Here is a 72089-nt window from a genome sequence, read left to right as displayed (position 1 = left end):
AAGACCGAAGGAGGCAATCCCCGCGGCCAACCCGCGAACTGATCGTGTGTGGCCCGACGGCCTCATGGACGGCGCCGTCTGGACCGCATCGGTCGGACAGTCGATGCGATCGGAATAATCTGACTGATCGATCGTGAAGCCGATGCATGTGCGCCGATCCTGAGCCAGCCCATCTACGGCTGACGCTCAGTCTTCTTGGCAGGTATAAGGGAAAGTGAGTCTCTCACGACGACTTTCTTCTTCTTCTTCTTGTTGCAGGCTATTGTGCTGCTTGTTGAGCTCCGAAGTCACAGGCCTGAGCCTTTGAGCCGCTTCGATCCACGATCGCCATGTGTCTGCCGTCAGTTGTTCGCATCTCCGTCCATCTGCTATGCTAGGTGAAGTTGCTACCCATCAAGGACCCCGAGAACAGAGCTACCGGTGTTTACATTCTGCTGTTGTATTGTTTGCTATATTCTTGTCAGCTTGCCGTTCTGATTCGGGCGATCGCGGGCGGTTTCTCCACCACAAGGAGTTTGATTTAAGCTGCGGGGACCTCATCCACCGAGCGGATGATAGCTTAGCTTATCGCCCACCACTTACATGACATGAGTAGAGCCATCCCTCCTCGAACCTCGCTGGGGTTTGATTTCTTCTTCCATTTTCGTTTCTCTCGATTCTATCACCGCTAACCCTAGTAGTGTAGGAAAGCAGCTGCAAGCGCGGTAAGGATCAATTAAACTCACTACTTCCCACCTCTCTAGCATAAAGGATCCTAACGAGTGTTCTCTTCATCTGACACACCCGGGGCACGAGCTGAGGATGGATCTACCTTAGGAGAAGATGTCATTCCACCTTTACACGAATGCGGCGACCGCGTATTGGACAAGGTAAGGATGAAGTACTTTCTTATTATAACTAACATAATGAATTGGTTTGTGTAAAGCAATAACTTCCGGTGGATAAGGAAGGAAATCCTCTTGAGAAGAAGGAGTGGACCAAAGAACAAATTCACAAATCCGAAATCAACGAAGAGGTAACGAGAATAATTGAATTTTCATTGCCTACTAACATCTGTGTAAGATAGGTTACAACAATGTCAAGGAATTATGGATAACTTGGCCAAGTACTGAGGCTCCACCTCAAATCAAGAAGGGAGACAAGTGAGTCATCATCAGTAGCTCACATCATGGAGAGAACTAAAGAAGTGAGGGTTACTCAAGCATCAGAGGATCGAAGGAGAGAGTTCTCTGAGTTCGGCAAGAGCAAGAACTTACTCTCTCCGAAAGGGATGAAGAAGAGAGATCACATCCCACCTCAACCCTAGGTAACTCAAGCAATTAAGTTCAATTCAAATTACACTATGTTATGTGGGGAACTTGAAAGGGAACATGGATTACAAGAGTAAGTGTCCAGAGGGGAAAGACTCCACCCGCGGTGCCAAAGGTGCAAGGAGCCGAGTCCAAGGAGCCGAGCGGGTCAGATGAGGAGTCCCAACGCACATCACATGTGGCTTCCAGTGCAAGAAGGGACACTATAGGAGCCATTGTCCCAGGGGGAGGCAACCTCACACGGACAAGAGACCGCACACGATAGAGGGAGCTAAGGCAAACCCTAAGGTAACTTTTAAGGCACTTTTTGCAATTCTAATAAAATGCATGCTAGGAATTTTATTGCACTTGTCGATAATAACAAGCATGATAATCTTAGGAATCGATATATGTGCTTAGGTGCCAAGCATGTTAGCCTAGATAAGAACAATACTAGGAAGGCCAACCTTAGGATTAACTCATCTAAGGCTAAGGAGAACCTAGGTAGAAACCCCAAGACAACTAAACATATGCCTAGGAACACCTCAAGAAAGAATGATAAATTAAAACTTGAGGTATTAGAGAAAAAAATCAAGTCTGAAATTCAGACTGACTTCTAGAGAAAAGGCTCTTAAGGTTTGACCTCTAGGGTCTAGGTTCAAAACCAATGTCCAGACAAGAAGGTCCAGACCTAAGTCCCAAGTGGTCAAGCCCACTTATCATAATGTTTCATCGATTATGGAACAAAATCTGCTAGGAAGACCACCACCAAGGCCGTCATGAGAAGTCTCTCAGAGTTGATTCGATGAGTCCCAATGAAGGGCACAAGGCTTTAGGCTTTGCCCTAGAGGGTCGTAGAGAGGGCTTAGGGAAGTTATCCTAGTAATATTTAGTGACACCCAATGAGCTCTAATAGGTATTGTTCAGGAGCATCTCTACCCCATAATAATGGGTTAGAGGTCAACTCCGATGATGGGTAGTTAGCAACTTTGAAATGACATAATGAGCATTTCAAGTTTTGAGAACTTGAAATGATCGAATGTGGATCTCATTAGAGAATCGAGGAAAAATTGCCAGGCCAATGTGAAATTTCAGTTAATTTGATGGTTCACATTTGAAATCTTATTGAGGATAAATTTGGATTAATCTAGCAGTTCAAGAGAGTGTCAAAATTAGGTCAATTTTGGCATTTCTGGAGCATTTTGGCATCAAGCAGTAAGGATACTTAGATGGGTAATCTAGGTATATTTATTTTAAATCTTGCCATGATTGCTTATCGCATGTCATGACATCATGTTTAGTTTTATTATCATTTGAAATGTCATGATAATGCTTGGGCTAGTTTTTATGTCATGTTTATTTAAGTTTCAAACTTTTCATTTATGATACCATTTTATGCCATGTCATCATCTCTTGCATTAATAATCAATTGAATTAATTTAAGGATGAAAAACATATTTTGATACTGAGATCAAATTTGTGTTTAGAAAATGCATGAGACCTTAGTCTAAGATACCTAAACCCATATCTAACATCAAAATTGCCATGGATGTGTTTGATAGATGTATGTGAGATATTAGGATCATGAATTAGAATCAAGGTAGTTCGTGTACCTAGATGAGCCTAATTCAAGAAAGGAGGATCATAGGGAAACTTGTGTACAAGTCATACACATTTAGCCCCCAAAGATTATGGTCCTAAATTAAAAGGTTTAAAATCATTTTAAAAATTGATTTGAAAAACCTTGATGTAGCTTTTGATATCATTCATCATTGAACATTGTGATACAAAGTTGACTTAACTTTGAAAAGTTTTTGAACTTTGTATCAAAATTGAAAAATGATTTCTATTTTATAACTATTTTGTTTAGAGAATAAGAGATAAATCAAACTTTAAAGCTAGATCCAATTTTTGAAATTTTTGAATTTTCTAGGAGTTTTTCTCGGGGAAAATCCAAATCTCGATTAGAGGCGGATCGGCCGAGTTTGACCGATCGCCACCGAAAACCAGTGAATCGATCATCGGTCGACTCTGAATCGGTCCCATCCAGGGTCGGAGTTGCGGAATTTGACCAAAGGCTCAAAGGATCATCGTCGATGGTGGTGGTCCGAATTTGCGCTGTTTCTAAAGCGATCCTAACTTGCTCAGGCAAGACAAGACATTGTTGCATTCGGGTTTACAAGCCGACAGACATGACCTGACCTAAAGGTTTAGTCTTAACATTGGTGCAATGGTCAACCTCTAATTGTCATGGTTTTACTCCTTAACTTTTGGATATAGGATATATGGATTCACTAAGTTGAGTGTTCGAGGTTAGTATCAGAAAATTATGTTGAAAGGAATGGGTCAAGAGGGTAGGAAGAAACTCGATCTCGATGTCCCTTGACCATCCCCTTCACGGGGATGTCCCAGAATTTTGTCCCAGAGTAGTTTGGTCAAACATCAAAGTAGAGGAAAACCTGTTACAGAAGACATTGGAAAACTAGCAAGGTCGAAAACCTAAGATAAGTTTTGATTTATTTTGTCGACTTCAAAGGTCAAACATAAAAGGGAGTTTTCACCAGGTCTTAGGTGAGAGCAATGAGTTGACAAGGTCGAGACCCGAGCCGAGTTGTGTGACTGTCAGTTGTTGTGTCACGAGACCAGAATACAGAAGAGAACCTTCGAGTGGCAACCTGAATATGTAGGTCAGAGGGCTGACTTGATGGGAGGAGGATCCGTTGATCTGACGAGTATGGATCTGGTTGATACGGATTAGGTTAGATTACTTGGACTTACTTGTACGAAGTCAAGGCGGTGTTTATATACAGATGCATGGGAGTGTAACAGAAAATAGTACGCTGCACTGGGGGACAGAGCGAGGATGCACGGAAAGTCCTTCACGGTGAGTGCCGTCGTGAACTGTGAATGGGCTGTGAAGCCAGCCGTGCAGTGTGGAGAGTGAAGCTAGGCAAGTTGAGTGGACAATATGAGGTCTAGGTCCGAGAAATGTTAATGCCAAAGTGGATCCTAATAAGCGTAAGGATAGTTAGTGACGGTGTAGAGGAGGTAGTATGCAGATGTGTGAGGTAAATGAAAGCTTGAAGTCCTAACGAAGCCAGATGTCGTTAGGGATAAGATAAAGGAAATAGGAAAATCTATTGGGAAAGGCGGGTTTGGAAGTTAGGCGGAAAATCCCGTGAGCAAGGGTAGAGCGAGAGTGGAAAGTCCGGGTGTCATTCTGAGGGGATGTTAGGTGGAGTCCTAACACGATGTTCCAGAGGCGGGCGTACAAGGTATCGGACATACGCGAGAAGATGCGGGCGAAGATTGACCGGGTCAATTAGGATTGACCGGCGCAGCGCTAGCTAGCGAGTCAGGGTGGACGGGATGAGGACGTACCTGCCAAGCAAGGTCATGTTGTGTGTTGCGAGAAGCCTATGTTGGTGTTTTGTGTGTGAGCGTTTGTACCTGATATGCTGGCCAGTCCGATGCGGCCCAGTTTGCAGTCGCGAGAATTTGCCTGATCTGGATCGATTAGATTAGTGACAATTGATGCTGGGAATCGGAGCTCGGGGTTGCGTGGAGCGTGCGGAGACGAACCACCCAGCGCAACCGATTCGGCCGCGCACCCTGTCGCGAGGCCATAGGCGACCGAACGCTTGACTCGATCAAGCGGATCGCAGCTGCGGATCACGACAAATCAGTTTCAAGGTTGATGTGTTTCACTGATTGTTTAGCTTCCGTCTTAAGGAGTTCTCCAGACCACCTATTTTGCTAGCGTCAGTTGGCGACGCTCTAACCTGCCGCTTAGCTTCTAGCTATGTCGGAGGCTCGAGGTGCGACTTCACGTAAACACCTACTATTCTTCCCTTGCTGTTCCCGTAGCGCGCGTCAATGATGCTCAGCCTTCGTTGCCTCCTTTCGAAGCTTTGTCACTCCCATGTCGAACTCGTCCTTCTTCTCTGCATGCACTGATGCTCCTCGGTGAGTTGCTACTTGACCCCGGACAAATGTAGAAGCAGGAAGGCAACATACTTCGTTGATGTTTTATGCTATTCTCTTGTACTCTTATGCTGTTGCATGCGAGTCACATCACAAGTGCAAGTATGGATTTTTTCCACACAAGGAGCAAGGAGTCTTAGCCGATTTTAGGACCGGACCATCCGTGTTTTACTTACGACATCTTGGCAGAGTCAACCTCAAGCAATCTTTAACAGGGTTTGATTTTTCCGCTGCTTCTTTTCAAGATTTAGTTCTCCATCGCGCCTAACCCTAGCTAGTTGTAGAGTTTGTAGCGAGGCCAATTATAAAAATTGGTGCACTATTCACACCCCCAGCCGTCTGAAGGATCCTCAACAATATATTTGTCTTATGGTTTCCTACGCTGTGGAGGAAGGTAAAAATGATTTTGCAAAATCACGAGTCGCCCTCCAACCCGTCGAAATGTGATGTTAAACTCTGGGGCGTCGACTCCAATCCTCCCTTTGAAGGCCGGAAAGACGGCGTGGTGGACGTTAAACCTCAAAAATCTGCGATCGGGAATCCTGAGGACGAAGAAGCACGGCGAACGTTAACGCTCTAGGTTCAAACAACTCGGTATCCCTCACTCGAGTCGACAAAACCTAGGTCAATATGCAATATCCTACGCCCTAAGAAGAGAAGGAGGAGAAGATAGATTCGAGGGTTCGGAAGCTACCGCCATCCCAATCTGAAGAGAGAAGGAACTAAGGAAGAGGCCGTGGAATGCCTAGTGTAGTTCATGACATCTTCGGTGGTCAGCATACGCGCCGCCGTTGCGAGATCTCGTAGAGCATGAGTCGTCACGCCAATTTGCGGCGGCGTCATCCCTGGCTGCGAAAGGCGGACGCCAGCGTCATCACACTGGTGGATCGTGAGCTCTCGAGGGCCCACATCGTGAGTAAAGTTTCCGTCGTTAGTCGTCGTTACGTGATTGCTGTGTGTCGATACAACAATGTGCGGCGGCACATCGATTTCCAGATCTAAACAAGGCGTGTCTAAGGACTTCTCCGCTCTGCTGCTCAATGACCGACGGTGGATCTTACGATCTTGAAATGCAAACGATGCATGCCTGAACTTATCGGTTACCACCAGCTCGCCGCTCCGGCTCGGGAGGAAGAAAGTGAGTTTCATTATGGCGGCGCACACTTATCACAATGTAATGTCGCTTGACTAAACAGAACGAGGACTATGTGTACAGCCCGCCGAACAAAGGTGTCGGGGCCGTCCAAAAACCTTGGAGGTATATGTTGATATACTATTAAATCCACCCTGCCGATGCGACCTTGTGCACAGAAGAAACCTTCCATCATCGACTGAACGGTCAGTTGACCCGTGTCCGTCTCATTGAAATGTTACATTGGGAGTGGTCGGTTTCTCGTTACCGAAGCATTGATTCAAGTCAACCTAACAAGGTCAAGCACTCGACAGATATGCCGCCGTCACTTTCGCACTTTAACTTTCTGGAAGTCTAGCGCCACGGTGATAACATAATATGACACTATCGATTCATCTCTGACTCGACGGGGAGCATGCCTTCTTCTTTCTTGAGGATACCGAGCAGCAACCAACCAATTTGGGATGAGGATTGTGATTGAGGAAGAATTGAAGGTCTACCTAAACTCATTACATAGCGTCGTAAAATTCGTCTCGATGACGATTTGTCTCTCAACCGAGTCAAACCAGCACGCTCGTATCACCGGGCCCAACCATGGCTAAAATGGTACGAAATAAATGTATGACATGTGTTTCTTAGCCATATTCTAAAGGATGCCAGTTTTGTTGCATCGGTCTGAAGGAAGTTTGCCTTGCCGCACTGTCCGGCCGCTCGGACCGGAGGAGCTTCGCCCTTTTTGGGATCGATACATCAGAATAATCCCCTAAGGTAAGTCCTCCTCTCAATCCAGCGCTGTCAGACCGGTGATCAAATGGATTACAGCCTCGCGTGAGTTCGATATATACTCTACACATTTCCGACGGGATCAAACAATCGAAACGATCGTTGGCGATCGGGTGGTCAGTACAATATCACCAAGCCACGGAAGGTGTACGGACGGATCATCCACTTGGCGGAAGTGGGTTGGGTCATGTGGTCGGTTTCCCCACGACCGGATGCACTATCCCGGCGGGGACTATCGGCAACCAACAATGGAAGCATACGTAGGCGCAATATGGTGGGACTCTGACTCGACACGTGAGCCGAAGAATGTCTTGATCCATTGTCTGACACTATTACCAAGAACTTCTCGAGAGCATTTGAGATAAACAACGCGTTAGACTCAAGCTTATGTGGAAGCCTTGCCTTGGTCAGCTTTTTGAGAGGTGTTGATATCTGTAAGATCCCCACAGCCTAAGAATCGTCGCTTGCTATATGAGATGGCCAAGCTAGCTAGTTCGATATCTGATCGTCGTCCGAGAGTCATGAGCACTGACCGATAACCGACGAGCAAGTGTCCTACGGTCGCCATGTCGATGGATAGAGGGCTCACATTTCAAATGGACCAAGCAACTGGACGCTAACAACAAGTTCCTAAAGATAGGGAAAGTCCGGTCGGGGCGGTCGCTTAGGAGAGAGCGGGTGTTCGCCCTCAAGGCGATCCTCACAAAAAGCATTTTCGGCCTTTGCTCAAAATCGTCGATCGGGATGGCGTAGACTATATCCTGAGGGCCATCGGTGGTTAAGCTGGTTGTATTGCTAGCAAGGAAGATTGGCGGCTATTTCTCACCAACTCTACAGACGACGCCGCGACTGACTGACGCGCCTATCTTGCCAGAAATACCATAACTTCTCACATCGCCCTGCGGAGTAACTAAAGACGTCCACAGTATCTTGTCCGTTCGGCCAATGGAGCCTGAACATTGTGGGGCCATTTCCAATGGCGACCGGACAGCGGAAGTTCTTGCTAGTAGCAGTTGACTATTTCTCCAAATGGATCGAAGCAGAGCCGCTGGCTAAAATAACAGAGGAGATAGTCAAAAAATTTATATGGAAGCATATCATCTGTCAGTTCGGCATTCCACGGCGGCTCATCTCCGACAATGGGAGGCAGTTCTCAGGACATCAACTCAGGGAATGATGCGAGGGGTACGTCATCCAGCAAGCCTTCACCTCAGTAGTGTATCCCCAGAGTAACGGGCAAGCTGAAGTCACCAATCGGGAGATCCTATGAGTTCTTCGGACTTGGCTCAACCATGAAGGTGGGAGTGGGAGTTGGGTAGACAGCCGGTATATGGGCCACCTCGAACCGGTGCCCAAGGAAGAGGAACGGGGACCCCTTCCACCAGTGTATGGGGGAGGCCATCGATCAGAAGTAAGCGAACTGATCCGGATCCAGTCGACAAGAACAATGTTGAGCGAAGGCATTTGAGGGACTGTGGGCTAGAGGCCTAAGCCAAAGTCAAAATGTCCTCCACTGGCGTGCTCTGCAGCAGGATGAAGCAAAACTACAGCAGACGGTGAATCCTAGATCTTTTCAAGTGGCGATTGCTTGAAGAAGTCAAGCCGGTCGTCGGTCTCGATGTGTGCCAGAGGCTCTCTTCCTTGGTTGGAATTTGGAGTTCAGATTGTAGAAAGCTCAGCTCCGCTCCGCTCGAACCTATTCAACGCCCCACCACCTCGGGATGAAGGCATCTGCCATCAAGCTAGAGTGACAAGCCACCTCCTCTCTGTCGCTGATCATAGATAAAGGTGCATGCGCCAATGTAATACCACGACATATTTGTCACCCTTGGTTTCCTTCAATACATGCGGAAGTAAAAAGTAAGGGTGTTTGAAAATCATGGTCGCTAGTCTCCCCAAACAAACGCACGAGTGAGCGAGAAAGAAATGGTAAACTCTAGGTCGGCGATCATAAATATCCTCGCTAAGACCACAAGGCGACGTTAAACTCTAGGGTCAAGCGGTGACCGTAAATATCCCTGGCTCGCCGGCGGACGAACTCGGCAACCCATGATTCTGCAGACGATCGCTGCTGATACGTTAAACTCTAGAGGGCACAACATATAAACCCTCCAAGATACAAGAGCGACGTTGAAGACCTAGAGTTGAACTAGCGAAGTTATAATCACCGGTCTCAAGGCCGCTCGGCGACAACGCGTTAAACTCTAGGGTCGGGTGATCATAACATATCTCTCGAGGCCTGTAAGAAGACGGTGCCGGTTAAACCTAGAGCTGTGGCTACTATAAATACCTCTCATTGAAGGACCCGAGCCGGAAGCGCTTAAACCTCAGAGTCAAACCCAACCCATATTATAAACCCTATAAAACGGCACTGTCGAAGCTGCACGACACTAAAGTCGAACGGCTATAAAACCAATCGTCAGTTGGGCCTGATGCCTGTCGGCCTCGGCATCACGTAATCCTAAGGAAACTTATGGAAGAGTGATGGTCCTGTACTCGACTGCCGAGCGGTAACTCGCAAATTGAGAGGCAAAGACTCACATGAGTCAGACAGCTCGACTACACACGACGGTTAGACATGCAACCAAGGAAGGGCCACAGAAGGTTCATTGATTAAAATTAGCCGAGCGACAAGTACAAAAAGTGAAATAGGCCGAACGGCCAATATACGTCCACGACTTCACTCTAAGTAATTAAAAATCTCATCCGGAATCGTGGTTAGAAGGTCAGCATGATCGGGAACGAGAATAGTAAATTCTTCAGGCTGCCGGCCCTTGGTCTTCAGGTAGTCGGTCGTGGCAGTAATGGCTAACTCAAATTTGTGGACAAGCCGAGCGCATGTTTTCTCCACGAATTTCTCCGAGCGGATGTAGTTCTGCTGCATGACAGCAACCCGGCTTGGCTCGGCATCCTGATATTCTTTGAAGGCAACTCGGGGGGCCTCCAGTGTGTCTTGAAAGGTCTTCAGATCACTCTGAAGAGTGGCCACCTCTGCCGAACGTCCGTTCTTCTCAGCGGTAAGCAGGTTGGTCAACTCGTTGACTTTCACCTCAAGCGCCCGGGCCTCAGCATTCTTCGCCTCCAGGTCGGTGATTGCCTGATTCTTCCTGTTGGTGGCCAAAGTGATCTTCTTGTCGTATGTTTTGACCTGGGTCTCGAGCCGGTCCACCATGGTCTGCAAGCCCGAAGATTTGAGCCGCTCGACCTCAAGAAAAACAGTTAATACTAAACGGGGGAGAAGAAATAAAGGCTTGTCAGAGTTACCCCGGTGGTTTGTTGCAGCTAGCTGTTGCCGAGCAGCCCAGGGGGCATCACGCCAACGCGCGCTCGGGCGTCCTCCCAGACTTTTACGAGGGGTCCTCGAATAGTTATTAAGTGTTCCGGGCTCGACGGCTATTCGGCCTTCTGCAAATATTCCTCTGTCGGTAGGTGGAGCAAAGCCTTGATAGTCTTGTGCCGGCCCGGAGTAGACTGAGCTGACGCAGATAGGGCAGAAGATTGTCCCCGACTGGCTCAGAGCGAATGAGAGATCGCTTGATTACCCTGGGGGAGAGAGGAGCGGAGAGTGCACGGGGAAAAGGCTGGGTCAAGGCGGTCGGCCTTGAGAGAGGAGATCGTCTGGTATCGGATCTATGCTTCCGGGCATGTAGATTAGAGGAGGATCACCCATCCGCTCTGTTCGACACGTGAGAGGTGGCAGGCGGGAAGTGGCTCACAAGCAAGCTCATCATCGAGACTCTGGCATTCTCGTGCCGAGCCGTGTGGATTCGTGGCACTCAATGGGCTTATCCCCCACAGGTGCATCGTAACCTTCCCGAGCGAGCGAAAATGTCTCACTGCAGCTATGCCTTTGCGCCATGTGAGTCGATCAGAGGCCAGGTTCTCTCTACCTGCAGCTGCGACCTATCGGCCGTTGATGTCTTTGAACACCGATTCCATCATGGTCATTGTAGGCAAGGAAAGAGAAAGAGAGAAATCGGTTAGATTCAAATTAAAGGTTAGACCTTATTTCTTACCAGGGCCGTTCGGAAGCCGCGTTTGGATCGGGCTTAAACCGAATAGGTACGTTCCCGTCCTTCCGACTTGTAGCAAATTATGGATGTCCACCAGCCCGCCAGCTTAGCCCGCGTAAGTTTACCTTGGTCGTTCGAGGTCGACAAAGTTTGCCATTTGGTTTCAAGGGTGGTGGCTCTCTCGAAAACCTCGAAAGAAGAAATGATCCTTCGATGCTTGTTGGTAGGCATTTATCAAAACTAGGCCGATCGAGTTTGAAACACAGGCCCCCAGCGAATGCTTGGGTACAAAAAAATAAATAATAAAAATTTGAGATATTAGAGGAAATTTATTAAGACAACTACGCCGCACAGCAACCTAAAGGAATTGGGCACGCATGGCCGCCGGAATAATAGTTGAAAAAGATAGTGGACAGAAACTTCTATAAGCGGCCTAGCGTCACCATAAACGATGAAGAAGATGTACTACCACCTGCGCCCGACGGTCATGAATGACCATCAAGTCAGCCGCCTTGTGGCGTGAGGTAGGGATGTCTATAGGTATTGACGGCATCCCCAAATCGACTTCAGAGATAGAAGCGTGGCCATTCTCAGAGACAAGGAACGATTACTGAGCGACGGGGTTGTGGGGAAGATGGCTGGAGCGGACTGGCGCAAAAGGCGAACAACTGCACAAACGTGAAGAAGAGAACGTACGACGAGAGGCGGTGGGAACGGAAAGGCGGGAAAGTGATCAAAGATAAGCTCAGGAGAGAAGGAGGAGAGTACTGTCAGAGAACGGAGCACCAAACGCGCGGCGCGAGAACACAAAAGCTGATGTAGCGCGGCGGCGAAGTGATAAGAGCAATATAGTTGGGCTCACCAGTCATGTTGGATCAGTCAGGCAGTCATAGGACCGGATCGCAAGTGCATCAAGGCAACGTCACCTCGGCGGTCGACGATGGTGGCGGCGCCGCATCCAGCCATCACCGTGGAGCACATTTAATGGGCTCCATTACTTAGGCATGGCCGCATGCTCGCCCTCAATGGTGAGGATTTACGCGAATCCCGAGGAAATCCTAAAGACGTCAGCATGAACCGTCGTCGGATCAGCGAGGCAGATGGTGTCAAACCAAAACTCTCAATAAGTTCCAGGGAATGTTCTACCGAGCGGCAGGGTTCGCCTCCAGGGTTCCCGAGTGGTTAAGCATTTTCGACAGAGCGGCTGTCAGATCACCAAGCTAATAGTCAAGTCAGTCGGACTTGAGGCCTCCTTCGACTAGACTTGAGGGGGAGGCACGTGATCTGGCGGTAAGCATAGGGGGACACGCAGGGGCAAGGGTCAACGACACATGGAGGTTAAGGTCAGAGGGGTCAACCTACGGGTTTGGATGATCGGAGAGGTCTCATGACCACCCGGCCAGGAGAAGTCTCATGGCCGCTCAAACAGGGTCGCGCCAGAGCTGGTGCAAAGACAGCTCGACCATGGGTTGAGCTTCCGACGCTCATAAGTTGCCCGTACAGAGAAACTGCCAAGCCGAGCGGCCTGTCCGCTCAGCTGAACTGCAGCTCAATCAAGGAAGCATTCTCGTTCGGTCCGGCCTGCCTTCAGGCCCGAGCCCTATGGTGCCGATCGGCTCTCCCGCTCGGCCTAAAATGAACAAGGCGCAAAAGGGGACAAAGGGAGTAGTTGAGGATATCCTTCTCGAGACGTGTGTCACTGACAGACAGCAGGGTTGGCGGCTGGACCGGACAGAGAATCGTATGGTGGAAGTTTCCACTGTCGTATCAGAGATATACCCGGACGATTGTGGCATAGCGCTAGGCGCGATTTTCTGACACGGTCATTCCAGGTATGCTTTGAGGAACGTGCACGCTTTGGGATGCATACACGCATCCTCCCGGGAATCCTATATAAGGACCCCCAGGTTTCGACGGAGGTATGCATGGTACATCACTGTAGCTACAGTTTTCATTCTCGTCATTCTGCTTCGATCTCTTCCCGTCGGAGCTGACTTGAGCGTCGGAGGGTCATCGCCGGGAACCCCTTCCCGGCTCGGTTTTGTGCTTGCAGGTTCTAGCTAGAGGTTCACAGCAGTCGGAGGTCTATACGTCATCAACGGGAGCGTCACGTCCCCAGCGCTCGTCGACTCAGCACACGGACAGGATCACATATAGACAAACAACTCTTATAGTTCATACAATATATATAATGATGGATCCAGGAATTCAAGTATGGAGGGACGATCATGATAAACAAGAGACGGTATCCTCCATCTCCACTGATGAAATCCCATAATACTAAGGGTTCCACCACCGGTAAAGGGGGGGCGACCGCCGATGCCGCCCCTCCAGATCCGCCCCTGAATATATATACCAGATGTTTGTCAGTGAAGTACTCCTTTAAATATTGGTTGGTTGAATGTTGATTGCATTCTCTGTATCAAGTAGAAAGTGTTAGAAACAAACAATCTGTTGCCGGAGATTTTACGGGATATTAGCTGAATTTAAATTGCACTGAATAAATTCAACTTACAGTAGAGATGACATGAGCGGATAATCGAGGCAAGTAGGGTACTCGCCCGGTGAAGAGAGTGCCGCAGCAAGAAGATCGGTTTGAGCCACTAATCATGTGCGAGTGCGGGGAGAAGCGGAGGGTAGATCGGCGGCCGAGATGAGGTGATCAGGAGCCACCTACGGTCGCGGTATTTGCCTGTCGGGGTCACGACCGGATCATTTGGCCGGAGCTCGTCGGTCTGCCTAGCCATTGGCTCAGATCGGTCTGACCTACCGGTTCGTTACGACACGGGCGTGGCCTTGGTACGGCTCGGTCGGCTGTAAGATCTGGCATTGGATCCTACTGGCTACTGTCGCTGGATCGGCCGACAGAGCAGTTCGGTCTCAGAAGAGATCTTCGAGTCCTAGAAGTCAAAAAAACCTGTGATGACCATGAACACCGTCTAAGAAAGAGGCGCGAGACAAAGCAGAGTGCCTGATAAAGTCTTGAGCAGACAAGGTCAAGAAGGCATGAAAATCCCGGTGCAACCGGTGTTTCTGGGAGGCCTCTGAAGTAGTAGTTTCCTTTGAAACAATTCGCGCATACTCTGCCAGTGAGGCTTATTTAGTGGTCTACATTCGAGAGGATACAATGGTTGTATTGTGTGCAAGCACAGGTCGGTGGAGTACCCAACGCTACTATGCGCTACCGGAGTTGCACGCCAGAAGAGAAGCAGATGGAAGGAAAGAGCACTTTGATTCGTAACGTGTTATGTTAACCTCGCATGCGCAGCCTCGCAAATTCTGACCATCTACATAGGTCAGGCGCCAAAACAACATTAATTATTACTCAGCCCGACTTTTCATTTGTCATTGTACATTAATCTTTCTTTAATGCATCCGTTACTGTGACACAAGCGAATGTGTGGCAAATGTTGGTTGTTATTGGCGCTTGGCTGGAACCTAGAGCGTTAGTGTATGTAATGTGGCGACAGTCTACCGAGTCTTAGTCACAGTCTTACCCTCTGTCACTCTGTGATGCGTGAGAGGTCTCTCCCCAGCGTTTGTTCACATCCTCAATGTGCATGGAATCATTCAAAGAGCCAAAATGGATAGAGCATGTCGGTCTCTACACCAATTGCTGTAAACAACTCTCTAGCTTCATCTTCTCCATTTCAACCCCCTTTGTGCAAGGTAGATAGAAGGTTCGGAGGAGTTTTCGCTAGTGGAACTGGTGCAACCTTTGAACCTTCCCTTGTGAAGATCTGGTTGCTTACTGGATGATAGTAGACACGATGTCCTTGAACTATACTGTCGTATGTATAAGAAGTGATAAATCTCACCTAAACTGAAATGAAGAATTCAAAAACAGAACTAGATTGCTAGACTAAGTTAGTATCTGAAGCAAGAATTGAATTGTAAAGGTGCATCTTTCTCACATAGGTGATCCCTCAAGAGTTATCAACTACTCTTTTTGATCATCAAAAAGTCCATCCTTCACTTAGTAATTAATGCCCCTCCACACATGTCTAGTCGGTCGCTTGGCATATTAGTTGTCCTTCGAACCTAGTTCTTCGGGATCCAACACAAAGTTCAGTCCTCTGTGACCGCCGATGACAAGATCAAGCTCGTTCCTCTTGATGGGTTTGCAGCTAACTCTCGATTTAACCTTTTGGTTTAACCCCATGGAATTCCTTTGACCACATAGTCGGTGAGTAACTCGCTGAGCTGAGAAGAGTAGTCAATGAATATGTTGTATGATGTCAGACTTACCATTATTATATGCCTTTGTGATTAAATGGCCAGGGTATCAATACATGACAGTAAGCAATCGCCAAAGCGCTGGTCGCCATCTGGAATATCTTCTAAGAATTCGTCGAACAGCTATTCTAAAGGAGCCATTGTTAGCCGACCTCTTCACACACTTCAAGGCCAAACTACAGACCTCGATCACCGCACGTGTGCTGTACGATTATATTACATTCCAATCGTGAAATAGAATTATTGCGATCTGATGATTTCAAATAATACTTGCTGACTCTGAGACATGAAGCACCTAGTCTTTATAGAGTTAGATATCTTGTTAGATCGATTGGCGGCCAGAGAGAGAGAGGTATAACCGCCCCAGCCCCAAATTTTTCCTACGTAGGGTTCGCGGAGAAAATAACTTAGAAATGCAAAAGGAAAGATCAAACATGAACTAGGTTACAGAGAAAATAATAAATAGAAATGATAGAGATCAAACTATGCGAGACTACTCGACCTGAAAATCGAACGATGTTGGACGATGTAATAGGTTGGTTGGGAGATGAAACCTCACTCCGCGTCGCAGTCTCATAGGTAATCATCCGTTATGTGTGAGAGATCGGCCTTCTTGGAGAAACCTGCCAACTTGACGGCGCACAGAAGGAGTACGTTAGCAGTGCAAAGCAACAATACAGCTGTAAAACCTTTTGCCTTGGTCTAACTTCTTCGGCAATCGGAACTTGCGATGAATCTCATGCCAGTACAACAGGACGCCTACATGACCCAAACTGGAACAAATCGTGAATCAAAGAGCTGCGAAGATACAGAATAGAGAAGCCTCAAATCCAGACGGCGTGTTATGAGCGCGCGCGGTGATAACGTGGTGCTTCTCTGGGCCTCAAATTTTATATTTCACCCGGCGCAGCCTTTAGTATGCTCCAGATACCCGGAGAAGATAGATACACGGGTGACGATACAGGCGGACGATCTGACGGTACGTCTACGAAACAGATCCAAGATCGACGCCTTCATTTTACGGTTATCGCTACTGCGTCTCCAACAGATATCAATTCTTCATGGGCTGTTATCAAGTAAACAGATTGATATATGCGATCCAGAGGCCATCCTTGTGTTTCTAAACCAATAACCTTTGGTGACCCACTCATGCTCAAGGTATTCTTTACCGCTGTCGACTTTGACCCTTTTTGTACCGGTACTTCCAAGTACTCCCTTTCCTCTTGGCACTATCAATCAGTGATAGGCCGGCATTACTGTGCACTTTCTACCATAGCTTCACTCGACAGGGTTTTCACATCGCCTGCGGACTTTCATTACTAGGGTTTCGTAGTAGTTTTCACTGCTTGGCTTCACTCGATCTCGATTGCAGACTTCCTTAACGCGAACCGCTGCCTGGCTCCGCTTCACCTGCTCAGGCATCTGGCTTCCTCCCGACTTCCCCAATATTTCCTTGACTACTTGACCTACTTGACTCTTCTTCATTCAACTTTGCGAGCCTTGATCGGTATCTCCGTATGGACAAGCGCACTGCATTGTCCATGTCTACATCTTCTGTATTGTCAAACATCGAAACCATGACCAAGGTTTACGCTTGGTCAACTAGGTCAACCTTGACCTACTGGAAATTGCACCAACAATCTCCCCCTTTTTGATGTTTGACAATACCTTTAAGTTAGGCTAATCCAATAGCCTCAACTTTCTTCATGCCACTAGGTAATGAAACATAAGTTACAACCTTACATTCTCTTTCTAAAAAGGCAACCTCCTTCTTAGATAATGAAGGCCTAACTTAAACCCTTCATTCTCACCCTATTGGCACACAGCAACAAACTCTCCCCTGAAGAGTAAGTTATCGTTGTTCACAACTTCACCCGTGATCAACAAACTCTCCCACTAACTCCAATGTTCTTCCTTGAACATTCTCTAGACATTCTTCCCTTTTAGACACACATCAAAGAGTGAATCAAGGTCAAGAGTTTCTTCCTAATGAAAGTCCATACCTTTCATTGAAACCCTTAATTTCCCCTTGATACTAAATTCAACAATCAACTTAGTGATAATCCCATATCACTCATCCTCAAAAATTACGAGCAAAACTCCCCCTAAAGTCAACTCCTCCTTGACTAATAGGTAAACTTCCCTAAAGGTCAACTCCCCTTGACCATTGCACCAACAATGTCTTGGAGAGTTTCAAACCTTTAGAACTCTAAACACCACTTCCATAGTCAGCAATGCATTCACAAAAGCCGATAAGATCTGCGATGGGTCACGGTCGATCGACCTTCCCTCCGGATCGGGTCACACGAGACTCTTCCGACCGATCGAAACCTTCTACCCCGACCTAAAGGTCTGATAAGTTCTGATTTCTCCACAAAATTCAGAAACTCTAGAAAATTACAGAAAATTCTAAAAATTATGAAATTTTGAGGATACATTCCTCATAACATATACTATCATGGAAAAATAGTTTTCTATGAAAATAACTTTCATTTTTCAATCTTGATACAAAGTTCAAAAGTCTTTGAAATAGCTCAAAGTTAACTCATCTTTGTATCAACTTGTTCAATGATGAATGCTATCACTAGAAAAGCTTCATCAAGGTTTTTCAAATCAATTTTGAAATGATTTTAAACCCTTTAATTTAGGACCACAATCTTTGGGCTAAATGTACATGACTTGTACATAAGCTTTCCCTATGATCCCCAATTTTGAATTAGGCTCATCTAGGTACAAGAACTATGCACCTTGTTCCTAACTCATCATCCTAATATCTCACACACATCTAAGGTGTATCAAACACATCCAAGTCAATTTTGATGTGAGATATGGGTTTAGGTTATCTTAGGCTAGGTTCTCATGCATTTTCTAAACAACAATTTGATCTCCATATCAAATTATATTTTTGTCCTTAAATCAAATTAATTGATTTTAAATGCAAAAGATGATGACATGACATACAATAGTATCATAAATGAAAACATGTGCCAATGTCATGATGTCATGGCATAAAGTGTGAAACTTAACTAGAGCATGACATATAAATAACCTAAGCATTATCATGACATTTCAAATGATACTAAATTAAGTATGATGTCATGACATGGCATATGGCAAACAATATATGGCAAATAACATGTAAAGGTATAGAAGATACCTAATTCTAGCCTTAATTTCTATTTTTGATAGTTTTGATCATTTTGCCATAAATTCTATATTCCTAAGTGTAATAGACCTAAAATCATATCCTCAAGACTTTTAGATCACTATGTGCCAACTAGATTGACTCTAGAAAAATTCCTCAAATGTGGTTGGCACATCCTAATTATCTTAGGAATAATTTTCACTTTCATTTTCAAGGCTTGATTAGACCTTGAAAATTCCTAAGGTGCCACCTTTTAACTACCTATTCAAGTAAGGTTGACACACCCTAAACCATCTAGTGTGATGGAATCATGCTCCTAGGAACCCAATACCTATTGGAGCTCATTGGGTTCACTAAGTATTCACTAGGGATGACTTCCCTAGCAACCCTTCTAATGACCCTCCTAGGCTTTGAAGCCTTGGTCATTTGGAACTCATCAAGATCAACTCTAGGGGTGACTCCCCTTGTGACCTTGGTGATGGTCTTCCTTGCCCTAGATTTTGTTCCATAATCTAATGGAACATTGTGATAAGTGGGCTTGACCACTTGAGACTTAGGTTTGTGACTCAAACCTCTCATGTCCTTGGGATTTTTCTTTTGACCCTTAGACCCTAGAGTTGACTTCTCCAAATTCTTAAGAGTCTTTTCTAAATTGTCAAGTCTTGACTTCAAGACTTGATTTTCCTTTTCTAATACCTCAAGTTTTAATTTGTCATTTTTCTTTGAGGTATACCTAGGCATATGTCTAGTTGTTTTGGGATTCCTACCTAGGTTTTCCTTAACCTTAGATGAGTCAATTCTAGGGTTGGTTTTTCTAGTATTGTCCTTATCTAGACTCACATGTTTGGCACCTAAGCATGTGTATCGATTTCTAATGTTATCATGCTTACAATTATTAACAATAGCAATAAGGCTACTAGCATGTGTCTTATTATTATTGCAATAATGTGCCTTAGAGATTACCTTAGGGTTTGCCTTAGCTCCCCCTATCGATGTGCTCGGTCTCTTGTCCTTGTGAGATTGCCTCCCCCTCGGACATTGGCTCCGATAATGTCCCCTTCGCTTGCATTGGAAGCACACCACGTGCTCCTTGCTCTTGCGTATCGGGACTCCGACTTCCTTGATCTTTGGCGCCGGTGGAGTCTTCCTAACCCTCTTTGGACACTTACTCTTGTAGTGCCCAAATTCCCTACACTCAAAGCACATTATATGTAATTTGCTAGAAATTAAAATGCTTGAGTTACCTAGGTTTGAGGATGGATGAAAGCTCTCTTCTTCATCCCTTCCGGAGGTAGAAGCTTCTTCTTCTTGCTCTAAACTTGAAGAAGAACTCTCCTCCTCTTCTTCTTTAGATGTTGAGTGGCCCTCAACTTCTAAATCCATTCCTCCATGAAGTGAGCTACTTGGCTCACTTGACTCCTCTTCATGACTTGAAGTGGAGTTCTCCTCATGGAACTTTGCCAAGTTGTTCCACAACTCCTTGGCATCATTATATCCACCTATCCTACACAAAACATCATTAGGTAAAGAAAATTCAAAAATTTTCAATACCTCATCGTTGACTAGGGATTGGTGGACTTGTTCCTTGGTCCACTCCTTCTTCTCTAGGGTTTCTCCTTTCTTGTCCATCGGAGGCTTGAAACCTAATTGAACACAACTCCAATTTTCAAGGTTAGTCATAAGAAAGTACTTCATTCTTACCTTCCAAAACGCGAAGTCATCGCGATCGTAGAAGGGTGGAATCGTGACGTCTTCTCCAAATAGATCCATTCTCTAGCTTGTGCTCCCTTGGGTGTTAATCCGACGAAGAGCAACCTTGCTCTGATACCACTTGTTAGGATCGATGGTCGCGGCTAGAGAGGGGGGGTGTGAATAGCCGCCCCAAATTTTCGCGTTTCTTCCTACGATTAGGGTTAGCGCAGCGGAAATAACTAAATAGAAACGCAAAAAGGAAAGATCAAACCTCAAACTCGAACTCGACGATGAAACGAGGTTCGGAGATGAAACTCTTACTCATCGGCGTGTCCGTAAGGTGGACAAAGCCTATCAATCCGTCGGTGGATGAGTCCTCGGAAAATCGGCTAATAATCACTCCTTCTGGGTGGAGAACCTTTAAACTTACAAGAGCAAGAAAGAAGGCAAGAATGCAATGCAAGCAAAATACAATACAAGCTGTAAACCTTTGCTTACTTGCCTTCTCTTCGAGAGAGCAAGCAAAGAGCGACCAAGCGATGCCTAGAACCACAACATGAAGCTACCTTGCGAGCAAGGCGAGCTCGGCAAAGCTCAAATCACGCGGCGAAGAACGCAGAGAAGAAGAACACGTGATCTTTTAGAAGCCTCCCCCCTTTTATATAGCACTGCATCCACCGCAAGCAGCGCGGTGAAGAGGCGGAGATACCGTTGAATCTCGCGGATATACAGACCGATCGGACATATCGATCGGTCCGAATGTCCCTCATCGGTCGACGGAAGTCTTTCGGTCTCCGGGATCTCCGATGAGACTCGATCGGTCCCGGGACGACCTCAATCTGAATCTTCCTTTTCTCATCTTCCTGCTACGCTCGCGTACGGTCCAGGTGGCACGGGATCAGATAACACAATAGAAGATATTATTGTCACTAGAGCCGACCTGCAGTGTATCCGATCGATCCGATCCGTCGGTCTTAATTTGCCCAAACCAAGTCCCGCCTTCAAACCAATATCCGGTCAACCTTGACCTATTGGTATCTCATGCTTAGCATCCGGTCACCCCTTGACTCGCTAAGACTCCCACCAAGTGTCAGGTCAATCCCTTTGACCCACTTGGACTTTCCTCTTCAAGTAGCCTTCGGTCACTCCCTTGACCTACTTGACATCGCCACTTACGGGATCTTTGCACTGTGCACTTCACTCACGGACTTCACCCACTTTCACTGTGACTTCCTCACTGTCACTGGGTTTTTCACCCTTTCCACTGGGGATTCTTCTCACGAGGACTTTCCCATTGCGCTTCACTCACAGACTTTCCACTGCAGGCCTTGCGGGCTTCACTCACAGACTTCAGCACCCTAACATCCAGTTAGGACTTCCATCAAGTATCCAACCTTGACCTTGACCTACTTGACTCTTCTTCATTCAACCTGATCAGACCTTGATCAGTATCTCTCCGTATGGACAACTGCACCTGCATTGTCCATGTCTACATGTCTTTATGTATTGTCAAACATCGAAACCATGACAAAGGTTTACGCTTGGTCAACTAGGTCAACCTTGACCTACTGGAAATTGCACCAACAATTGGCACGCCTGGTGGACTTACATCGCTGTATCCTTCGATCACAGCAGGATATCTCGTGTAGTGCAGTACATATTCACGAGTATACCTCAAGTACCTCAGTACTCTTGTTATCCCTTTCCAGTGCTCAACACCGAGATTACTCGTGTATCTACTCAGTTTGCTTACTGCGTAGGCCAAGTATGGTCGAGTACAACTCATCAAGTACATCAGACTTCCAATCACTCAAGAGTACTCTATCTATGAGATACTTTCACCTCGATTTTTCGATAGATGTTGACTCATATCTATCTGCGTTCATACCAACGCAATATCGCCCTTGGTGAATTTCTCAAGAATCTTGTCCACGTAATGGGACTGACTAAGGACAAGTCCTTCTGTCATTCTAAGAATTTTGATTCCTAAAATCATATCAGCTAGGCCCATGTCTTTCATGTCAAATCTTGAGTTCAACATATCTTTAGTGGATTTGATTATTTTATCATTGCTCCCAATGATAAGTATGTCATCTACATAGAGGTACAAGATGACATAGTCACTCTCTGTGGCTCTCATGTAGACACATTTATCACATTCATTGATCTTGAATCCATATTCCTTCATGGCATTATCGAATTTCTCATGCCACTGCTTTGGTGCTTGTTTCAAGCCATATAATGACTTCACCAATCTACAGACCTTGTTTTTCTGTCTTGGCACAGAAAACTCCTCAGGTTGGTCCATGTAGATTTCCTCTTCTAAATCTCCGTTTAGAAAAGCTGTCTTTACATCCATTTGATGTACTTCGAGATTCCATAGAGTGGCAATAGCCAACAATACTCTAATGGAAGTTATTCTCAATATCGGAGAGTATGTATCAAAGTAATCAAGACCTTCTCATTGTCGGTATCCTTTAATTACCAATCTGGCCTTGTATTTATCGATTATGCCATCTGATTTCATTTTCTTCTTGAAGATCCAGTTGCAACCTAGTGGTTTACTTCCCGAAGGAAGACCCACAAGTTCCCAAGTGTGATTTTGCAAGATAGATTCTATCTCAGATGCAATTGTCTCTTTCCAGTGAGGTCCATCAAAAGAGCCTATAGCTTTTGAGTAACTTTGGGGCTCACTCTCCAACATGAAAGTGATAAAAATCCGATCTATAGGATTTTTCTACCCGAGCTCTTTTGCTCCGTCTAGGCTCAACCTCCACGGGTTCCTCATCATTATCATCTTCTTCTTTACCTTGTGTTTCGGTTGCCCATTTTGAGGAGCTAGCATCCTCACGGGTCTTATATGGAAACACATGCTCGAAGAAAGAGGCATTTCTCGATTCGATTATCGAGTTCTTGTGTATTTCCGGTATGTGTGACTCATATACACACAAAATCGATAAGCATTGCTGTATGTGCATATCCAATAAATATGCAATCAACAGTTTTTGGTCCTATCTTAATCCTTTTCGGATCAGGTACCAACACTTTGGTAAGACACCCCCACATTCATAAATATTTGTAGGACAGTTGTCTTCCATTCCAAAACTCATAAGAGATCTTATCTATTTTCTTCCGAGGCACCTTATTTAAAAAGTAATCAGCTGTTAACACAGCTTCCGCCTACATGGACTTTGGCAATCCAGAGCTTAATAGAAGAGCATTCATCATCTCCTTAAGAGTTCGATTCTTTCGCTCAACAACTCCGTTTTGCTGAGGAGTATATGGAGCTGTTATTTTGTGTCTGATCCCATGTTCAACACACAACTCAGCGAATGGTGACACATAGGGGTGATCATGGATCGGATTGGTTCGGTTATTGGGGTAAAAAACTATCCGGCCCTACTAGATCAGATAATGTAAAATCGGGACCTACATCCGGCCCAATATGCGGTGGTTCTTATGTTTCAGATATCTAACGAGTTGTCAGTTATTTGGATATCCGACCCTATATCCAATGAAATATAAAATATAAATATAAATATAACAATTTTTTTTTAAAATGATAATAGACATTACTCATTACACGTTATAGCAGCTAATCGGAAATAATTATTACAACGTGTAGCAGCTTATCGGCAGTAGTTGCTATAATGTGTAACAGCTTATCAACATTAGTTGCTACAAGTAGGGGTGATCGGATCGGGTTGGTTTGGTTATTGGGATAAAAAACTATCCAACCCTACTAGATCAGATAATGCAATATTAGGACCCTACATCCGGCCCTATATCCGGCGGATCATTTTTTTTCGGTTCGGTTCGGGTCGGTATAAGCGGGTTGGTCAGTTTGACGGATTGACTGCTCACCCCTAGTGACACATATTCACCGCCTCGATCACTTCGAACCACCTTAATTTTCCTATTAAGTTGGTTTTCAACCTCATTCTTATAGAGAGCAAATTTCTCTATAGCTTCATCCTTACTTTTGAGAAGATACATATAACAATATTTTGTGTTATCATCTACAAAAGTGATGAAGTATTTATTACCACCACGTGTTGGTGTACCTTTTAGGTCGCACACATCAGTGTGTATTAGGTCAAGTGGTTCATTACTTCTTTCAATATGTTGAAATGATGACCTTGTCATTTTTGCTTCAACACAAATCTCACACTTGTGTTTTGGGTCAAGGTGGAATGTAGGTATGCTTTGCATATTAATTAATCTACGCAATACATCATAGTTAACATGTCCTAGTCTATCATGCCACAAACACGAAGACTCAAGCATATAAGTGGAAGAGCTTTCAGTTTTATTTATCTTAGGCCTAATCGCCATTACATTGAGCTTAAACAACCCATCAAATACATAGCCCCTTCCTACAAACACTCTATTCTTGGACAATACAACTCTGTCCGACTAAAAAACAATGCGAAAGTCATGCTTGCTTAACAGATATCTGAACACTAGATTCTTTTGAATCTTCGGAACATATAACACATTGTTCAGAGTGAGATCCTTGCCCGAGGTCATCTTCAGTGCCACTTTACCTTGGCCCACGATGTCTGAGGTTGCTGAGTTCCCCATGAACAGTTTATCTCTAGTGACTTCCTCGAAGTTGTGGAGCAGCTCCTTGTTGCAGCACACATGTCTGGTGGCTCCAGTATCGATCCACCATTGTCGCGGGTTTGAACAGATCAGATTCAGTTCTGAGACCACAGCGCAGAGGTCGTCCATTTCTGGTCCCTCATTCAGGTTGGCCTCTTGCTTCTTTTTCGGCTTTCTGCACTTCGAAGATTTGTGACCCACTTTGTCACAGTTGAAGCACTTCACAGAGAACTTCTTCTTGCTGATGCCTCCTCTGGGTCCCATCTTGGAAGACTTGGGGTTCTTTCGTTTCGAGCTTTGACCGTGTTCGACCACGTTGGCTTTCACAGTAGCCTAGGAGAATAGTTTTCTCTCCAAACTCTTGTTGTCTTCTTCGATGCGAAGTCGAACAATGAGTTCCTCCACATTCATCTCCTTCTGCTTGTGCTTCAGGTAGTTCTTGAAGTCCTTCCAGCCTGGAGGCAGCTTCTCAATGATAGTAGCCACCTGGAAGGTTTTACTCAGAACCATCCCTTCTGAGTGGATCTCGTGCAAGATCACCTGAAGCTCTTGGACTTGGCTGATCACTGTCTTGGAGTCAACCATCTTGTAGTCCAGGAATCGGCCCACGATGAACTTCTTTGCCCCTTCATCCTTCGTTTTGTATTTCTTGTCCAGGGACTCCCACAGCTCCTTGGTCGTTCTCTTCATGCTATACACAGCGTACAGCGAGTCGACAAGGCAGTTGAGGATGTAGTTTCGGCAAGGAACTCAGAATGAGTCCATGCCTCCACTGTACTGATGGTCTGCGCATCAGCATCCTCAGCTCGCTTGGGAGGGTCCTCGGTCAAGAACCGAGCCAGGTTGAGCGTGGTCAGGTAGAAGAGCATCTTCTGCTGCCTCTTGAAGTTCAGCCCGCTGAGCTTCTCTAGCTTTTCCCCATGACTGATTGGCACAGTTCCAATCAGGGCGGAGGGGGCTTGCACGTGTTGAGTCTGTTGCACCTCAATATTTTGTTCCGTGATCATCTCAACAGAAACGGATCTGTTTCAAGATTGTTAGAAACAAACAATCTGTTGCCAGAGATTTTACGGGATATTAGCTGAATTTAAATTGCACTGAATTAAATTCAACTTACAGTAGAGATGACCTGAGCGGATAATCTCAGGCTGCCAGCAGGGGCTGGTTTCTGCTCCGAGCCGAAGAATTGTCGAGCAAGAAGATCGGCTGAGCCACTAGTCTGTGTTGCCGAGCGGGCGGATCGGGCGAGCAGAGGGTAGATCGGCCGAGATGAGGTCGGATCGGCAGGTCGGGTCGGGTCGGTCGGTCGGTCGGGTCGGTGGGTCGGGTCGGGTCTGGTCGGTATCAGTTGGGTTCGGGTCGGTCAGTGGTGATGGTCGGTCGTCAGTCGGGTGTCGGCGGTCTGGTCGGTCGTCGGTCGGTCGATGGCCGGTCGGTATCTGGTCGATCGGCGGCGGTATTGAGGTCGATCGGCGGGTCAGGGGGCGTCGATGGTCGGTCGGTGACTCGAATGATCAGGTCGATCGGTAGTCGGTCGATTTCGGTTGATCGGTCAGGTCGGCCGAGTCGGCAGTCATCGATCGGTCTGGTTGGCCGGTGACCTGACTCGATGTCGGTCGGTCGACGGCTCGCGACCGTTTGTGTCGAGCCGGTCGGTGTCACCAACAAGTCTTGGCGAGCGATGACCAGTGCATTTAGAGGAAAATGACCGTTTGTTTAGAGCGGGAGCGAGTCTCGAAGCAAGAGCGAGTCTTGACGAAGCGGCAAGATTAGGAAAATCTCTCGAACCACCCAAGTGAGTACACATCCTTTTATTCGCAAGACCTCAGGGAACCAGCTTAGTGTGTTTCCCAGGATACAACGGTCTGACCGTGAACTCCACCAAGCTCCGGTGGTCACGGCGAACTGAGTGGTACCCGAATACTACCGCGGGCAATCTGTCGAGCAAGAGTTGCACGACAGAGAAGGGGAATGAGGAGGAGAGCTTTTGCTTGCTTTCGCTGTGTTATCTGCGTAACCTTTTGCCTATGGTCGCAGCCTCCTTATATAGGAGCTCAAGGCCAAAGGACAACATTAATGATCATTACTCAACGCCAGCTTTTCATTTGACCGTTTTGATTATGCATTAATCTTTCTTTAATGCATCCGTTACACAAGTAAAAGATATATATGGCAAAATGTTGGTTGTTCTGTGATCCTGTTCGAACCAAGAGTCAACGAACGCTGGGGATGCGGCGCTCCCTGCTGGATCCTCGAGTGCTCCGGTGAACCTGCAGCAAAACCGAGCCGGGAGGGGTGTCCCGGCGACGGCCCTCCGACGCTCAAGTCAGGTAAGCTACGATGAACAAAGTGGCTTCCAAAATCTCAGAATACGTACCTCCCCGGCGAAACCTAAGGTTCTTTATATAGAGCTATGAAGGGTCTGGGCATGCGTATCTAGGTGCATACGTGTCTTCTGTCCTTTCCTAGGTATGCGGCTGTCAGAAAGCTTACCTGTCCTTTTTGTCAGAAAACTTACGACCCATATCGCTACAGTCAAAGCATGCCCTCGATGGGACAGCAGAATCCCTGTCACAAGATTTGGAGCATGACACACACGTGAAACCTACCGGTTGTCGAGGAGAAATCCTCGGGTCTTTTCCTTGCTCCAAACTTGTCGTCCGGGCGGACAGCTCCCTCAACATCCGGCCGGACATACGCGGTGGTTTACTGTGCTTTGTGGAGACTAATAAGCAGGGGCGCTTTATGATGCGGCGGTCAAAAGGTCAGCTCGTCCGTGACCTTTTAGCCGTCGGAACCCGATTTGACAGTGTCCTCCAACCATAAGTGCGAGCCGGCCAGACCCATCCGGGTATTCGATACCATCGGCAGGGCCGGTCCTGGCCAGTGCGGCGACGGTCATCCGTCCGTCGGACCACACTCTCCTCTCGGATGGGCGCCGGTGACTTTCACTTGGCGTTGACTTTGCAAGAAAGGGGGGGCCCCTTCGGATCACTTGCCTCCCTTCAAGTCTAGTCGAAGGAGGCGAATAGTCCGACTGACTGGATGTGAGTCTAGCCGACGGCTCCTCAATGCTAATACTCTCCGCTCGGTCAGCCGTAGAAATATCCTTGAATGAATCAACGATGGCCTTCACCGGATCTCCTCGCGTTCTGCGCCAATCTTCGCCATCAAGGCCGATCATACCTTCATTAAATGCTCCGAATGATTGACTGCCACGTGGAGCAAGGCCACCAGAGTACGGAGGCGGTTGCATGATATTGTGATGTGATAGAAGCAATTCGAAATAAACAGCTAGATGTGTGCTTTGATTCCTGTGACCTGGATCCGACGGTGGAGGCCGCCCGGCCCTCACCCTATAACTTCACACGCCTCCATTACCTCTACTGCTGCTCTCTGCGCTTTGGAGCTCCGGCGATCTTGTTGCTGCCCTCTGACGCTCTCCGGCGCCTCTCCTCGATCCATCTCCCTTCAATAAGGTTTTAGAGCTTCTCTCCTTCCTTTTCGATATCGAATTCGCCTTTCTTCCCCTAGCTCCAGTCTTTGAAATTCCATTTCTTCGTCTTTGGAACTTCCTTTTGTGATTTCTCCTATCCGGATCATGGCCAGTTCCTCTCATCCCGAAGAACAATCCCTAGGCCCATGGTATACTACCATGCGGTCCCGTTTCGAACAACGGGATTTTGATATTTTGGCTGACAATTTCGAAATACCCGAGGATATCGAAGTTCGTCTAGCTGGTCCCGCCGCTCGGCCACACAGACCGCCGCGCGGTGGTTTCTGTGTCTTCCGCGACCAATTTACCGCCGGTCTGCGGTTTCCCGTGCATCCCTTTATAGCAGACGTCTGTAATTATTTTGGCGTGCCGCTCGGAAGTTTAGTACCAAATACCTTCCGTCTCCTCTGCGGCGTCGTCGTTTTGTTTAAGATTCACAACATTCCCCTCCGCCCGGAGGTCTTTTTTTATTTCTATTATCCTAAACAAGCCGAGCCGGGCACCTTTATGTTCCAAGCTCGGCCCGGTCTGGTCTTCTTCAATAAACTACCCACTTCCAATAAACATTGGAAGGACTATTATTTCTACATCCGCATGCCCAGTCAGCCAAACTTTCCGACCCAGTGGCAGGTCAGTCTACCTCCTCCTCCCGAGTTGAAGAAATTCAAGACCCGACCGGATTATCTCCACGCCGCAAATGTACTAGCCGGTCTGCGGCTTGACATCAACAAACTTCTTCACGAGGGAGTGATGTATAATTTTGGGCTGAGTCCTATACGGATTCGGTAAGAATTTTGCTTGGGCACTTGCTTTAATTGTTAATCGACTCTTCTTTTCATGCAATTAAATCGTCATGGACTCGGTGATGGGCTGTTCTAAAGAAAGCGCAGCGGTGGAAGTCGCGAGGAAATGGGCGCTAGGCATTAGAAGGCGGTTCTCACGAAGGAGAGCGGCAGCCGAATCGCCGCGCCCGACCTCTCTCGCAGCGGCCAGGGCTGCCCTCCAGGAACCAACGGCCACCGAGGAAGAATCCGTTCGAGGAGGAACACACCCGCAAAGAGGCGTGGAATTCCTGCGCTCGGCTACCCTCCTCATGGTCAACCCCGACCGGCCTGCCTACGCTAAAGGCAAGGCGCCATGCGAACCATCTCGTCCGACGGACGCCTACCCTCGGGACGAGCTGCCTACTCCGGTTGAGGCCACTCGATCGACACTCTCCCCTCGCGCGTTGCCGGTCACCAACGCCGACCATCCATTCGCGATTTTATCTCGATTCCCTGGGCGATCCACATGGCGCATCACTCACGAGTTACTCTTCATCTTCCAATGAAGAGTTGCTACCGAAGTACCGCGCCCGAGCACACCATTACTTTGAAAGGGCCCTCGCGAGATGTGGGGGCCCGTAGCAATGATCCTCTCCGAACTTAGCCATGACCTGACCATAGCTCACGCGTAAGTAAGTTGTTGCTTTGAAGTTTTGTCTGAATATTTCCGCCGGCTTTTAACAAATGCATCTTGCTTCAGAGATGGGTGGAAGAGATAGCTCGTCAATGCTATGGCTAGGACGAGGAGATAAAAGCGAGGGCGCGGTCCGGCGGCTCCAAGGCCCTTCCTACTCCAAGCGCTGAAGAAAGCTCAAACTCTGCTAGCGAAGCTGACCATGCCCACGCCCTAGCCGAGTCCGGCGACAAGTCAAGTCGCTTGACACGAAGATAACTCCGCTACCACTCGGAAGAACACGGCCATCTCCGATCTGGAGAAGAAACGTGGAGGCCGGGGCCTGGAGTTGAAGATAAAGGAGCCGGAGACGCGGCCGGGAGAAGGCGGGCCGGCCTGTCGATGAGAAGATTGAAAGTCGAATGAGGCCCTCAAGCTCCGGGCGACCTTCAAAGAATACCGGGATCGAGCCGAGCCGTCAGTCAGCACGACAAAGCCACATCCGATCGCCCAGTTCTGGAGAAAATTTGCGGCGGATGTACTGCTTTGACTTGGCCATTACGGCTACTATGACCTATCCCGAAGTCGAAGGGCTTCCCGAGTCCACCAATATTCCGGGCGATCAAGTGGAGCTCTTGAGCAACATTCAGGGACCTCTACGACTACATCGAGTAATTCTTGTAATTTCGCCACTCGGTGAACATGAATCTTTTTGTACTTAGCCACTCGGCTAAGGTTTTAATTTAATGAAATGCTTTTTCGTGTACTCTATCTTATTGCAGCTCCACTTGCTAACTGTCTTTGTCCGCCGTCTTCGCTATCACCCTTTGGCATTCAAGGTGCATTCTTGCAAGTGTTTTCCCAGCCCTTCCTGCGGCGAATATCATTCCGTGTTGCTAGCAAGACTCGCGCTCGTTATAGGCCGACAACCTTTATACCTCGATCGAGCGGAACTTAGCGTCGTTCTAACATTATCGGTGCGGGTAATTGCCGTGTCGACGATTTTTAGGCGCCGACGCGTCTCTTGATGTTTAACATCTGAGCTCGTCGCGGATATTTATAGCCGGTCGGCGCGGCTCTCGATCTTTAACAGATCGGAGATCTTCGCGGAGGGTTTATAGCCGCCGGCTCGTCTCTTGATCTTTAACGCCGGAGCTCGTCGGTCTTCCTTCGGAGGGTTTATACGCCAGCTCGTCTCTCTTGATCTTTAACGCACCGGAGCTCGTCGCGCGGATATTTATAGCGGGTCGGCGCGGCTCTCGATCTTTACGACAGGAGCTCGTCGATCTTCCGCTCGGAGGGTTTATAGACGCCGGCTCGCCTCTTGATCTTTAACGACGGATCTCGTCGGTCTTCCGCCGAGGGTTTATAGGCGGGCCTCGTCTCTTGATCTTTAACGCGGAGCTTGTCGGCGGATATTTATATCCGATCGGCTCGATCTTTAATGACGGCTGGCCGATCTTCCGCTCGGAGGGTTTATAGACGCCTGGCTCTCTCTTGATCTTTGACGGAGTCCTTCGTCGAAGAAGGGTTTATAGACGCGGCTCGTCTCTTGATCTTTAACGACGGAGCTCGGTGCGCGGATATTTATAGCGTCGGCCGCGGGCCTCGATCTTTAACGCACGGAGCTCGTCGATCTTCCGCTTCGGAGGGTTTATAGGACCGCTCTCTTGATCTTTCGCAGGCACCGATGATAACCTTGGTATGCGTCGAGCATGTAAATCAATTCACAACCAGCCGTAGAGTCCACCAGCTGATCTATCCGGGGCAAGGGATAAAAATCTTTGGGGCATGCTTTGTTCAAATCCCGAAAGTCAATGCAAACTCTCCACTTGCCGCCCCGCTTGGAGACCAATACCACGTTGGCCAGCCAGCTCGGGAACTGCACCTCGCGTATGTGGCCGGCCTCCAGTATTGTCTACTCCGCCGGATGATGGCATTCTGCTCGGCCAAGTCCCTTTTCTTTGCTTCAGCGGCCGAGCGTCCGGTCGGACATGCAACTCATGTTGCGCTAGGCTCGGCGAAATTCCGGGCAACTCATGTGTCGACCAGACGAAAACATCATGATTTCGTTGGAGGCATTGGATCAGCTCCTCCTTCGCTCCTCCTCCGGATCGGAAGCGATAAAAGTCGTGGCCTCCGATCGGGTCGGATGGATCTGAACTTCCTCCTTTTCATCGTAAATTAAAGCAGGAGATTTCTCGGCTATGGCGTGTACCTCAATTCGGGGCGCCTTCCGAACAGATTTACTCACCATCTTCTCTAATAGCCGAGCTGCTAGCTGATCTCCACGTACTTCTCCTACTTTGTCCTCCACGGGAACTTTATCTTCGGGTGGAAGGTTGAGACAACCCCGGAGTGGCCGTAAGTCAGACGTCAGAATGGCGTTGCGAAGGAGAGTGACCACCACGAAGTTTATTGTCCTGTCCTCTGAGCGGCTCCTCTCCAACGAGGTAGCAGTAGGATCTGTCAACCGCTTGAACGTTCGTTGAAACCCGTGAGAGCGGGGTCATGGGTGGGCACTCACACGATCAATTTGAGTGATCGAACGCCTTCTTGAATATGATGTTTACCGAGCTCCTGTGTCAACAAATATGTGAATAGTATAATTTGCTATTACCGCTTTAATGAGCGGAGCGTCGTCGTAGGCACTTCTACTCCTTCCAAGTCTCCGGGACCGAAAGTGATTTCGGTCCACTTGCCGCTCTTGGCCCAATCTGCAATGGATCGGACGACGCCGCCGCGCCTTTTCGCTCGGTTGGAGTCTCCTCGGTCGGTCCTCCGAAATAACGCTTGATCTCGCCCGGAAGTATTGCTCTGTTCTCTCTCCTCTTCCGAGCGGACGGTCGCTGCCGTTCTCTGGGCGCCCGCGATTCTCTGTCTCGGAGATCGGTGCCGATCGGGTGTTGTCTGATGTCGGGCGGGTCCGGTCGGCTTCATGGGTCCTTTATCTCCTGCCGATGGGAGGAGACCGTCGTTCGGCTTTCATGGGAACGGGATTGACCACGAAGGAAGACTTCGACAATCCCTCGTGTTGTGCGTATCCGTCGGGTGGAAGGTGCAGAACATAGGGTCCACCTCTTCTTTGGCTTGAGCTGCAGCCCACTTCTTGTCCGTGCTGCGATGGGGGATCGAATTGCTTCGCTCTCGGTCCTTTTGGTGGTCGCTCGGAGCAGCGTCTTGCGTGCTGCGGCATTGTGCACGCCGGTTGGAGTTTCCATTTTCCGAGCGGCTTGCGCTTCTTCCACGTTTATGTATTCGTTGGCCGATGTAGCATGTGATTATAATCTCGGGCGGCTTTCGGATGAGCGACCGGAAGAAGTCCCCATCTACAAGGCCTTGTGTGAAGGCATTCATCATCGTCTCCGATGTGGCGTTGGGATATCCATCGCCACTTGGTTGAATCGGTGGATGTAAGCGAAGCGATTCTCTTGCCTTGATGGCAAACAAACCGACACTTGTCTTACGATAGGGGCGAAGTGGTGGAGGAAGGCCGTTCGGAAGTGAAGCTAGTGATGGATCCGTCCGACAACCTCCGAAACCACCGTTGAGCCGATCCAGAGAGGGTCGTAAGAAAGACTTGGCACTTTACTCCATCAGTGTATCGATGGAGGCGTTATCGAACTTACCCAGATGATCATCCGGGTCCGTTGTTCCATTGTACTCGCCGATCGTCGGAGCCACGTAGTGCTTGGCAGAGGGTCTTGTAGAATAGCCTCCGAAAATTGGCGATTGATCCGCTCGGGGAGGAGTCCGCTCGGGGAGCTTTCCCTTCCGTCATCCCGCCTTGGCATTTCATCGAAGAAGATCCTCTATCTCTTGGGCTGGTATGGTCGGTGCGAAATAAGGCAGTGGAGCGACGGTGGCAGAGTTGCTCCCGCCACCGACACGCAAGATGTTGCTTGTTGCTCTGGCCGGCTGCTGCTTTATGTTTTGCTCCACAAGTTTGGCGGCCCTCATCTCGACGAGCGTCGAGTTCTTGTTGAAAGCGCCACCGGTGTTGTCGTCCCACCGCCCATTGTTCTTGTTCGAATGCTGAGAGCCTTCCCACGACGCCAAATTGATCCTGCTCGAACCAAGAGTCAACGAACGTGGATGCGCGCTCCCTGCCGGATCCTCGAGTGCTCGGTGAACTGGCAGAAAACCGAGCCGGGAGGGTGTCCCGGCGACCCTCCCACGCTCAAGTTAGGTACGGCGAAGAAAGTGGCAAAATCTCGGTCAACCGGGAGCTAAACCTGAGGTTCTTTATATAGAGCTATGAAGGGTCCGGGCACGCGTATCTAGGTGCATACGTGTCTTCGTCCTTTCCTAGGTATGCGGTGTCGAAAGCTTACTGTCCTTTCCTAGGTATGTGGTGTCAGAAAACTTACCTGACCCATATCGCTACAGTCAAAGCATGCCCTCGATGGGACAGCAGAATCCCCTGTCACAAGATTTGGAGCATGACACACACGTGAAACCTACCGGTTGTCAGAGGAGAAATCCTCGGGTCTTTTTCCTTGCTCCAAACTTGTCGTCCGAGCGGACAACTCCCTCAACATCCGACCGGACATACGCAGTGGTTTACCTGTGCTTTGTGGAGACTAATAAACAGGGGCGCTTTATGACTGTGGCCGGTCAAAAGGTTAGCTCGGTCCGTGACCTTTTTAACTGAGCGTCGGAACCCCGATTTGACAGGGTGTCCTCCAACCATAAGTGCGAGCCGGCCAGACCCATCCGGGTATTCGATACCATCGGCCGACCGGCAGTCCGGTCGGGCCGGCCGTCTATGGTCATCCATCCGGTCGGACCACACTCTCCTCGGATGGGCGGCTGCTCCGGTGACTTTCACTTGGCGTTGACTTTGCAAGAAAAGGGGGGGGGCCGCTCTTACTACCGGATCATTCTGCTTGTGCAAATTTTACCCCGACTGGTCCGGCATTCGTGTGCGCAGGTCGCGCTCGCGCACGAGTTAACTTGGTTCAGTGCAGGGCCCTAGATTTGCACCCCCCCCTTGTGCACTCACACGTGAGAGAGAGCCTCTCCCTATGCATTTGTTTACATCCTCAATGTATGTAAATCAATATAAACCAACAAATTTACCTTGAAACTTTCAATATGAGACTAAAGTCTCATTCACAATGGAACTTCTTCTCTTCCACCTCTTCTTTATTCACACTTATTCAATAAAAAGTTTTCCTGTCCAAGGTCAACACATGATCAGAAGGTACCTATCTACGAGCCCTTTCCTATTCTTAAATGAGAATTTGACCCTGAAAGATCGTAGAAATGAATTATATGAGAGTTAGCATACTACTATGTCTTCTAATATGAGAGTGAACGTACCCCGTCTTCTTATTATCATTATTTTTTATAGCTTTTCCATGTAACAGTATTCTTTATGATATTTAAAATCTTCTATTTGTATTATTGTTTCTTATTATTGTTTGAAATTTTATCAAGTGACTTAAAAATGAATTCAGGTGGGCCGACCCATCTAAACTCGTGACTCATGTGGGTTGGGCCACAAGAGATTTGGGTTAGCCACAGGTTGAGCACAAAAAAATCCTCAAAATATAAAATTAAAATGAAAAATTTAAAAATTTCTCAGACAGGATGTCAAAAAATAAATAAATAAACGTTTTAAAAAATAGACTATTTACAGTTCCACTGAACTTTGGATAAGAAAATATTTAACATCATCACATCTATGTGCTAAATCATAGGTACAATTCATCTAATTCGTAATCAAATTTAAAAATTTTATTTTTTTATATTTATTTTTTTTAATGAGTCCATAAGTTGGCCTATCTAACCCATGATACCTTTTGAGTTGGATTGAATTGGTAATTTTTCAATTCACCGAGATGACAAATTGATCTGTCGTAACTTTGACAGCCTTTGGCCCGCCTGACATATTCCCAAACATTATAAAACTCCAAACCTAATTCCCAAGCACCGTGAGACTCTGAATCTGATTCCAAGCATCGCATGATTTTAAACTCATTTCTTTTATCCGAACCTCGTAAAAAAACACCGAACCCACTTGTTTATAGGCCCTACCCAGACACCCATAACAAATTATTACCGAGTATCAAATACAATGTTCAACCTATTAAATATTCCATAAAGTTTGCTTTAACTTGCCAAAAAGATCTTCAAAACAAACTTGTCAAAAGTAAAAGCCTTCTTTTCTGACCTAACTCAAAGATAGATAGCCCATGAGCTTGACCATACAGCCGTAAATTTGTGAGACACCATATAAAGAAAAAGTCAAACATTTTAAAGCATATGGAAGTCACATACTTCAACGAAGTATAAATATTCTATGAATCATCAAATTGTGTCCATCATTTTGCTAATCAAGTTGCGAGTTTTAGACTCCTTTTCACATAGTTATGTTTTAAGTTGCTTTCAGAATGATGCATTAGAGTTTGTGTTTCTTAAATAATTTGTTAATGTGCAAACAAAGGATTGGGTCCTTCAATTTAGAATGAACTAATTGAGGTTGTTCAATTTTCTAGAAGATACTTTTTTACATTTTCATTTCTATTAAAAAAAATCTTATTGTCTTCTAGTCAATTCATGTTCGATTGATGAATTCAAGTCAATTATGTAATTGTAGTTCGATTGGCAAGTGTCCAAGTTAGGGCAATAGGAGCATTTTTCTTTAAGAAGGCTTTTGTTTGATTGAAACTTATTCGTCAAACAAACAAAGATAAAGTGGAAAATTAATTGAAGGGATTAGTCGACCTGATTAGTTATAACAACAATCATGTATTTGCATGATTAAAATCGGAGTCAAATTTATTTTTCAACCGTTTGACTTTGACTTTGTCTTTTCGAATCGCCAGCTAGGCAGCCACGGCCAAAAGTCCGCAGCTTAACTAGTCAAATGCCTCAGTCCGCCTTTGAACTCGTAGTCGCTTTGCTCCTCCTCCTCCTCCTCCTCCTCCTCCCTCTTCCCTCTTCCCTCTTCCCTCTTCTCCAGTTCTATCCGTCGACGCGGAAAGAGAGAAGTGTGATCGAGGCATGGGGAATTGCTTCGGGTTTTCTGCGAAGACACAAGGCGATACCAGATCGTTGGATCCAGGTACTGCAACATATGATCAATTAAACAAAAAGATGTTTTTTTTTTTTGTGTGCGCGCGTGTGTGTGGAAGATTGATGTTCTAGGGTTCATAGATTTTCAGAACTAACCCTTTTACTAGGTTTTTTTTTTTTTTTTGTAATTGATTTTAAAGCATCAATTACTAGTTTTTTCCCCTTTCTTGGGTTTGCCTCTTACCTTCCCCTATTGTCGATACTGAAGATTTCTTTTGGTTCTGTGGGATCGCAATTCTAATTGATCCTTGCGTGCACGTTAATTAGAATGGGATTTGTATTCCTCAGTCAAAATTCGTATAATTTGACCGGATCTGTGTTTTTCTTCGCCGTCGCTATAGTTTCTAATTTTCGGGATGTAATTATCAAATTCCGACCACCAATTCCTCACTAATTCGGTGATCAGCAGGGCTTTCGACCTCCAAGATCAGCAGCAGCAGCGCCACCACCACCACGACCACCACCGGAAAGCTGTCCAACTTCAGCAACAGCACCTTTGGACAGTCGATCGGCAGCAACGTGAGCGCAGATGAGGTTTTTCCTGAGGGCCGGATCCTGGAGGTCCCCAACCTTCGGATATTTACCTACTCCGAGCTGCGCAGCGCGACGAGGAACTTCAAGCCCGAGAATGTCCTCGGGGAAGGCGGATTTGGGAGGGTCTACAAGGGCTTGGTGGAGGAGAGGACTCTAAATCCTTCCAAGAGTGGAACGGGGATGGTGGTTGCAGTGAAGAAATTGAACCCTGAGAGCATGCAAGGCTTCGACGAATGGCAGGTCACTCAAGTTTTCATCTCTATCTGTGATTTCTTCTGTCCAATTCGATCTCGAAAACATACATTTTTCTATCCTGTCTATCAATCTTCATGAATATAGCTGGATCAGCGTGATCACTAGGATTTAAAGAAGAAGAAGTCTGCAACGTCTTCAATGTTCTTTTTGCCTCCTTAAATGACAAGATAACATAATTTTTACTTGTGATTCAGGCTGAAATAAATTTCCTAGGAAGGCTTTCTCATCCAAACCTCGTCAAGCTCATGGGGTATTGCTTGGAAGACAAGGAGCTCCTAATTGTCTATGAGTACTTGCCTAAGGGCAGTTTGGAAAACCATCTCTTTAGAAGTGAGTTCTACTAATTCTTTAAGCTTATCACATATTTTGCACCACTATGGTTAAATGCACTTTTGAGTTATACTCTTAAAAACATCGATAGCGCACCACTTTGCAAGTTTATATGAAAAGAAAGTAATTTGAACTTTATAAACATAAAGTGCTTAACACTTCATGGTAGTCTTTAATCTCCAGTGCAGCACGAGTCTATTACTATAATAGCAAAGTATTTGATTCTGAGTTTTTCTATATCTGCCATTATATTTAATCTATTTTGGTTGAGAATCTCAGTTGTTGATAAACGCAAATATGAACAAACAGCATGCTAAAAGACTTTCTCCTTTTTTTTCATTTTTTTCTAAACAGACTATCTTTTGATGATCTAATTTGGAGTATCTGGGTTGGCACCACATCATCTAATAAATATTTGAGTTAATCTTCTTTGGAGCAGGAGGAGCAGTTTTTGAACCGTTTTCTTGGGACACTAGGCTAAAGATAGCCATTGGTGCAGCTCGAGGTCTTGCATTCTTACATTCTTCAGAAAGGCAAGTCATCTACAGGGATTTCAAGGCTTCCAACATCCTCCTCGATGTGGTAGGAATAAAGATTAATTTTGACCTACAAATCTATATGGCCATATGCACCTATTCAGAGGCAAATGATCTGAGTGTGAATTCTTATCTGTTGTGCAGAACTACAACGCAAAGCTCTCTGACTTCGGTCTGGCAAAGTATGGGCCAATGGGTGGAGAATCACATGTCACTACCAGAGTCATGGGCACGTATGGCTATGCAGCTCCAGAGTATGTTGCAACAGGTGAGTCATTTTGCATCATTCACAAATTTATACACTCGATGCGTTCCACCAAAAATCAAGTTGTTCTTTCATGTTTCCATTGTGGTTTGTGGGGCTCTCACAGTGTGAAAGACCACAACATGCTTCACCATCAGTTTTGTTCTAGTGGCTTATCACCTATAGTGGCCAGTTAGCATGTGCTCATTAATCCACTAATTACTGTCTCTCACACATTCTGCATAACCTTTTATAGCACTTTGTTTATCTGTATATAAATCTGGTTAAGTTTAAAATACTCTTGATTTCAGTTTCCCTTGTACATCTAAATGCTGTGTTTAAATCGAACATATAAATTGAGCAGAAAGTGATTCAAAACTTTTGGCCCACGAAGCTTTTCAGGATAGTGAAATAAATGCACAAATCTTTCTTGCTGATTTCAGGGCACTTATACGTGAAAAGTGATGTGTATGGATTTGGAGTCGTCTTGCTGGAGATGCTCACTGGCCAGAGGGCACTGGACACCAACCGGCCAAGTGGTCAACACAAATTAGTGGACTGGGCAATGCCGATGCTGGGTGATCGAAGAAAGATAGGACGGCTAATGGATGCTCGGCTAGAGGGGCAATACTCCTCCAAGGGTGCCTATCAGGCAACTCAATTGACACTGCGTTGCCTCGCCGGTGAACCAAAAAGTCGCCCATCCATGAAGCAAGTCGTCGAAACATTGGAGAACATTGAAGCCATAAAGACAAGGTCGAAAAATGCTGCTCCTCGACCCATGGCCCGCAGTCGTGATCACACTCCCACGCATAGTAATTCCCCTCTTCAACCAAGGAAGGAGACTAGTGCCCGCTCCAATATAGAAGTTTCTCACCAAACTCGCCAAGCAGCTACATGATGATGGTTGTATAAAGGTACTACCGTTTTGTCTTTTATTTTGAGACGTGTTTGATTAATTAGTGAGCGAACTACCTAAGATAGGCTGATCAAAGATAACAAGTTCTCTCTCGTGCAATTCATATTCCACCAATGCAATCACATTTGTTAAAGAGTGTAGGAATGGAAAAGCAGAGAATGAAACGCTACCTTTCACATTATCAAATGAGGGTTTGTAAAGTACACATAAATACTAAATGGTCATTTGTTCTGGCATTTTGGATCAAGATTTATAGAATCGGGCTTTGTATTTTTTTCCCCTTCCATTTTTATTTCTCACGTGGACTAATTAATTCAACGATGCTGCTGTGGGTGCATTCTTCTCTGGGTTTTTGAAAGATGAAAATTTTATTTTCAAAGAATATGGACGAAAAAGGAGGGAGCTCCCGCTCCAAACTTCAATCTGTATATTGTATGTAAAGGGAGACATTCATCTTTTCTGCATTTTCTACTCAACTTCATTCTTTTAGGCCCAGTGTTCATCTTCTCAGTTTTAAACTAAACTACAAGAAGGTTTATAATTTATCTTTACAACTCGAAATAGAAATAGTACAAAAAAAAGTCACCAATAATTATATATCAAATAGGTTTAAATATATATAACAAGATTATTAGGAGGCTTCATGCCTTCATGGTTAAGGAGTATCAGAGTGATATCAATGCAAATAATTGTGTGTAATGGAAAAAAAATTAAAATAACAAAAATATTATTATTCTCAACTTGATTCTGAGGTACAAGATTATGATCATTATATTGAAGTTAATTGAAAGACAGAAAACACTAAACACGCCTGAAAATAGCAAGCACACAAAGCCTATAATTGGTATCTAAATTTAAGACATCATGGCACTCACCTTTGTAGCAAAGTCATCATCATCTAGATCATCGTCGGAGCTGAATGCTTTCTCATTCTCATGTGCTCTGTACTCCTCTGAACCATAATCAAAACCGTCGTCTTGCTTGTTGAAATTTTCCAGCCCTTCGTCTTCTGCTTTCTCCAATACTTCCTCCTCTATGCTCCCCAATATCATACCATCTTCAGCTTCCATCTGACCATGATAGGCTAGCTCGTCTTCTTCAGGGATCACCTCCTCTGCTTCACTCTTATTAATTGTGTAATTCGCTTCCTTAGTGGCTTCTAATTGAGGATCTATTTCATTTGGAGAGTCACTACCGCCTTGACTATGTTCTCCTTGACCAATAGAAACTTCACTCTCTGCATTGGCCAACTCCCTCTTCCTCTTCAGGATGGCACTCAGTGGCTTTGGACCCTCAAATGATAGAGCATTTTTTGGTTCATGGGTACCTTTTGCCTCTCCAGAATTAACTTTATTCAGTGTGAGATTAGAGTCAGTAGTTCTGATTTCATGAAATTTCTCATTAGCCTTTGTACCTTTCAGTTCTGCAAGAGACATCGGCCTAGAAAAATCTAGAGAGTTTGTACCATCCCTTGAGGTTGATTTGTTTCTACGAATCCTCTCATCTTTGATGAACTCCTCGCTTGGTTGCTGTCGTAGTCTTTCTGGATGCCTTAATTGGGAGTTCATACGGTTTATTGGTGACAATCTACTTCGAAGTCTCCTTCTCTCCTCCAAGAGAAGGTTACTTGCTGCATCATTTGAAGATCCACCAGGAAATGTAATCCTGCCTCGCAGACGACTGCTGATTGATTTCTTAGGAAAATTTTCATCATCATGGATATGAAGACGGTGATGTCTCCTTGCATATTGTTCCTCTCTTCCATAATGCTCACCACGACCACGACGATTACTGCTAGACTTTAAAGCATCAAACCGTCTTCGTTTAATTAGTTGAAAGCGCAAGTCTGACCCTTCCATTGCATCAGATTTTGTCTCTCTATCAAGTACTTGTCTTTCAAGTGATGGTGGTCTGTCCAAAATCCTAAAAGAATTTGATTCCACACCATACCTGCCATGTGACTGCTTATAGCCATCGTATTCACCAATGCCATTGTGCCTATCCCTTATAATCTTTTTCACAGGTTCATAATCACCGTGGTGATATTCATATTCATCTTCGGGTTCCACATTTTGTCCACTATGAGCAGCCACTATTTCGAAAGCATCTTCACCGTTATAGTAATCAGGTTCTTCAATATCATCTTCTACAAGTACATCAAAACCAGGGGAATGTTCCTGCAATAATTCATCCGCATCCTTGCCATCCTCATTTTCCTCATCTGTAGATTGCTCCTGATGACCCCATCGTTGGCTTTGAAAATACTCACTGTTACTAGGTTTTCCATTTTGAATCAGTGGAGGATGCTCATCACCAAATGATTGAGGCAATTTTATTTTGTTCTTAAATGATTCTTGCTCGGTAGCATTTTCAGCTTGTGTAACAATTTTTGCTGCCGCAGATGATACCCCAACCGGGCTAATGGCTCTTGCCTTCGCTTTTTCAAGATTAAGTTCAGCTACATTCTGTTGTGTAATAATTTTCTTCTGTGCATTTTTCTCATTTATTTGCCGTGGTTCAGCAGATAACGTAGAAACCATTGCAGCACTCTGTAAAACAAAGTCGATGGATGCCTGTGGTCCATGCATGAACGGGCACCTTTCACCCTTCAAACACTGCCCCCACTGAAAATAGTAGCAAGGAGCACTTTGTTTGTTGCCATTACGAGGAGTGGGAACTGCCGGGGTAAACGTTGATGCTGCAGATCGATCTGGTGCTTGAACTGGAGCTGAGTTGGCTCTTGGTGAAATGTAAAGAGAATCAAGTGGCTGTAAAACAAACTACAGCAATAAGCTCTACATATATACTAAAATGATCCTGTGAAATCACTAAAATATACAAGTAACCATTGGATGTGCATTTGTATTCCTAAGACGAAGAAGTATTGAAACATGATCAGGATTAAACTGAGCCAGCAATAAGATATTTTGAACCACCAGACAACTGCATATGGATTTTTGAAGTCCTAATTCATAAAAGCAACAAAACAACAACTACTACAACAACAACCAAGACTTATCCCACTAGATGGAGTCGGCTATATAAATCCTTTTACGCCATTGAGCTTTATCTCCTACTATATCATCATCTACCTAAATAAATTTTATCTTATTTTATTGTTGTTAACTAAATTTTTTAGTCTACCACTTTCTCGCTTGATATGTGTGTTTGTCATAATTTCACATCGTCTAACTAAAATATTTAGTGATCGTCTAAGTATATGTCCGTATCATCTTAAACGTATCTCTCGGAGTTTTCCCTCAATATATGCAATTCGAACTTTCCCTCAATATATGCAACTCGGACTTTCCCTCAATATTTGTTGCTCTCATTTTTTATTCTGTCCATCCTCGTATGTCAACACATCCACCTTAACATCCTTATCTCTATAACTCTCATCTTCTGTTCATGTGCTAGAGTCCCAACATTCAGCTCTATATAACATAGTAGATGTAATTGCAGTTTTGTAGAACTTTCCTTTAAGTTTTAGAGGTACCATACGGTCATATAAAACACTCGATGCTCTCCTCCATTTCAATCATCCTGCTTGTATTCTATATAAGACATTTTTCTCAATCCCTCCATTGTTTTACAAAAATGATCCTAAATATTTAAGCTCTCGATTGCAAATAACTCATCATCTCTTATCTTAACAATTGTCTCATTATGTCTAATATTGCTAAACTTAAATTCCATATATTCTGTCTTTATTTACTAAGCCTAAAATCTTTCCCTTCTAGTGTTTTCCGCCAAGATTCTAGTTTAGCATTTACTCCTTCACGTATTTCATCTACCAAAACAATATCATCTGCAAATAACATGCATCACAGTACTATGTCTTGAATGTGTGTAGTGAATTCGTCCATGATTAGTATAAAAAGATAGAGACTTATAACTGATCTAGATGTAACCCTATATTTATTGAAAATGCTCTAGTTACTCTGCTTAGAGTCTTTACTCTGGTTGTTACATCCTCATACATATCCTTAATTAATTCAATATATGTTATGCTAACACCTTTCTTTTTTAGAATTCTCCATATAATCAGTGTTGCAGATTTCGGCCTAGGCGGCCGCCTAGGCGCTAGGCGGCCCCTAGCCGAACCGAAAACCTCCTATTCGGCCAAATTAGGCGGCACTATTTATGTGCGGTCCTAGGCGCCGAATAGGCGGTCTGTTCGGCCTAGGCGCCGCTTAGACCAAACAGATTTTTTTTTTTGTTTTGGACCAAACCTTTTTTTTTATAATTATTTATGGCCCAAAAGCCCAAAACTACTATGTTTCTTTCCACAGCTCCAACCCTAATCTCGCTGCACATCTCTCTGCCGCCCACTCTAATCTCGCTGTCGCTGCACATCTCTCAGCCGCCCACCCTAATCTCGCTGTCGCTGGACATCTCTCTGCCGCCCACCCTATTCTCGCTGCACATCTCTCTGCCGCCAGCGTCGTTGCGTTCATTCTGGTCCACCCTTCCACCGTTCTCTGCCACGCCTCGCTGGAATCTCTCCTGCGCCCTAATCTCTCTGCATCAAACTCGAAGAAGCAAAAATCTGCACCACTGGTGAGTTCTGATTCTTTATCCTTCCATGCTTTTTGCTTGCCTTCTTGCTTCCTCTTTGATCCTTCTTGGTTCTTCAATGCTTCTGCCTTCTTGCTTCTTAGTTCTTCACTTCTTCTTTGCTGCTTCTTTGATGCTTCTTGGTTCTTCTTGGTGCTTCTGACTTCTTGGTTCTTCGATGTTTCTTGGTTCTTCGATGATTCTTAGTGCCTCTTCCGTCTTGCTTCTTGTTTGATGTTTCTTGGTTCTTCGATGTTTCTTGGTGCTTCTTCCTTCTTGCTTCTTCTTTTATACTTCTTGGTTCTTTGAGTGTACTGTGGCATTTTTTTCCAGCACCAAATGATTTTTTTTTCATGCATCTATTTTCTTGGATTTTGAGACATGATGTCCTTGTTGAGCCCACCATTAAGCATTCTTCTAAACTTGTAGCCACCCAACTCATTCTCTGTGAGTATTAATTGTTAAAGTTATGTTGAACAGAACAAGTGAATATAAACCTCATCAAACCAGCTCTATGAATAATTAGAAGTGGGAAGGGGAAGGAGATGCATTGAGTTGATTATCACATGCAATTTTTTGCTTTATAACTGGTGACTTGAAAAGTGAAGTAAATGAATGTTAATGGAAAGATTGGGATTAAAAATGTAGGAAGGTATTCTGGATGTTACTCTTCTTGTTTGGTAACTTTTCATGGAGAGTAGGTATTCTATTAGTTAATTTAATTGTTTTAGATATTTTGGTTTTGAGGACTTTTGCATGCTTATTATTTGGTCATTTGGTTTCACTTTACACATTTTTTCCTTTCTCATGTGCGCATTTGTGCATTACAACTCCATTGATCCAGACATGTAGACAAATACTCATTTCTCCCCCATTCCATTCCTCCTATTTCATTGGCCTGCTACTATTATGTAGTTATGGCATCTTCAACTGCTCCCGAGGGTTCGGGTTCGGGCTTAGTTAGTGTTTCTCAAGCTTCCCAAGATTGTGAAGTACTAAAACGAAAATCGAATGATGTTGGATGGGTGTATGGGATGTTAATTGATGCAAAGAACTTGGACAAAGTCAAATATATTTTATGTGGGAAAGTTATGTCTGGAGGAGTTTACAGAATAAAAGAACACGTAGCACACATAATGGGAAATGTGTCTGCATGTCCAAAGTCTTCAAAAGATGATCAAGCTAAGTGTAGGAATGCAATTAACGAGGGAAAGATAAAGAAGAGAAACAAGAAAATTGAAGAGGAATCTTTAAGATCAGATGTGAATATTCGAAAAGACATTGATGTGGATGAATTTCAAGAGTCTTTTGGGACCATGAAGCCATCACGTACCCTTGGTCCTATGGATAAGTTTTCAAGTGTCATTAACCCCGAGACTTCTTTGAACTTAGCAAAGAGCAAGCGGGAACAAAACATCAATGATGCTCTTTTCAAAGAAAGAACAAGTTTGGTTAAAGAATATGTCTGTAGATGGGCATATGAAGTTGGTGTTTCTTTTAATGTTGTTGATAGAGATAGCTTTAAGGTGATGATGGAGGCGGTTGGTCAATTTGGGCCAGGATTTAAACCTCCTACTAGATATGAAATGAGCGAGCCGTATTTGAAGAAAGAGGTTGACAGGATCAAAGGCTTACTGAAGATAAATGAAGAAGAATGGAAATTGAATGGGTGCTCAATTATGACAGATGCTTGGAGTGATAGAAAAAGGAGGTCAATTATGAACTTGTGTGTCAATTCTAGATTAGGCACCGTTTTTCTTTCCTCTAAAGAATCTTCAAATGAAACTCATACAAGTCAACTAATTTATGAGTATGTAGAGCAATGCATTCAACAGGTTGGTCCAGAAAATGTTGTTCAAATAGTAACTGATAATGCCTCAAATAACATGGGAGCTGCAAAGTTGTTGAAGGAGAAGAGGCCAACAATCTTTTGGACCTCATGTGCTACTCATTCTATAAATCTTATGCTTGAAAGCATTGCAAGTATACCAAGGTTCAAGAAAGTCATTGATCAAGCCAAGGCATTAACTATATTTATTTATGCTCACCATAAGACCTTGGCATTGATGAGATCATATACAAAGAAGAGAGATATTGTGAGACCAGGGGTGACTAGATTTGCTTCAGCATTTCTAACTTTGCAAAGTTTATCTGAGAAAAAAAGTCAATTAAGGGCAATGTTTACTAGCACTGATTGGGAAGAATGCAAATTTTCCAAGAGTGTTAAAGGGAAAACATCTTACACAACAGTGTTGAGTATTGGATTTTGGACTGGTGTGTCATTGTGCTTGAAGGTTTTTGCACCTTTGGTGAAGGTACTTTGAATTGTTGATGCCGATAAGAAACCAGCTATGGGTTTTGTGTATGGTGAGCTTATGCAAGCTAAGAAAGATATTAAGAATGTTCTAAGTAATGTTCCAAAAAACTATCAGCATATTATTGATATTATTGATGCAAAGATGAAAGATAGGCTAGATAGTCCACTGCATTTGATGGCTTATTTGTTGAATCCTTTTTATCATTATAAGGATCCACTTCTTTATTTGGATCAAACTGTCTTGATTGGGGTCATTGATTGTATGGATGTTATCTTTTTGGGGATATTGATATGCAAAATATCATTTTGAGTGAGGAGTTACCCATGTATAAGAAAAAGGAGTCTATTTTTGGGGAACCCATTGCAGTAAAAGCATGTTCATTGAATGATGACAAGTTTGATCCAGGTAATTAAATAAATATTCATATTATTATTATTATTTGAGGTTATTAATATTATTCATGTTATTGACTTATTTTTTTATAATTATGCAGCAAATTGGTGGTCGACTTTTGGTGCATTAACTCCTAACTTGCAGAAAATTGCTATGAAGATCCTCTCTTTAACTACTAGTTCATCGGGGTGTGAAAGAAATTGGAGTACATTTGAAGGGGTTAGTAGCTTAAAGTCTTAAACTATTTTAATACTAAAAGACTAATAGTTCATTATGTTCTCATAAATATTAATTGTATTTGTAGGTGCATACAAAGAAAAGGAATAGACTAGATACACATCGATTAAATAATCTAGTCTTTGTTCAATTCAATGCAAAACTGATGAACAAGAAAAATAGGGAGAAAAAGAGGAATATTGAGGTTCTTCTAGCAAGTGATGCAAGTTCTGCACAAGATTGGATTGTTGATGGGGCTGATGATGAAGTTGAACACGACACGGGCATGACTTGGAAAGTTGTTAGTGATGCTATGGGAGCAGATGAAGCGCTTAGGCCTAGAAGAAGTAGTAGACTTAGAGAACTTGTGGAGGATGACTTTCAATCCGAGAGTGAGGAGGAAGTGAGTGTGTATGAGTTTGATTTTGAATCAGACGAAGAGCATGTCATAAAAGAATATGGAGAAGGAGAGGAATTTTCCTAAGGATTTGTAGTACAAACTAATGTTATGATTGTTATCTTTGTAGTATATACTTTGTAGTTTGTAGTTTGTACTAGACTACTAGTTTGTTTCCATGTTTTCTTTCCTTTGAAGTTGGAACTTTGAATACTTTGATGTTATTTGCTATTTAGCTTAGGCTACTTGATGTTCATTTTGATATCTCTTGCTAGTTGTTACTTGTTTTGAATTTTGGTATTTCATTGAGATCAATGTGCATTTCACATTTTCACTAAAAGATCATATGGTATCTAGAGCGCCTAGGCACCGCCTAAGCGCCGCCTAGGCGCTCTAGGCGCTAGGCGCCAGTCGAGCGCCCAACTGGCGCCTAGCGAAATTTGCAACACTGCATATAATTTCTCTTGAGACTATTATAAGCTTTTTCATACCATGTGTAGATCTTGTTTTTGCTCCCGATATTTTTCAATTAGTTGTCTAACAAGATGTATAACTTTTATTGTCGACCTTCCAAGCATGAACCCAAATTGATTTTCGATCATTTGGTCTCCTTCCTTAATTTTTTTTCTATTATTTTTTCTTAAAGTTTCATAGTATGACTCATTAGTTTAATACCTCTATAGTTTGCACAATTTTGTACGTCTCCTTTATTCTTATATAAGAGAATTAGAGTACTTACCCTCTATTGATTAGATATTTTTTTGTTTTCAATATTATGTTAAATAATTTTATAAGTCATTCAATACCTTATTTCTCTAGGCACTTTCATACCTTCTAAATATCATCTGGCCCAACGACTTTTCCATTGTGCATCCTATTTAAAGTTTGTTCTACTTTTGAAATTTGAATTCTACAATAAAAATTTAAATTTCTATACTCATTTGACCTATTTAAATTACCTAAGTTAAGTTGGTCACCTAAACCTTTTTTAAAAAGTTGATGAAAATACTTCTTCCACCACTCTTTTATTACTCCATCGTTACTAGTACCCTATTACATTCATTTTTAATACATTTTATTTAGATAAGATCTCTTGTCTTCCTTTCTCTTGTTTTAACTATTTTATAAATGTCTTTTTTCTCTTCTTTTGTATCCAATTTTTGATATAATCGTTTAAAATTTTTATTTTTGTTTCATTCAATACTTTCTTGTATATTTTTTTAAAAAAAATTCTCATTCTTATAAATATATAATTCTTTATAAGTTGTTCGTTTTTCCTTCACTTTCTCTTGTACATTCTCATTCTACCAACAAGATTCCTTATTTAGTGGTGCATGTCCCTTTGCCCACCGAGTGCATTCTTAGTTACTATTTTCAACTTGGATACCATCTTATCCTATGTTGTATTAGAATCACCTAATATTTGTACTGTACCTTCTCGTTAAATATATTTTGTTTCTTATCATTTAGCTTCCACCACTTAGTTCTAGGAGTCGTATATATTTTCTTTCTATTGATATTATACTTGAGGCGTATATCCAACACTACTAATCTATGTTGGATAGTTAAGCTTTCTCCAGAGATGACCTTGAAATCTTTACAAATCTTTTCTATCATTCATCCTAACTATAAGAAAGTCAATTTGCAATTTATTATTCTCACTTATGAACGTGACTACATGTTATTCTCTTTTCTTAAAATATGCATTAGCTAATATAATACCATAAACTATCTCAAAATCTAATATAGTTTGCCTTTATTCATTTCTCGTTCCAAATCCATAACTCTTATGTACCCTCTTATATTCCTCATTTTATACTCGGGCATGTCGACTTAGATCACCTCCTATTAAAATCATTTCATTTGACGGAATATTTTGTAATACTTCATATAAGTCATCCCAAAATCTTGATTTGGTAGCTTCATCTAATCCCAGTTGTGGTGCATATACGCTAATTATGTTCATAGTTTTTTTCGTCACTATTATTTTAAGGACTATAATTCGATCCCCTTTTCTAACAACTACAATTTCATCCTTTAACGAACTATTTACAATAATACCCACTCCATTTCTTGCTTTACTCTTTCCTGTGTACCATAACTTAAAATCTGAATTCTCTATCATCTTTGCCTTCTTGCCTACTCATTTTGTCTCTTGTACACACAAAATACTAATTCTTCTCCTAATCATCGTATCTACTACCTTCATTGATTTACAAGGTTCCTATGTTCCATGTTTTAAATCTTAGACTATTAGTTTTCCTATAATATTTGTTTTTAGCCAACCTATGGTGTGAGAACTCTTACCTATTTAACACTACACCCAAGTTCTCATGGAGATGTAGTGATCCTTACCGATACGTTACAATTAAACTCTGCAACGCCAACTCTTGCATATTTAGCACTACACCCGAGTTCTAGAAATGTAGCGGTCCTTGCCTAGACGTTATAGTCGGACCCTGAAATGCGTTTCTTCTAGGGAACAAGCTAGTATAAACACAATAATTTAATGGATCCATTCATTAAACATTTGTCATAGTTTTAACGCTCACTAACAGCCTAACGCAACCCTCCTTTATCAGGACTTGGGACCAAACATGATTGGTTCATCATGGGCGGAGTTAACATTGCAATATAGAAATAATGCAAAAAAAACGTTTGAGAAAAGAATCATATTAATAAAAAAACTATGCTGATAAAAAATATGAGCAATTAATAGTTTATGCTGATAACTAAGTGCCATTTGAACCATATTTGGTGAAATGATGCATATTTAAAAGGAATGAAAAGATAAAACTGACATACCGGATGTCGGAATGAACATTTTGGATTGAGACAGTTCCTATTTAGCCAATACCAGCAATCCCTAGGGTTAATTCTGGCACCCTCACTGTGGCGATAATCACATTCACTTCCCTGAAAGATGAATTAACTGCATTAATTTTTAATAGAAAATATTATATGAATTTAAAAATTAATGCTTCAAAATGAAATCAAAGAAATTTATGAAGGTGCACATTCATCTGAAGAATTTGAGCTTAGAAGAGGGCTACAGCAAGTTTCAAACAATTAAGCACAACAATTAGCCAGGAGCTCAAAGGGTATATATCTCCAAGCAGCCAAAGTTACAGAATGCATACTTGCTGATTGTACAGATGTAAACATAATTCTTTAGTAAACATGTAGATTGAAATGAATCTCATTTAAGCTTTCAAAACAATAAGGTTTGTTGTCAGGTTTATTATTGTGTTCATAAACAGCAAGTTTGAACAGTAGAAAATAGATTTGTGTGTACCAAAGACCATACTACCACAACTGCTACAATGCTTCCGTAAGCAATGGCATACTGTGGTAAGTAATCAGGTGTTAGATGGCACATAATTATTTTCATTTCAAATATTCTAAAAACCTTTATTAAGATCTTCAAAAGTGGTGCCACCTTCGAATGAATTGTCAGCAAGAGTTACACTTAACCAGAATCAACAATTGAACATAATGATTTGGTCCACTAACGCATAGCCTTCAAATCATAGAATTCATCCTTCAATATCGAAAGCTTAGTTTAGCAGTACAAAAAAGGACCATCTAAGGGAAATTTTCAGTGAAATAGCTAACTAAAAACTTACTGACATAAAATCATGGAGATGGCTCTGTCATGTCTTTGAAAAAACAAAAAAAGGTTTAAACCAACATGGTTAAGCAGATAATAATAGCATGTATCGAAGTAATAGTAAAAGAAATATAGGCTTAAGGACTTCTTATAGAGAATCAAGACAGCATCTTTGTTCCTGTAGGGAAAAAAAATACAACCAGGTTCAATATCTAGAATCATGAATTTCCATCTTCCACCGAGAAAGGAAGACAGGCAAAGAACATCTCTAAAGTCCAATTGCGGGCCTCAACTACTTTTTAAAAGGTCTTGTTCTTCGAAGAGATGGTAAATTAAAGAGATTTCAGATGGATATGTAAGAAAACTGGGAAAATGGAGGGAGGGATCATACTTTTTAGTTGTCTTTTGAATGGATGTATAGAGGGAAGATGACTTTTTATATCCAGCGGGTGTTAATTGGTTTTCTGCTGATTTCTGTGCGAATAAATTTGAAGGATGGATGCTCAAATGTATCTATTCATATAACCTTGCTTCCTCTCTATTTGACAAACGAAACAAAGGAAACATGATCCATCTCTCATCTGTCATTCCAAATCCATCTTTTGATTTATCAGTTCAAGAAAATAGACTAGTAGACGTTAAGAAATATTGAATCACTCAAAAACCTATCTAATATAGACACCTATAGACTCTACTAAAAGTAGCCTAATTACCAATAAATCAACCCCACAAAACAATACCAGAAAGGAGCACATAGTCCTTTTACATCATATCTCTTCAAAATGAAAGTGGAGGAAAGTGAGCAAATGTGAGTAATACTGACACAAAAAGGAAGAAGAAGAAATTCAAAGACTAGACTGAAAGCTGGACATGTTTAATGCATCTGAGTTATCTGCAAAAAGTTTCACAAATCTAAAGAAGGGAACATCCCACACGAGATGCCAGTAGGGCTGTAACACAGTAAAGGTGAAGAGGAAAAAGACTGGTTGAGAGAGGGAGATTCGAAGCTAGAAGAAATTATATAAGTGGCAGAAGAAGAGATAAACATGGCCATGGATTGAGGAAACTCAAGTATCATTGAAATGTTTGAGAACTCTGGCCAGATTTTTGTAAAACACATTTACTCCTTATAATAGCACATACTAGAGCTCTTGCAGAAGTTGACTTATTCAAATCTAAAATTCGTTAAGGAAAATAACCAACAGATGAATGATAGCATAGTTTTAAAAAATGGATAAGATAAGAACTTGAACCTATCATAACAAACTGAATCTGAACTAAGCACAATCGTTTAACACTTAAAATAAACATAGAAATTTAGCCAAACAGTTAGGGGAAAATACAAATGAAAAGGGCATCCTCTAACTTACTACCATTTTTCTAGAACTTAATTAAGTCTGCATTAACATGAATTACAATGAAAGAGAGGAAATCACAAAGATAATACATATATGTGGGTTGAAGTATAAATGGAACTCAAGAAATTCTGCAAATGATGACCTTTGTGCAACCTAGAAAGAGCGTGGTTCAAGTAGAAGCTAGAAGTTAGGAACCAATCAAAATAGTTCATAACAAGATGGAAAGTGCCATGGAATTAGTTTTTGTCCTAATACATAAACTTGCCAATAACAATGTATACTTATTTCATCTTTAAATGTCACCCAAGAGTTTCAACAGATAAACTACCAACAACTTTTATGGCAAAACAATATCTTAATGGAATCATGCAAGACTCTTTCAAGAATACAGTATCCAACTTGGAAAAGAAACAACAATATAATCTACTAATTTCTATAAATACAACACTAAGTGCTCATTTTAACAATAGCTAAGGTGTTATGTGGGTAGTTTGAAAAGACTTAATAATTGTTTCAAGATAGTTTCTTGTCCAATTGAAATTAATTGCATAAGTTACTCTTTAACCATGGCTAGGGTCTTCAACATGTCACATGGAAGATGTTAAGAAACTGAGCACTTAACCATGTGCCTATTATTAGGCACTTCAAACTGTAATATTTAAAGAGCCAATAAACTAATTAGCCCTTTGGCTACCTGAACTCCAAAAGGTATTTGAGAATCAAGTTCAGAAGCTAATCCAACATTCGAACCATAAAATAACTTATCAAAGCTGAAATTATGGAAATAAGGTACCAAAAGAAATATCTTTAGCTCATGCTTCGTACAAGGGCACGATGAACAAACTAGTGGTGAGTGGTGACAGACGTCTCAGGAACTCACATTTTTTTTATTAACACAAGGAATGCTTACAGGATCTCGACCATAAAATAGAATAGCATCAGTAATGAAATCCGAAGTTTTATTCACATCACGAAAGTTTCTATAACCCAACAAGGGTTCTCAGAGTGACAAGAGAAGCAAACAACCAAATGCACGTCAGGCCCAAGGGAAGCAAGATGCACAACTCAAGTCAGAAAGGTTGCATCTTTGAGACTCAAGACATAGCAAGAAGACAAATCGAAGCCCGAAAATCGAGAGAGAAAGCACCTTTTTGCAGGTCAATGGAGAAGCCAAGAAGTAGACGCAGTCGGTATTCCTCTTCAGCGCTTCCTCCTCCGCCGTCGCAGGCCGGATCCCTTCTCGCCCTCCATCAGACTCCATACCCTAATTCCCTCCCCTTACCAGAGAACAGGCACCGACGGATCCCAGCCTCCTCGCCGTCAATCAAAGGCGAGGTGGACAAAGACAAAAACCCCAAACGGAAAGCATAAATACAGAATTTAGCAACGAACCGAGGGGTTGAAGAACAGAGAGAGCATCAAGCGGACCGAAGGAGATGAGCCTCAAGGCCCACCGAGGAGAAAATTTTCCCCCAGGGTTTCATTCCGCGGGGGCTGCGAGTTCCGACTCCAGCTGTCGCTGTGCTCCCTGTCGCTGTGAAAGCTCGTTATTTTCTCCTAACTTATAACGAGTGAATAGATAGAATTAGGGTAAACCATGTTTCCTTAAGAAAGATTCGATGTTAGATCATCTTCAAAGATTCTTCTTATTAGTTTGTCACTTAAAAGAAGAAAAAAAAAGAAATTTCTTTTTTTTTTTCACTTTATTTTCTTCGTATTATTCATTCTAACAATACACCAACACATTTCCTACATTTAATAGTATCAATAAATTTAAATATTTATATTTAACATTTTTAAAAATTAATTATGAGTCTTGTCAATTTCTCTCAAATGTTCTTAGCTAAAATTTAGATTTAGTAAATAATTACTAAATATAAGATGCTAAGACATTGAGACAATCACCAACAAATCTATAATTTATAATACTCATCGTGCACGGATTCGATAATGCCGGACTGTCCTATTATTTGTGATACTAACACAATCGAAAGAAGGAAGTTTCTGAAATAGTTACAGACTGAGTTGAATACTTTGTGATCAGTGAGACCAAGTTTTATTCCTGGATACTGCAACTTTTACATACTTATCCTGTTACTTACAGCAACTTGTTTTCATGTAAAAGAAAGAAAAATTAAAGGAGGCAAAAGAACCTCTAAGCATTGAAGACTTGTGAACAAAGTCTTCTGTTTCCGAATTACGGCATTGAGTTACTTTATCGACTTATCGTTAGCACCAATGTCTTCAAGCCATGCCACTAATTCATGGGTTAACGGTCTGAGTTTAGGGGATTCACTCACACAGAGGCATGCGATTTCGAGCATCCTCAACATATGAACCTTGTCATCACGGAAGTGTAAACATGGATCGAAAACTTCGGCTTCCCTCTTGTCCTTCTTCATCTGGAGCACCCAGGGCACCATATCCCTGCTGCGGAACGGCTTGCACATGTCTACGGGCCTCCGACCGGTAAGTAGCTCGAGAAGCACGACTCCGAAGCTATAGACATCACCCTTGAAAGTGGCAACCGGGGATTGTGCATACTCAGGAGGAATGTAGCCCAGAGTTCCAACCAGATCAGTTGTCACATGAGTCTGATGAGGTAAAATAAGCCTGGCTAGACCGAAGTCCGCCAAATGTGCTTCAAAATCTTCATCGAGAAGAATGTTGCTTGACTTGATATCGCGGTGAAGAATGTGCGGATCACAGGACTGATGCAGATAGGACAGCCCTTTTGCTGCTCCTCGAGCAATCTGCAGCCTTCTTTCCCAATCCAACATCGAGCCTCCTTCGATCTTCTCGTGGAGCCAGAAATCCAAGCTCCCGTTCTCCATGTATGAGTAGATCAGCAATCTATCGCTCCCGTATTTGCAGTATCCTTGCAGCAACACAAGGTTCTGATGCTGAGCTCTGGAAAGAGTTTCGACCTCCGCTTGGAATTCCCTCTCCATCTGGAAGAAGTCGCCGGAAAGCCGCTTGATGGCTACCTTCCGTCCGTCGGGCAGAGTGGCTCTGTAGACCAAACCGAATCCTCCGCAACCGATGATACATGCCTGATTGAAATTGTCAGTAGACTTGAGTATGTCGTCGATGCTGAGGTCCTTGTTATCTTTATGGAACAAGATAACAAGACTGCAGCCGGCTGCATCTGAGTTTTCATCTACATGCGCCACCACCTTGGCGTTGTCTTCGTGTCTTGCTGAATTTCTTAGCACAATCCAGCAGAGTACAGCAGCCGCCAGCAATACCACCCCGACTCCGATTCCGGCAGCGATTCCTATCACGGCAGCTTTCTTGCGTCCGCCGCCCTGTGATGGTTGGGAATCTCTGGGGTGGCAAGGCGACAAGCGAAAACCGCAGAGACCGGCGTTGCCTTCGAAGTCAGAGCTTGGGAACGTCAAGAACTGGCCTCCGGTGGGGACTGATCCAACTAAGTGGTTGTATGAGACGTCAAATCTCGACAAGAAACTGAGACTGATGAGAGAGCTGGGTATGCTTCCAGTTAGATCATTGTGTGACAAATCTAAGCTCTCTAAGCTTGTCATGCCGGAAAGCTGCGCCGGTATACTCCCGGAAAGATTGTTCCAACTCAAGTCCAGCACATGGAGTTCTGCAAGGTTTCCGAATCCCGCCAAAATTTGGCCAGCAAGCATGTTATCACCCAGAATCATTGACGGAGGAAAGCTACTGACCTGATTGTACTGTAAGCCATTGTTGCTAGAATTCCTCTTGAGATAGAATGGAAAGATCTCCGTTGAGGCAGCTTGCAGCGACTTACATCCAGCCATCAGGCACTTCATTCGCCCCAAGCTTTCAGGAAGCTCGCCGGTGAGTGAATTATTCGACAGGTCCAAGTAGAAGAGGTTGTCTAGGTTCCCAAGCCATGTAGGAATTATACCAGATAAGTGGTTCCATGAGATGTCCAGAACCCTCAGTTGGGTCAAATTCACCAACCATGGAGGGATAGAACCTCTAAGGTTACAATTTGCAATCACAAGTAGCTCCATCTTCGCAAAACCTCGGATTCCATCTACCGGCATCGTTTCACCAGCTCGGAAGTTATTTGTCAATACTAAACTGGAAAGGTTTGGGCAATTCTGAAGGATTTGCAAAGCCGACGCTATGTTGGAGAAGTTGTTGCCGGTGAGGGACAGGTCGGAGAGTGAACTGAAGCCACTAAAGCTCGTCGGAATTTCACCGATAAGCTTGTTTCTGGCAAGATTGATAGTCTTGAGTTGCGCGCACTGTGGAAGTTTGTCGGGGATGGAACCAGAGAAAGAATTTGTGCCGAAATCGAAGAGAGTTAAGCTTGTCATTGCAGTGCAATTGATGTGGATCTCGCCACTAAGGAGGTTTTTATTGAGATTGAGCACCCTAAGGGAGGATAAGTTTGACAAGGAAGGGGGCAAACTGCCCACAAATTTGTTGGACTGAGCGTTGAAAGATTCTAGCTTCGTGAGGCTGCCAAAGATATCGGGGATGGAGCCGGAAAAGTTGTTAAATGAAAGATCGATTTCAACAAGGTTTGGGAGGTTACCGATGTCGGCGCTCAAATTGCCGGCGAACTGGTTTCCTTGAAGAAATAGGTGCGTCAGCGATGCCATGTTGAACAAATCATCAGGAAGCTCTCCACTGAGGTGATTCTCGCTGAGAGAGAGCTCAGTGAGGGAACTGCAAATATGGAGACCTCTCGGAAAGCCGCCGGAGAAGTTGTTCATGGAGAAGCGGAGAACTTGTAAATTGGATGAGGAATTGCAGATAGCTGGGTTTATAGGACCGTTGAAGCTGTTGCCGGTGAGGTTCAAGAAGGTGAGGTTGCTGGAGCCGACGAGGATCGGGTGGATGCCGATGAAGAGATTGTTGGATATGTCGAACACCTTGATCGCCGGAAGGCTTATATTGGAGGGAATCTCTCCCTTGAGCTGGTTCGCGCTGAGATTGAGGGACTCCAGCAGCGGAAAATGGAGCAGCGCAGCAGGAATCGATCCATTCAGGTAATTGGAGGAAAGGTCGAGCATTCTCAGTTGACCTAGCTCGGCCAAGGAAAGAGGCAAGGGGCCGCGCAAGCTCCTGTTGCTAAGATCCAATTCAACCACCTTCCCGGAGGAGACGGTCGTATCTCCGCAGCGCACTCCGGCCCAGGCGCAGCAATCCGAGGAGACGTTCCGGCTCCACCCCAGCTTAGCCAGATCGAGGTCATCAAATCCCAGCAACGCGCCGAGATCACTGGACTCGCAAATCTGGTTCTGCGAGACCGCCAAGCGGGATAGCATCGCGAAGGAGAACAACAACAACAAGAAGAAACAGCATCGGCCCCCCGCCGCCGCCGCGCCGCCTCCACTCGGCATAAAAGCCCCCGGGTAGGCAAGCGAGGCGAAGAAGACCGTAAAGGAGAGTCTTTTCATGCTCAAAATCCAATTTTAGCAGCGCCCATCCAGGATTTCGTGTCCCCCTTCGCTCCCTACTGGAATCTGGCCGAAGAAGGTCAACTCCCGCCGGAGCAGCCGACGCAAGGAAGAAGAAGAAAAAGAGGAAGATCCAAGAGAGCAGGACTCGGAGACAGAGAAATTACTTTTGACTTTGCTTCTCTGTACTAATTCTTCACTTTCCTTTTCTGTCGTCGTTATCGTCTGGAACGCTGCTGCGACTACAAAAGCAGTGGATCAACAACATCATCGATGAAAATAATTCCATGGAAGAGAAAGCTCGATCCGTTTTTTGGCATTTAATAAAGACGATTTAGTTGAAGGCTTGAAGCAGCTGGACGGAATTGGGAAAGAGCGATGCAGTTGACTGGAGCAACGTTAACAAAGTCAAAGGTCAGAAGGTGGACGGCGAAATTAAGGCAGCTAATGCTTTGTATATTATTTTGTATTAAATGGTTAATGAACTATCACCACTGTGGATAATAACTTTGAATTCTAATTATATGATGAAATTATTCAAAGACTTTTTTGAATTGAAAACATTTTCACATTTTATATATATATATATATGGGTCCTTCCGAATATCTACCTTTATTCAAAATAAGTTTTATTAATAATGATGTTAATTTGAATAGATTAGTGCATATTTATTATTCTAAATTTATCACATAATAAATTATTATGGATAATATATATTAATCTAAATATAATAAATCAAATATATTCTTTTTTAATAAATAATATTAAATATTAATTGAAATAAAATTATTATATATTTATTGTAGCAAAAAGGTTATGCTCATCTCAAGTGTCCTTCCGATTAGAAGGTAAGAGATTTTTTTTTCTGAGAATATGTGTCCATTAAAAATTAATGTTTTATCTCATCATAATAAAATTGTTATTTTTTAGCCAACCGAGCACGTATAAAGACGAAATTATTATATTTATAATTTTTGAATAAGTGAATTTAAAGAACTCAATCATGACTCTTGTAATAGTCATCAGACATTAAAAGATAAAAATAAATAATTTTTTGTTTTGATAATATAGATATTTAACTTTTATAATCTAAATAATTTTATAGATGATCAATTTAATCTAACAAAAGTTTTTCTCCGACACCACTAGTATAAATCAAAAAGTGCAAATAGATCAACATCACAAGCTGTTCAAACTCTCCAAATGTAATAGATCATGAGTGAGATTTTAAACCTTATTATTTAGGAAGTCCGTTTCATTTTTACCATTACACCATAGGGACAAAAATGAACATCCTTGATAAAACATTAAGCTAGGGGTAGGTGCGGAGTGATTGTGTGAGGCACGACGATGTTGATTACTCACCATTAGACATTAGTGATACGGGCCGAGCATGATTCATTATATAACAGCAGAGCATAAAAGGCTAAAATAAAGATTAGATATGATTCCATTTTTGATCCATAAATATAATCATCTAGGATTTCTCTATTGATTGAGAGTCATGAATAGGGTGATCAAACACTCCTTCCATGTTAGTAATAATATGTTTCTCTCGTCTTCATTTTTAGTCAAACTTGTTTACTTCATTAATATTATTTTTGAAATAATTTTATTTTAAATTATATGAATAAATTATGACTAAATATATGATGAGACAAAAAAAAATACATCAATTTATAATTCGGCAAAATGAATTGCCACATCTACAAAGCAAAGGTAAAGAAAAAGTCGCTAAGCAGCATCATCCCCACCACCATCTTTGATACACACACTACCACACATTTTATGCATGAGATAGGCACTCATGTCTCTCCAACTAAAGAGAGGAAAAAATAAAAAAGAGGGCCCCGACCCGGTGCAACAGTAAGATATCTGATGGACTCACACGACACCACGGTTCAATACCTAGCTTGGGACGTACAAAAAGGTTATTAATTGACAGAGCAGCTGTGCCAAGCGGTGCACAATTTGATTACACAATTAACAAGCATGTGCAATATACCGTGAGCGTTTTCAGATTTACTTGATGAGCGAACCAGGAGGAGGACCGTTCACGTCCGGGAACAAGTCAAGGCATGGCACAAGTAAACAATAACCAAAGTAAACAAATGCCAAGCTTATTCAAGCAATCAGCGTTGGGAAGTTTCAAGCTTTGACTTCGGTTTTGTTTTGGTGAAAATGTCCATAGTCAATAAACTATGTATGGGCCTATAAACTATGACTTTCTGGGAGATAACCAGTTGAATTCCATCCTCAACTAGTGTTTCATATCTCCAACTTGGACTTTGGACCTTTTTTTAAGTAAATATAAATGACATCATCTAAGAGGGAGATAGACCTGATTCTTCAGTTATTTTTGCTCTCCCACTCATAATTTAAGCTCCATTATTGCAACAATGACTTAATGTGAAGTGGAAACTTAAAGAGATAAGCTTTCATTATGAAAACATATCACTAGTTCATGATATCACGCAGGTTCGATTGTTTTTTGAGTAAAAAAAAAATACAATCTTTAAGTTGACTTTATAGATCTTTTACTGGGTTCCAGTTTGCTTAATTATAGATACTGACTCCCCTAAAGACTGCATGCTTTTATTCCTAAATAAACGATCAAATCACTAAAATGCTTGTTCATGAAACTCGTTTCAGGCAGCAAGATTACGCACAGAGGTCTGGAGAAAGTGGTACGATATCATAGTTGACATGAAGAAATTCTCCCTCTTTTATTTATTTTTTAATCCAAGTGTGTTTCCAGTGGTGGCACAATTAGGTTTTATTTGATTAAAATTTACAAAGCTGAATCATAGTGTTGAGGAGGATGGATATTAAATTGTAATGGTGGATTAAAAAGTGAGTGAAGTGGAGTTTATGCCCAGGGCATGATGGAACCCCTGGATGCACCTGCTTGCCTGCCATTGCATCAGTTTAATCATGGCACTAAATCTCAGGTCCTGAATCCTGATAGAATAAGGACTAGTGGTTTTCTGCACATTGGCCAGTGGTCCAAATTGATATGATTCACTTCATATTTGTCTGTGAAAATAATCAAAACACACAAGGTTGAATGAAGTGGGATTTCCTGGTTACCCACTTTCAAAAGCTAACGTATATAGATGAATTCAGGTTCTTGGTGCAGTGAACCAATGGCAAAAGCTTAATCTTTTTGCTGCTGGAGAGTTTACTTACTGTGAATCATCATCACAAGAGGGCCTTAATAGATAAAACTATATGACAATTGTTGGTGAAGAGCTTTCTTATGAATGTTAATGAACTGAGCTTACTTGATTCCTAGAATTTGAAGAATGTTCGGTTGTCATTCTTATGTTTAGCTTGCAGGAATTGTGCAAGTGAAAGAATGTACTACTGACCCAAACATAAAATTCATAATACATATGACTTACAGAGACAAAATATAATATTTGTGAAGAATTGCAAAGACAAGAAAAATTGGACTTGTAAATTAAACACCTCTCATTTTCTTACAATGATAGAAACTGAATTCCTCAGTAACAGACCATAAGTTAGAAAGCATGCATGAGATAACACCTTGTTACTATCTCCATTTCTTATGAGCTAAAGCAGCTACAACCTTGTTTTAGCAACTGCTGTGTGGCGCAATATTTTGCCACACTTTCTTCTGCCTTAATATCTCTTCACCGTACATAGCCTTTGCTCTTTTCTCTTCTGTTGCTTTGTGAATCATAGCAATTTTGTTTTTCATTTCATTTACTCAGCATATTCTCTAATTTTTGCTATTCTCTAATTTTTGCTGTCCACACAGTGTTGGAGTGGTTGCCATATATAGTGAATATTTATTTTGTACAACTTATTTATTTCTTTAATTAGTATGGCTATAAATAGAGATAAATATATCATAATTAATATATATGATAGGAATTGATTCTGTAAATTAGTCTTTAGTTGTTATAATTCATCTATTTATTGAATGAAGGGGTAAAGCCATTTAAAGGCATCAAGTCATTCAATCTAGAAAAGTTATCATGGTATCAGAGCTCTCATCTCAAGAGTTTTAGAATTTTTTGTTCTTTTGAAGTTTCAGGTCGCTGTCAATTAGAAGCTTAGTCTGGTTTTGTCAGTATTTTGGTTGAGGTTGCTTGATATTTTGGAAGAAGAGAGCTCGCTATTCTAGTATTTTTTTTTTTCTTGAAGTCGTATTGGGTTGCTTGTCTCTCTGCTTGTATTCTTAGGCTCCGTTTGGTAGGAGTGATAGGATTAGAATTGGGTTGATTAGGATAGGATTGGGGATAGAATTATTAATCACTCCTCATGTCTAGGGATTATGAATCTCACTCCTAATGAACCCTAATCCTACTCCTAATCAGCCCTACCAAACAACATATTAATAACTTTTTTAAAACATAATCCTAATCCTATCACCCCCACCAAACACAGCCTTATTGTTTGTTAACATGGCCAGAAGCAATTCTCAGTTTTATGTGAAATTTATGGGGGGAAATTATTCAACATAGGAATTTCAATTTTGATTATTTGTTACTGGAAAAGAATTATGGGGACATATTAATGGAATTAATCTAACTCCTACAGATGCTACTCAATTAGTCCAATGGAAGATTAAAGATGCTAGAATGATGTCTTGGACTATTGGATCAAATGATTCCCATATTATTCTTAATTTACACCCTTATAAAACTACTAAAACAATATGGGAATATTTAAAAAAACTTTATGTTCAAAACAATTCGGCTAGAAGATTTCAATTGGAATGTGAGATTACAAGTTATACACAGGGGAATTTATCTATTCAAGAATATTATTTTGGTTTTCAAAATTTATGGACTGAATTTTCTAATATAATTTGTACTAATATGTCTAAATGTGGCAACACGTACTAATATGTCTAAAGATTCTATAGTTGACGTATTGGTGGTACATTAGATTAGAAAGCATGATCAATTTTTGATGAAGCTTAGATTAGATTTTGAAAATGCTCGTTCTAATTTGATGAATCGTCATCCTCCTCCTACCTTGGACGTATGCTTTAGTGAATTGCTCCATGAAGAGCAACACCTTCTTACGCAAATTATTATTTAACAAAAGGAGATGGCTACAGCACATATAACATTTTTTGGCTCAAGAAAAAGGCAAGGGTAGAGATATGAGTAAAGTTCAATGTTTTAGTTGCAAGAATTATGGGCATATTGCAGCAAATTGCACTAAATTTTTTTGTAATTATTGCAAAAAGAAAGGACACATCATCAAAGAGTGTTCAATTCATCCTTAGAATCGCCAAGCTATTACTTTTCAAGCAAATATTGGTAACTCTTTTACTGCACCAACTCAAATTTATTCCTCAATAGTGTCAGCTGTCAATCAAAATGCGCAAATTAATGTTCTTATTTCTAAAATGGTGCAACCAATGACAGTTTCAGCACTTTCAGCTTTAAGGCTTCAAGGTACTGGTAATCTCTTATCTAAGTTTTGGCTTGTTGATGAAGGCGTTGGAATTTCGTTCTATTTCAATTTTCTTGTACAAAAAAATTGTACAAGAACAGAACTTTTCCTACCAACCCGCATGTTCGATCAAACATGTATTTGATCAATCAATAAAGTTCTTGAATGATCAAAGCACACCTTGATCGAAGTACAAGATCGTCGACCTCTTGTGTTGGTATTCAAGATCGACACAAAGAAAACTAAACTAATTACGTAGCGGAATCAAAGAACTAGTTGTACCTTTTCTTTGTAGCTAAATACCTCTTGATCTTCTGTCGTATTTCTCTCCTCTTCTTGGACGTCGTGTGGGCGATGATCTACCAAGACAACAACCACCCTTCCCTTCGTTTCTTCCAAACCGCCGACCACCAAGGAAAGCTCTAGGATGGGGCACCTTCTTCTCTTCTTCCTTCTCCTCTTCTTCCTCTTCTCCAATCCGCCGGCCACCAAGAGATCCTAGCAAGGAGGGGCGCCGACCCTAGCAAGGAGGGGTGTTGGCCCTAGCAAGGAAGAGGGGGGCGCCGACTCTTGTTATGGAGGAGGAGACGCCGACCCTTGTTATGGAGGAGGAGGGGCGCCGGCCACAAGGAAGAGATGTGGACGGCCTTAGGTGGAGATGTGGTCGGCCCTAGCAAGGGAGAGAAGGGGCACTGTCCACAAGGAAAAGACATGGAGGAAGTTGGCGCCGACCCTAGGTGGAGAAGTTGGCACCGAAACACACAATAAAAAACAACACGATACCTTGGATGGGTGGATGTGAGACTTTATATAGAGGCTACAACAAGAACCTAGAGGAGGAATTGGTTTAGGCCTCCTGCCGGGTTTGGGCTTCCTGTGTTTGGCCCGAACATCCAACGCAAGTCCATCAATAATAACTCATATCACTAAAGGATTATTATTGAACTACCACACTAATCCCATATTACAATATGAGCTCCTTCTTATCATGAGTGCGTTAATCTCTCCGTGTTTAAGATATCGTATATCCGTTAATCAAACGAGTTAATCCAAGAGTAGTACCACTCAACTTTATTATCATGTCGAACTAAGTCCACCTGCAGGGTTTACATGATAATCCTTATGAGCTCCTCAAGGGGACATCATCAACCTAAATAATTAGGACACAGATTCCTTCTATAATCAACAACACACCATATAAATAGTATTAATTCCCAACTCATCAGGCTTATTGATTTAATGAATAAATTTCACCCATTGATAACTTAAAGAAATAAATACTAAGTATGCGTGCTTGTTATTATATAGGGATTAAGAGGACGCACATCCATAATAACAGAGGTTCTGTTCTTTTATATAGTCAGTTCAAATCGAACAACCTCAAATGGTCTTGCTCAATACACACATAGTGTACTAGTGTAATTTTATAGTCAAGATAAACTAATACCAAATTACACTACAACCGTTCCAATGGTTTGTCCCTATCCATCTTGGTTGTAAGCTACTATTTATAATTTATAAGGAATCGATAACATGATCTTCTGTGTGACACCACACATCATGTTATCTACAATATAAATTAAATGGACAACTGCATCGACAAATATATAAATATAAAATATAAATATTTGACCAAAGTGATTCTCATTTCAAAATATTTCAAAACAGATGTTCATACAAAAGTTAGGCTTATAGTATACATCTCAACAGTTGATTCTGTGACATCAAATCATATGACTGGTTCAACTGATTTACTGAAAAATATTTGTCCATAGCATAGTTCAGAATATATTAAGGTTGCTAATGGAAATAATTTGCCTATTATTGATGTTGGTGATATAACTCTAGTTTTAAACAATGCTTTTGTCTCGCCTGATCTTTCTGATAATCTTCTTTCAGTTGGTCAATTAGTTAAAAATAACTACGATGTACATTTTTCTCGTGATTGTTGTTATGTGCAGGATCGAGTCTCGGGGATAGTGATTGCATAATGACCTAAAGTTAGACGTTTGTTTCCTTTTACATATTTCTATTCCTAGTTAATTTTTTTTGGCTTGTTCTACTATTGAGAATAAAAGTGAGATGTGACATAAACGTTTAGGGCATTCAAATTCTGTCATATTATCTCATTTATTGAATTCTGGTTTATTGGGCAATAAAAATCAATTTTCAAGTCCTTCCTTTGATGATTCAACTTGCAAATAAGGAAAAAGTAAAATTCTTCCTTTTCCTCTTATTAGTAGTTATGCGACTGGATGTTTTGATATTATCCATAGTGATGTATAGGGAATTATACCTGTTATATCTCATGTACATTATAAGTATTTTATGACATTTATTGATGACTACAGTCAGTTTACTTGGATTTATTTTCTTCGTTTCAAATCTGAAGTCATTTCAATTTTCAAGACTTTTATTGCATATGTTAAAACTTAGTTTTTTTTTACTGTTGTTAAAGTTCTTCAATCTAATCCTGGGGGAGAATACATGTCTATTGCATAAATTTTTAAATGAAAAAGGTATTCTCTCGCAACACTCTTGCCCGCACACACCCTAACAAAATGATGTGGCAGAGTGAAAGAATCATCATCTTCTAGAAGTTGCTCACACTTTGCTACTTGAATCTTTCATTCTACCCAAGTTTTGGGTAGAAGCTTTATCTACAACAATTTATCTTATCAATAGACTACCTTCTCAAATGCTGCATTTTGAATCTCCTTATTTTTGTCTTCATCAAAAACATCCTCAATATAGGCATCTACTTATATTTGGTTGTGTTTGTTTCATTCACTTATCTCATCATGAACGACACAAGCTTTCTGCTCAATCTGTTAGATGTACATTTATAGGATATAGTACTCATCACAAGGGCTTTTTTGCCATGATCTTTCTATTAAGAAATTTCATATTTCTCGTAATGTTGTTTTCTTTGAAAATTAGTATTTCTTTCCAACTTGTGATCGATTATCTTATGATATTGTTGTTCTTTCAAGTTTTCCTAACTTATCACTGTCTCTTGATTGTGTCATGCCAGGGTATGTAAATTAACAATGTTCTTCTCCACCGCTCCTTTCTGATCGAGATTTGCCATCTAATCTTGCTCCACCTATCATGAGATGCTCTACCAAAATTTCTCATCCTTATAATTGATATGACTCGTATCATACATCATTTAGTGCTTTATTATCTATTTCGGTTCCCTCTTCTTACTCACAAGCAGTTAAGTATGAGTGTTGGGAATAAGCAATGCAAGAAGAACTTCAAGCTTTACAAGATAATTATACATGGGATATTCCACACCCACCCAATGTCAAACCTATTGGGTGTACTCAATTAAACTTTGTTCTGATGGAACTCTAAAATGTTATAAAGTAAGGTTGGTTGCTCTAGGTAATTGACAAGATTATACCGTTAATTATGAGGAGACATATGCTCATGTAACTAAAATGACTACTATACAAATACTCCTTGCAATTACTGCTTCTCAAGGATGGCCACTTTATCAAATGGATGTGAAAAATACTTTTCTTTATGGAGATCTCCTCCTGGTTTGTTCTCCATCCCCACTTTTGAAGTGTGTAAGTTAAGATGCTCATTATATGGCTTAAAACAGGCTCCCCATGCTTGGTTTGAGAAGTTTCGTTCTACCATGCTGCATATTAAATTTATGCAGAGTTGATATTGATAGGACCTTTGTGTATAGCTAGAGGGGGGGGGGGTGAATAGTCTTTCTTCAATTTGTGACCTACAATTTGTTAGCGGAAGAACAAAAAGTAATGAAATATAAAAGCAATAAGAAGGCAAGGCTAACTCCTCGATTTACTTGGTCTCCACCTCCTTGAGGTGACTAATCCAAGGCACATACACACTCAATCAAGATTCACTATGATCTTCTCCTTTTGGATCCAAGAATGAAGGTGGAGAAACCTTTACAAGATGATCTCTTCCTCTCAAAAGATTAAAGATGGGCTTAGGAAGAAGAGATTGAGAGTCTGGAGACTTAGAGATCACTTGGAGAGCTTAACAGTATTTTTGTATCAGATGATGTCTTCTCTCGAAGCTCTCAAGCCTTATATACATGTTACTGAAAACCCCGACACTAGTCGACTGATGACTCCATCAATTGACTAGTAGCATGCAACAACTACTATTCCACCAAATCTGCGAGGATTTTGTGCATCATCAGCTCAACGACATTATACCAGTCGACTGGTAAAAGTACAGTCAATTGGTAGTCATGGGTTGAGCGAACATAATGCCTCTGTTCGCTCTCAATCGACTGATCAGTTGATTGGACCAATCGACTGTCATAACTATCAGTCGACTGCTCCTAATTACACACTCCCACTCATCCTCTCCAGAGTTGCCCTTGAAGCCTTCCTCCTCAACCTTTGTCCCTCAGATGCACTCAAGCCTGCAACTCTTCTTCGTGTCATCCTTCACGTTGCCTTGAAGTTTGCTTCCCTCGGCTTCACTCCGCTGCTCCTTGTCCGCAGTCCCTCAGATGCACCATCCTTCACCAATCTTCAAGGACCTGAGTCATAAGATGAGACTTTCCAAGCTTGTGTGTTTCACTAAGTCCTGCATTGTTGGTTGCTACACCTGGCTTCCGTTCTGTTCCCCTGTACAAAAATTTTGTACAGGCACAGAACTTTTCCTAGCTACCCATGTGCTTTACTAAAGTTAAACTTGGATTGCAAATGATACTTAACATTATTAATCCAAGTTGCTCTTTAGAAGTTAAATTTGGATTGAAAATGATACTTAACATTTTTACTTCAAGTTCAACCCATGTGTTCTTCAGAAGTTAAACCATATTACTGAAGTTAATTAAATATCTATTTCAAATATTGGCTTCCAGGTTAAATATGGTGAGGCACTTGGCCTTCTTGAGTATGAGATCATCTACCACTTCATAGACAAAGCCTTTCAAAGAAATTAGATATTTAACTTCTTACAGTAACCCTAGGTTTAATTAAAGAGACCTTAATAGAAGCACAAGATCGAAACACGAAATCGAAAACCTAAAACCAATAGCCTCTTGTGTTGGTATTTCAGGATCCACACAAAGAACACAAACCAATTAATTTGAAGCAGAAACAATTAATTAGTTATACCTTTCTTTGTAGCTAAAGACCTCTTGATCTTCTATTGTATTCCTCTTCTCCTCTTGGACGTCGTGTGGGCAACGATCTACCAAGACAACTCCACCCGAACCACTTCTTTGCCTCCAAGAAAATCGAGCCACCAAGGGATGCCAAAATAGGAAATTTTCTTCTCTTCCAAGTAACCGGCCACCTTCTTCTTCCTTTCCTCTATACCTCCAGTCACAATGGGATCTAAGATGAGCTCCAAGCAAGGCTGCTGGCCCTAGGTTATGGAAGTAAACTCGCCGACCCTAGCTTGGATGGAATCCTTTTGTGCCGCCGGTTGTAGAAGGAAGATGAGTATTGTAGCCGGTCCTTAAGGAAGGAGATGAGGGAAGGGCTGGCCACCAAGGGATTAGGAAGAGAGGGAACTTAGGTTGTATTTTTCATGAGGCACCCTCTTATCTTTTATAATCCTTGGTCATGGTAAAAAAAAGAAAGTTTTAAACATAATTAAAACTTCCTTATTTGTGGCCTCCCATTAAAAAGAAATTTTTAACAACAATTAAAATCTCTCTTTTCTAAATTTCCTATTATACATGGCAATAAAGGAAAGTTTTAAAATTAATCTCTCTTTTAAAACATGTAGACAACTACAAAAAGGAAAGATTAATTAAAACTTCTCTTTTTAAATCATGTTTACAAAAAGTAAAGTTTTATCAAAAATTAAAATCTCTCTTTTAAACATTATAGATAACTACAAATAAGAAAAGATTTTAACAAAATTAAAATATCTCTTTAATCTTTTGTAGATAGTTATAAAAGGAAAGATTTTAAAATTTTAAAAACTTTCTTTTAAAACCATGAGGATGACTATAAAAGAAAATTTTAAAATTAAAATTTCTCTTTTTAAAATCCCTTCATGAATGACTACAAAAGGAAAAATTTTAACAAAAAATAAAATCTCCCTTTAGTTCTAATGGTGTGGTCGACCCCATGCTTGGACACCAAGCATGGCTTGGCCGGCCACCTCTTGGCTCCAAGCTAATGCTTGGCCGACCCCCTTATACCAAGCAAGGATGTGTCCGACCCATTACTTGGGTAAAAAGTAGACTTTGTGGATATAAGGCTTTATAGAGGTTACAACAGGGGCCGAGAGGAGGAATTGGTTTTGGTCTCCCGATGATCTTAAGCTTCTTGTGTTCGCTCCGAACACCCAACTCAAGTTCATCAATAATAACTCATACCACTAAAAAGTTATTATTGAACTACCATACTAATCCCATATTACATTATGGGCTCCTTCTTATTATAAGTCCATTAATTTCCCTGTGTTTAAGATATCGAATGTCCACTAATTAAATGAGTTACTAACAACTCACTTAATTAATATCTAGCTCCAAGAGTAGTACCACTCAACTTCATTGTCATGTCGGAACTAAGTCCACCTGCAGGGTTTACATGACAATCCTTATGAGCTCCTCAAGGGGACATCATCAACCTAGATTACTAGGACACAGTTTCCTTCTATAATCAACAACACACTATATAAATAATATTATTTCCCAACTTATAGGGTCTATTGATCCAACTGAATAAATCTCACCCATTGATAAATTAAAGAAATAAATACTAAGTATATGCGCTTGTTATTATATCGGGATTAAGAGCATACACTTCCATAATAACAGAGGTCTTGTTCTTTTATGTAGTCAGTATAAAAAGAAACAACCTCAATTGGTCTTGCTCAATACACTCATAGTGTATTAGTGTAATTTTATAGTCATGATAAACTAATACCAAATTACACTATGACCGTTCTAATGGTTTGTCCCTATCCATCTTGGTTGTGAGCTACTATTTATAATTTATAAGGAACTGATAACATGATTTTCTGTATGACACCACACACCATGCTATCTACAATATAAATTAAATAGACAACTATATTTAACATAAATACATATATTTGACCAATGTGATTCTTATTTCAAAATAAATATTTATACAAAAAGTTAGGCTTTTAGTATGCATCCTAACACTGCATGACTTAAATATATTAAAACCAATACAAAACCTAACTTAAACTCATTGATACACACATCAAAACAATGATCGTACCCAATCAATTTTAGGTCGATTGCACCAATAATCTTCCCTTTTTTGATGTGTGACAATATGTTTAAGTTAGGCATAAAAAAATAACTTTGAGAATTATAAACATAGTGTAAACATTAAGTATAAACTCCAAACTCCCCCTTAACATAAAATCCAAGCTCCCCCTTAACATTAAATTCTAATTTTCAAAATTAAATTACTAACTTAAACTTCGCTCTTTCTCCCCCTTTAACATACATCAAGAGGACAAGGGAAGCAACAAACCCAACATTCCCGTTAATTCAAAAATACTATCTAAGTGAAAAAGGAATCAAGATGAGGATCCTATATAGTGTTACCACCCAAGTAATCCAATCAGGTAATCGCCTTACACACATTAATAGGCATAACACTAGGTAAACACAAGTGTATACTGAACATATTGACACACACACAAATAAACCCAACAATAGATAAGATAAAAGAGATAGACTTAAAAGTCATACTAATAAGCATAATAAGCATACATAGGTATGCATGCAAAGTCAGAAAGATAGATAGTCAAGAAAGATAACATACTACAACAACATGAAAGGTGTTCAAGATAAATAGAGGATAAATAAGCCAAAGCCAAAAGGCACTCGACACCAACCAAAAACAAGCAAACACCAGACCTAAGCATCATCACGGGAAGGAGGAGGAGGGCCCTGGTAGGCAAGATCCCAATGCTGCATCATCTCAAACATCTCTGTCTACTGTTGGTAAATACCTCGAAACTCTTAACGGACAAACTCCTCCAAGTTAAGGACCCGGTCGCGCAGGGACATATGTGCAACCCCTAGAGCAGAGGCAGGGCCCTCCTCCGCAACCCGAGTCCGAATCATCCTGGTCATGTCTGTGACGCCAAACCATGATGCCCTAACGTTGCTCAATCTGTGCTAGAGATATCTATCAAGACCCTAACTGATCAAAATCCTTGGACAACTGATGCAATGCACCCCTAGTGACATCAATGCCTTTAGTTATGAAAAATGATGTCAAGATGTGACAGAATGACATGTATAACTTCCCTTGAACCCGTCTAGAAATGTGGATAATGGACTCATAGACCTAAAGAGCGACATCAATATCGAGACATTGCTCCAATGCATACATCATGACTAAATGAGGGAGTCTAATCTTGGCTTGCCCTTTAGTGACTATGGGCAAGAGGCATGCAATGACAACTTTATAAAAGATGTAACTAGGAGCTGACATACATGTGACATCAAAAATGCATTTAAGCGGAGCTCTAGAAGCATGAAAGTAATGTTGATGAATCATATCTATAGAAACATAGGAGAGTGACTCAGTGAGGGGCTCATCAACCTGAGGAAAGCACGTGAATGTGCTAGCAAACCTCCTACACCCTAGGAATGATCGCAAAATATCATGTGTGAACTCAATGGGCATCCTGCTAACACTAGTGACATATGCTTGACCACCAGTATGACAAGGATGC

General features: G+C 42.5%; 4 protein-coding genes across 5 annotated transcripts; 2 read left to right on the top strand and 2 right to left on the bottom strand.

Moving 5' to 3' along the window:
• The first annotated feature begins 36694 nt into the window (after positions 1-36694).
• Positions 36695-39960, top strand: LOC122021751 (probable serine/threonine-protein kinase PIX13). 2 transcript variants are annotated; one of them, XM_042579909.1, is made up of 6 exons: positions 36695-36884; positions 37305-37669; positions 37879-38014; positions 38454-38596; positions 38695-38818; positions 39238-39960. In XM_042579909.1, exons 1-6 carry the CDS (start codon positions 36824-36826, stop codon positions 39693-39695), a joined length of 1287 nt encoding a protein of 428 aa, XP_042435843.1. In that variant the 5' UTR covers positions 36695-36823; the 3' UTR covers positions 39696-39960. The 2 variants fall into 2 exon arrangements, with proteins under 2 accessions (XP_042435843.1, XP_042435840.1); XM_042579906.1 differs by having other exon boundaries at positions 37302-37669.
• A 463-nt stretch (positions 39961-40423) lies between these two features.
• Positions 40424-54130, bottom strand: LOC122021740 (zinc finger CCCH domain-containing protein 32-like). Its single transcript, XM_042579897.1, has 3 exons — positions 53710-54130; positions 50400-50510; positions 40424-42481 (listed from the first exon to the last, which is right to left on the bottom strand). The coding sequence occupies exons 1-3, from the start codon at positions 53821-53823 to the stop codon at positions 40568-40570; spliced, it is 2139 nt and encodes a 712-aa protein (XP_042435831.1). The 5' UTR covers positions 53824-54130; the 3' UTR covers positions 40424-40567.
• LOC122021762 lies at positions 46760-47898 on the top strand. Its single transcript, XM_042579920.1, has 3 exons — positions 46760-46993; positions 47082-47200; positions 47286-47898. The coding sequence occupies exons 1-3, from the start codon at positions 46879-46881 to the stop codon at positions 47679-47681; spliced, it is 630 nt and encodes a 209-aa protein (XP_042435854.1). The 5' UTR covers positions 46760-46878; the 3' UTR covers positions 47682-47898.
• A 453-nt stretch (positions 54131-54583) lies between the features above and the next one.
• LOC122021730 (phytosulfokine receptor 1-like) lies at positions 54584-58367 on the bottom strand. Its single transcript, XM_042579888.1, has one exon. The coding sequence runs from the start codon at positions 57965-57967 to the stop codon at positions 54773-54775; it is 3195 nt and encodes a 1064-aa protein (XP_042435822.1). The 5' UTR covers positions 57968-58367; the 3' UTR covers positions 54584-54772.
• Positions 58368-72089: the final 13722 nt, after the last annotated feature.

The sequence above is a fragment of the Zingiber officinale genome, chromosome 1A (genome assembly GCF_018446385.1).
Source record: "Zingiber officinale cultivar Zhangliang chromosome 1A, Zo_v1.1, whole genome shotgun sequence".
Lineage (NCBI taxonomy): Eukaryota > Viridiplantae > Streptophyta > Magnoliopsida > Zingiberales > Zingiberaceae > Zingiber > Zingiber officinale.
The sequence above is the reverse complement of the archived record's forward strand: the minus strand, read 5'-3'. Positions and strand labels throughout refer to the sequence as shown.

Bases quoted from the DNA above. Each gene is read 5' to 3' on its own strand.
- LOC122021740 (XM_042579897.1), bottom strand. From the start codon at position 53,823: ATGGAGTCTGATGGAGGGCGAGAAGGGATCCGGCCTGCGACGGCGGAG. The intron at 50,511-53,709 runs GTGCTTTCTCTC...TTCATCTTTCAG, and splicing joins CTCCATTGACCTGCAAAAAG to GGAAGTGAATGTGATTATCG. The intron at 42,482-50,399 runs GTATGTCAGTTT...TTTGTTTTACAG, and splicing joins AATGTTCATTCCGACATCCG to CCACTTGATTCTCTTTACAT.
- LOC122021751 (XM_042579906.1), top strand. From the start codon at position 36,824: ATGGGGAATTGCTTCGGGTTTTCTGCGAAGACACAAGGCGATACCAGA. The intron at 36,885-37,301 runs GTACTGCAACAT...TTCGGTGATCAG, and splicing joins TACCAGATCGTTGGATCCAG to CAGGGCTTTCGACCTCCAAG. The intron at 37,670-37,878 runs GTCACTCAAGTT...CTTGTGATTCAG, and splicing joins AAGGCTTCGACGAATGGCAG to GCTGAAATAAATTTCCTAGG.
- LOC122021762 (XM_042579920.1), top strand. From the start codon at position 46,879: ATGCAAAATATCATTTTGAGTGAGGAGTTACCCATGTATAAGAAAAAG. The intron at 46,994-47,081 runs GTAATTAAATAA...ATAATTATGCAG, and splicing joins TGATGACAAGTTTGATCCAG to CAAATTGGTGGTCGACTTTT. The intron at 47,201-47,285 runs GTTAGTAGCTTA...TTGTATTTGTAG, and splicing joins ATTGGAGTACATTTGAAGGG to GTGCATACAAAGAAAAGGAA.
- LOC122021730 (XM_042579888.1), bottom strand. From the start codon at position 57,967: ATGAAAAGACTCTCCTTTACGGTCTTCTTCGCCTCGCTTGCCTACCCG.